The sequence below is a fragment of the Sceloporus occidentalis genome, unplaced genomic scaffold (assembly GCF_023333645.1).
Source record: "Sceloporus occidentalis isolate IW3139 unplaced genomic scaffold, rSceOcc1.0.p SCAF_4, whole genome shotgun sequence".
Lineage (NCBI taxonomy): Eukaryota > Metazoa > Chordata > Lepidosauria > Squamata > Phrynosomatidae > Sceloporus > Sceloporus occidentalis.
Window position 1 is genome coordinate 65,624,196 of NW_028316984.1, and position 72,089 is coordinate 65,696,284.

Sequence of the window (72,089 nt, forward strand, 5' to 3'; positions counted from 1 at the left end):
ATTTGTAATTTTAACTTTGAGTGCCACAGAATGCTGGTGCCTTGCAAGAGTTCTTACAAGGTCCTCAGCTTTCTCTGCCAAAGAGTGCTGGGGCCTTACAAAACTACAAATTCCAGGCTTCTGTAAGATGGACCCATGGCAGTTAAAGTGGTGTCAAAATGTATAATTTATCATGGTAGATGCATCCTGAGTGTCCTACATTGACTATAAGTTTTTTAAAACATACACACACACACACACACACACACACACACATTTTGTATTCATAGCTTTATTAGACCAACCAAAAGGTGCAAAGGACATTAGACATGTTTTCAACTCTCACAGCCTTCTGCATTAGGCATGGATGTTAAAAGTCATTTTAGGTGAAGAAATGTGACCTTACAATGTCTTAAATTCAGATTTAACATTTCAAGAAAGGTGAGCTCTGTGACCTTATATTATCACATTTCTTCTCCTAAAATGACTTCTGACATCTAGACCAGATGAAGAAGCCTGTGAGCTTTAATGGCTTGTCTAGTGCATTTGCATCTTTTAGTTGTTCTCATAAAGGTATCACCACAATTTGGGGGTTGGGTATTGGTTTTGTTTTGGTGGCATTTCTCATATTCATATAGATATGTGATGCTTTGTTGGCAAATATCTGGAAGGCTGTCTGTTTTCCTGCTGCAATTTTTGTTTTTGTTTTTTGGTTTTTAGTTCATTTTTGTTGTCGTACCTGAAACTTGTGCATTATTTCCTCTTCACAGTTGAGGTACATATGTTGATCCCATTAGTCAAGAAGGTATGGCTTTTTTCCTCCAAGACTCTCATTTATCTGCATATGCGAGAGCTGGGGAAATTTGCATTGCTAGACTACAGATCCCAGAAACCTCATGCCAGCATGGCTGTCACCGGCAGGGAGATTGGGGGAGATGGAGCCCAAAAAGTAATAGTTCCAAGCTCTGAAGTATGTTTCTTTTGTAAGCTCCATGCCAGTTCTTCTTAGCTGGATCCTCTCTCAAGTTGTGGACAAGAGCCTTTTTTGCCCAGTTCTAGAAATGCTACTAAATCCACTGTCACACGGTAAGGATTACTCATCTGTCTAAAGGGATGCCTGGACAGAACCACAGAAATGGCAGGTTTTCTGGGCAGAGTTGTAAACACATCATCTTGCACAGAGTACTCTGAAGCTTCTGCCATAATGCAGAAAGACAGGATCCTGCAGCAAGGCCAGCGGAGGAAGGAGTTGGCGGCTGGAGGAAGCTGTTTATTTCAATAATGCTTTAAATATGGAACATATGTTTACATGCACTGTTGCAGAGAGAGAGAGAGAAAATGAGATCAAGCGAGTGAGAGCGAGAACTGTGTGGCACAACTGTTGCAAGGAGTGACACAATATTAAGGAAACAAAATTTCTTTTTTATTCATTTTGGCCTTGTCTACTCAGAATTTTCCCATGGCTCACTGTGTCCTGTTCACAAGATGCAGGGCCAAAACCATGAACTAGGCACAGACTGTCTTCATGGCCTTTCTTCCTTTTAACCCAAATGTAAAACCCTTACCTTTTTGCTCTGGGATTTCAGCTCTCTCTACAGTAATAATGGGTTGCTCCCTTTCCATGTGATCCTTAGAAGCCATCAGGAGCTGGTCCTGCAGGCACTTTGAGGTCAGAACAAGATGCCCAACATCGATAACATGGCTGAGTGCCTCATTGTGAACTCAGTGGTGGTGCCTGCAACAAATGGATATTGTGTGGAAAGGCAGCCACCTGTCATCTCTGCAAAGAGAGCACAGATAATGTGAGGAATTTAGGGGAGCTTGCATCCATTGTTCCGGGTCCTAGTCTCTGGAGCAGCAGAAAACAAGCTAGCTCCCTCCTTAATATGACATCTCTTCAAGTATTTAAACAGGGCTATCATATACTCCAAGGACAGACTAGAGTATTCTGTCCACTAAAGACAACCCCTGAGTTGGGATGCAACTCAGACATCTTGCAGCTATGGATCAGGACCATCCCTTCCTTCGAGGTACATGGCTACTTTTGATAGAATTTCTACCTTTAGTACCTTTAGAGTATGTGAAAAGAACATCCTCTCTGGTCTAAAACACACTGCAGAAATAATCCAGTGTGAGATTGCTTTAACTGGCCTCACTCAATGCTAGGGAATTCTAATACCTGTATTTTGTGAGACATTGAACCTTCACTCTCAGAGAGCTCTGATGGCATAATAAACTACAATTTCCAGGATTCCCTAGCACTTAGCCAGGACAGTTAAAGTGGTCTCAAAATGGATTATTTCTTCAGTGTGTTTTGGACCACTTTTTAACATTAAGCTGCCCCCAGACATTTAGTGCCACTGGCCTGTCATTGATGGTTGCTCACCAGGGGCCTTCATGACCTGAAAGAAACAGGTAGAGTGATGAGAGATGCTGGTAGTTACAGGACAACAACATCTGTAGGAACACACTCCCACCATGATGTAGGGCAAACACTAATTTCAACAAAGTGTCCAGGGGCAGATTTGTTTCATGCCAAGTAGATAATTGAAAAATGTACAACAGGGATGGGAACAACATGTTACCCTCCAATGTTCTTGAGCTATAACACCCATCATCCCTCACCACTGGCTATGAGCTGAAATCCAATAATGCCTGCTACAAGTGGTCCAGCAAGTCGCTACCAGCTTTAGCAGACGTGGCTGTTTCACTGGCATTTCTCTTGGTATTTATTCTGCAGACAAAGACTAAATCCAATAAGCAGCCAAAAACACACACCTTGAACTGAAATTACTATGTTGCAAAATTAGTTTTTGACAATATTTGACCTCATAGAGTGTCAGCGGTTACTTCATTCAAAAGGTTCACACAGGAGATCTTCACTTTTACATCTTGCTAATTCACAATGCATAATTTGCACTAGCTAATTGGCAATTCTTGTCTTCATAATGCATGACTTCACAATTCATAATTCATGACTTCATGAATCCTCAATGGTGCAAGTAGAATGTTAAGGAATATTTACATATTTTAATGCCTGGCCTTTAGTTGGTATGCTAGATTGCTGTCCATAGTAGCCAGACAACATACTTACCAATAGCCTGTTTGGTTACAGGAATACAATTTGGTTACAATTTGGTGCATGTGTGTGTGTGTGTGTGTGTACGTACATGCCCTCGAGTCACCTGTTGACTTATGGCATTCTCATTAATTTCAGAGGGTTTTTTTAGGCACAGAATACTCAGAGGTGGTTTTGCCAGTTCCTTCCTCAGAAATATAGCTGAAAACACCTAGTATTCATTGGTTGTTTCCCATCCAATGACTAATCAGGGCTGACCCTGCTTAGCTTCCAAGATCAGACATGAAATGAATCCAAGTGAACTCAGTTTATTCCTCATGTCCTTGAAAATCTAGTACTTCTCAAAGAGCTTCTCACTAGATTTTTGAGGTTACATATTACAACAGGTGGTAGGATTCATGCAGCCTTCCATTTTAGATTGGGCTGCAGATTCCAACACAACTGGCTATGTTTACTAAAGCTGCTGGGACATACAGTTCAGTGATAGCTGGAAGAGCCCACAATTTCCACTGCCACATTATAAGTCATATTAAAACAATCCATATCTATGAAGGCAATGAAGTGGAGGTGACATGATAGCCATGTTTAAATGTCTGAAGGGATGCCAAATTGAGAGTTTGTTTTCTGCAGCACCAGAGAATAGGACCCGGAGCAATGGATTCAAACTAAAAGAAAAAAGATTCCACCTAAACATTAGGAAAAACGCCCTGACCATAAGAGTTGTCCAATAGTGGTATACACTGCCTCAGAATGTGCTGCAGTCTCCTCTTGAAGATTTTTAAACTGAGGCTGGATCGCCATCTGTCGGGGGTAATTTGATTGTGTATTCCTGCATGGCAGGGGGTTGGACTGGATGGCCCTTCTCCCTTCCACTGTGTAGGCTTTCACAGTTTTAGACTGATTTTTTTTTTAGCTTTAAAAAGGGTAATGCCCTGAGTAGTATGATGAGCTACTTAAAAACATATAATACTAAAGGTGACAAGTTACTTTTCAAGCTTTTCAGTTAGTTACATCAAGGGTTGTATCCTACAAGATGTGGTCAAAGCTGCACCATGGCAAGTAGGGGGCTTTTGTTAATAAATTCTGCCAAAAGCCATACTTGGAATGAAATTAGGGGGAATCTGTCAAAGCAACAGAGTGTTCTAAATGTGCAGGCAGTCTTAGGTCTCTTTGAGGTTATCCATACAGAATAAATACAGCACTTTGTCACCACTTTAATTTCCCTGGCACAATCCTATGGGGATTTGTAGTTTTGCAAGTTTTTAGAATTCTCTGCCAGAGACCCCTAAAACCTCAGGTGACCTAATTAAGTCCCTCACTTAACTACAGATCCCAGGATTCAGTAATGTAGAGGCATGGCAGTTAAAATGGGAACAAACTGCACACCGCACAGTAATTGCACCATGATTCCACTTTTAACTACCATGGTTCTATGAAAACCTGGAATCTGCAGTTTAAAGAAGAGTACTTAGAACTGCAAGTCAGAGAACTTTTCTGATGCATCACCAAACAACAAACCCCAGTATTCAATAGGAGGCAGCCCATGGCAAAATGGAAATCATTGTGCTACAGTTGTGCAGTGTGAAGGGGTTCATGACCATTTGCACAGGGAATCCCTTGACTAATATGAATGGCAAGCATCATAGTAAGAAGCATCCCCTGATTCCCATTCCTTTATCACTAAACCTTCTATATAGATATGAATGAGAACTACTACTGGCTTACAGAAAGGATGGGAACATGTGGCCTTCCAGATGTTGCTTTTGCTTCCATCATTCCTCACCATCTGACATGCTAAGTTGGGCTACTGCAGAAATAATCCAGTTTGATATCACTTTAACTGCCATGGCTCAATGCTCTGGAATTCTGGGAACTGTACTTTTGTGAGACATTTAGCCTTTTGTTAAAAGTGCTCTGGTGCCAAAACAAACAACAATTCCCAGACTTCCGTGGCACTGTGCCATGGCAGTTAAAGTGGTATCAAACTGGATTATTTATGCAATGCAGGTGCTGCCTAGGACTAATGAGAGTAGCAGCCCCTTAACATGATGCATGAGGAACAAGAAGTAACTGGCTCCATCCCTTCACCCACCATTTTGTATTCAGCTCCACCTCCCAGCCACTGTTTTGCTCTTGGCTCTTGTTGGAAACCTGGAGATTCCAGTGAAGAAATCAAGTAAACCCTACAAGCCTGACATTTACTCACTCCTGACCAGACAGATTCTTCCTTTGCAGAAGGTTTTCAATGAAACCAACTGGGACAAGGCTTCCAATTGGCTTCATTTAATCCTTCAATGTGTTATTCACTCTCCACCTACCATGAGTTTAAGCAGTTCATCAGCATACGCAAAGTAGAACAGGCACAGCCCGAGGACAGCAAGAATAAAGTAAAGATTCATGAAGTCACGTCACCTCAGTTTTTCCATACTGAAGAATGCCTGCAGTTGATCATTCAAGAGTTTGAAGCCATTGCTTGCAGGAAGCCACTGGAGGGTCAGTAGATTGTACAACAATCCCAGGGATGCTAACAGCAAACCCACTAGCTGCATAGTGAGGAAGGGAAGGGAGAATCTATTCAAGTTAATCTACTGTATGTCTTCCTGCTTGGAGCTGTTTCCTCACTGCAATATATGCACACCAAAACCAGAACCCACACCAAAACCAGAACCCACACAAAAGCGGTGGCTTACGTGAAACATCATCTCTTGCCCCACTTTGAGCACTGATGCTTTGAAATGCATCTACGAATTCCTCCCCCCTACACTTTTTTTTTATTTTCAAATGTAAACCACAGTCTCTACCACATTCATCTTTGCTTTCAAGGGATGGTGCAAAACTCATCAGGAAGCAAACAAATCTGGCACTTGCATAAGATAAGCAATTTGTGGCTCTGTAAAATGTCAGCACAATTCAATTTGTACCATTTAGGAAAGCCCAACACTTCTCCCATTTATTGTCTCCTTGCATAACCAGCAGGACCAAAAGGCTGCATTCTCTCCCCCACCCCCTCCCCCACCCCCCATCACTACCACAAGAAGAAGAGACTCAGGCAGCCCATTTACTATATGACCTTCAAAAGCTTCAAGAAACAGTTGCAAATGGAAAAAAATAGGGAATAAGGCCATTTGTAGTCCGTATCATATCATACTGCAGAGGTTTGTTATGAATATCCCACTGAAAGTAGACGATGATAAAGCAAACTCCTTTTCTTAAAAAAAAATAAACAAAACATAAATAAATAAATAAAACATTTGCTATTCTGAAACATTCCCTCTGTTTGCTCAGAAGAGATAGTTTTTCATTTGATTAGAAGATCATCTCAAAATACTTGTGCCTGAGTATTTAGATTTCATCTTAATTCATGTTTTATAATTCATAATCTCAACCTCATAGGACTTAGTTTGGAGGCATTTGGAAATCTTTTAGAAAAGTGTGTGGCTTTTTGTTTTTAAGGAGCTACAAGGCCCCTCATTTTTGCTACAATGATCTAACATAGCTACTGTACTTTGTAGAAATATAGAACACAATCCCACCACTCATACCATGCTGAATGTTGGAGTGACTAGAATGATATGATGTGATGATCTTCTCCATTTGCCTCTGCTGGCAGAGAAGAGAACCATTGGTAGATGGAGCTTTTCCATGGTGCCTGGTCTGTTTCCAGATAAACAGAGAGGTGATACTGGTGGTTGTCCTGCCAGAATTTGGAAATATAAAGCTGTAAAATAGGGTGTTGGCATGGCCCTGGACCAAGCACTCTCAGAAAGTGAGAGCTCCAAGGAGGAATAGGGCTGGTGTCTAGTCCTTCTCAAGTAGAACCTGCCATCTTGGATCTTACTCCTCATCTGCTCAATTCCAAATATCATTGCCTTCAGATTCCTCCAGAAAGGGGGAAAGCCCTGTGGAGAATTCTGCAACCAGATTCATGCACACTATACTCCCTTCCCACTGAAGAAGTCAGCGATTAAAGAAACAGGTAATAGCCATTTAAGCAGGGCAGATTCAGCACTAGAGGAGATGGAACTTTCAGAGGTCTATTCCAGAAAGGCTATAAAACACTTACTATGGCTCCTGCTGAGTGCTGGGTAATATGCTTCTTATCTTTATTGTCACCAGAGATTGGAACCCAATGCAGAGAATCTATGAAGTTTATCGCATCAGTGCCTGAAACGTTTCTATTCTGTTCCCAAAATGTTTCAAGAGATAACGTTATGGGAACGGATATTATCGCATTCAAAAATGTAAAACGTTCTGAGAACGTTACAGGAATACAATTTACCGCATTTGTCCTTATAGGAAGCGTGATAAGTATGAGAACGTTTCAATATTTGTGCATGCGTATTTGTAACAGTGTATTCTTGTTCATGAGTACCACATACACAGAACAAAAGGGTTTTACAGGGACATATTTGTGCAAACACAACCTAAATTTGTTATATACACACATACATATAGACACAAAACACACACACACATGTCAGCAATCTATGCTGCTTGAAATCACGGCGATCGCCGTGATTCCAAGCAGCATCCTCCTCCCGCCGGCTTGGGAGGAAGCCTAGGCTTGCTCCCAGGCCGGGAAGAGGCGCGGGGGCTGCTTGGAATCGCGGCGATCGCTGCGGTTCCAAGCAGCATCCTCCTCCCCCCGGCTTGGGAGGAAGCCTAGGCTTGCTCCCAGGCCGGGAAGAGGCGCGGGGGCTGCTTGGAATCACGGCGATCGCTGCGGTTCGAAGCAGCATCCTCCTCCTCCCGGCTTGGGAGGAAGCCTAGGCTTGCTCCCAGGCCGGGAAGAGGCGCGGGGGCTGCTTGGAATCGCAGCGATCGCTGCGGTTCCAAGCAGCATCCTCCTCCCCCCCAGCTTGGGAGGAAGCGTAGGCTTGCTCCCAGGCCGGGAAGAGGCGCGGGGGCTGCTTGGAATCGCAGCGATCGCTGCGGTTCCAAGCAGCATCCTCCTCCCCCCCGGCTTGGGAGGAAGCGTAGGCTTGCTCCCAGGCCGGGAAGAGGCGCGGGGTCTGCTTGGAATTGCGGCGATCGCTGCGGTTCCAAGCAGCATCCTCCTCCTCCCAGCTTGGGAGGAAGCGTAGGCTTGCTCCCAGGCTGGGAAGAGGCGCGGGGGCTGCTTGGAATCACAACAAGGCAGAACATGGGAACGGAAGTAAGAACGGATTACTTTACCGCTCTGACATTTCTTGGACTGTTTTAAAAACGTTTCCACAAGCTTGGATCACTTTCTCATCCGTTCCCTCCGGGGAACACATATGGAACACTTTGAGGGGTATGTAGAACGCGATGGGAACCCGATGGGGACAGAAACGTGCGGTAAAGTTGAAAGTGTTCCATTCCAATCGGGTTCCAAAAATGTTCTCGGAACGTGATGCGATAAACTTCTATGGCACAGTGTGCCAGAGTCGCTTTATACAAGGGATCATATCCAGGGGTTGGGGTTGAGGTTAGGGTTATACAAGGGATCATATCTAGGGGTAGCCATGTTGCCCATGTACCAAAGTATAATAACATCCAAATTCCACAAAAAGTGACCAGGAAAAGGAGGGGCCTGCCTGCATGAATGTTCCTCCAAAGAACAGCCATATCCTTACAAATGAAAACTTGGGACTAACATTGTCGTAATTTTTTCCTTCCTGTTTTATTTTTATCATCTTTGCCTGATGAAGAAGCCAGTGGAGCTTCAAAGGCTTGCAACATGTGTTTTTTGTGCATTTTTGCGCATGATCCCACAAAGGTATCACTGTTTTATGGATGTCATTATACAAGGGATGAAAAACTTGTGATCCTTCAGATGTTCTTGGACCACTATGCGCATCATCCTTGGCTACTGGCCATGCTGGCTATGGCTAATGGGTACTGGAACCCAGTGATGGATAATGACAGGATTCCTGTACATTTTCTCCTTTGTCTCAAGTTGCTTCATAGCAAAGTGCTTGTTGGTTTCCACTGGCTCCATTCAGCATTGCTCTGGTAGCAGCACTAGACATATCTGAGTCAGAAGCTGGTGTCTTTTTGTATCTGTTCTATTCCTGTTCAAGAGAGAAAGTATAGCTCTTGTCTAGTTCCCTGGACTATCCTCTGTGCCAGTGGTTCTCAACTTTTAATCTTCCAGATGTTTTAGACTTCATCTCCCCAAATAACTGGCCATTGACAAGGCTGGCCTGAGCTTCTGGGAGTTGAAATCCAAAACCCCTAGAAGACCAGTGGTTGAGAACAGCTGGTTTCGAACCACTGCTCCAAACTTTCCATATCATGGGATTGAACTGGCAGGATTATGGGAGAAGCGGAGGAGTGTTAATTTATAATATTTCATTCTCAGATGCCACCCATCATTGCCAGTTGAATCAGTACAAAGAATGGAGCAACTCTTGAAGCCAACACTCCTTGAAAGCACTGGGACATCTGAGTAAACATGAATAAGACCAGGTAGCAAGACAGGTAAGTGCAAGTAAGATCCATGAAAACAATTCCAGTGGTTCTTGAAATGGAAATCTAAAAATCTTCTTGTGGCTAGCTTGAATATAATAAGAAAATGGTCCCTCAGCTGACCATTATAACATAGGTCCAAAACAAATTGTAGAAATAATCCAGTTTGAGTCCTCTTTAACTGCCCTGGCTCAGTGCTAGGGAACCCTGGGAATTGTTTATTGTGGCACCAGAGCTCTCTGATAGGGAAGACCAAATGTCTCACAAAACCACAGTTCCCAGAATTCCCTAGCAGGAGTGTAGCCAGGATTTTGGGAAGGGAAGGGGTCCAGACTAAGTGCCACCATTATAATGGGGCTTGAGTGTGGCGGCGCGGCAGCACGCACCATTCATTTTATCTAACAGAAGGGGGGGGGGGTCTGTACCCCAAGAACCCCCCCCCCTTTGGTTACGTCCCTGTCCCTAGCATTGAGCCAAGCAGCTAAAGCAGTCTCAAACTGGATAATTTCTGCAGTATATTTTGGACCATGGTCTAGGAATGACTGAATGCACAGAATATGGACAATAAATATGACCCTCTTCATAATTCCCATTCATGGCATGGGAAATTGCTTTTTTAAAAAGGAGACATGAACAATTGTGTTAACAAGATAGCAACTTAACCTTAGGGCAGAGGGAAGATTTCACAGGTATTGGAGATGACCATGAAAAAGTATGCAAATTTAACAATGCAAGTGATACTCCAAGCAAGAAAGAAGTGTAGTATATAGGCTACTTTGTTGTACCGTGCTTAAAGCAATTCAGATAATTTCCTAACTCAGAAAGCTAGGAAGAGTGTATTTGCTTGTTTTTGATATCTCTTCTAAATTGGTTTCAAGTTAACATCTTGCTTAACCACATTAAGACATCTTGCCCAATAAATGACAACAATCCTGAGAGACAGAACAAGAGGGCGGGGGGGGGGGGGGGATAATGACTACAGGAATATGCCTACTCAAACTTCTAGAAGGAAAAACAAAAACAAATGCTAATCGATAATAATCAATGGATGAGTGTTAATTAATGTCTGGATTTTTTTTTGATGTTAAACACCATCAAGCTGGTGAGCCAATTTCCACCTCGCCTTTGGGTAAATTATGTTTGGTTGCCCTTTTATGCGACAGCCCCAGTATACAAATGAGCCGGCACTCCCAGCAGACTCACCTGAAAGGTTAGCAGTTGTGCACAGCATCTTAGATGAATGTGAGAAATCTCTGCGATACAAATGAGGATTTCAGCCAAGAGCACTTATATTTGATTAATAGGGACAAATTTTACTTTGATGTGAGTACCTGGAACTGCAGTGGCCCAAAAAGGTTATTCATCATGGTGCCATGGCATCAGCCTGTTAAGTATTGGTGCTGGAAGTCTTGTTGTGACATCAAAAGTGTGGGGGTGAAAATGGATGGCCTCAGAGTTGTGTGTTATGTTTAAAGATAAGCACGTTAAATGTGGGAGGCGTAATGAGGGGGCCCATCCCTTCATTTGCAGTCCTTGCAGTCCACAGATTTGTCAAAATATCCCGTGATGGGTTTGTCAGCTTTGTCACTTTTCCTCCCCTGATGCTCAGCTGTTATTTAATTATTGATGCCACCAGCTTTGTCATTGTTTCAACAAGGAATAAAAAGAAAGGAAGGGGGGACTACAGTTTTAAAAGAAAAAAAGTTTGCCTTAAGCAACAGGAATCTTGCTGAAAGTGGCAGTCTTTTAACACATTTGTAGATGTCTTTTGCCTTTTCATAAGAAGATTATTATATAAACAAAGCCAGAGCTTGCAATGGCAACTTTTTGGACTATACTTCCCAGAATCCCTCAGCCAGCATAAGTCATGGCCATGGTGGCTGGGGGATTATGGGAATTGTAATCCAAAAAGATCATTTTCTGAAGTGCTGAACAAAACCTGTCTTAGTATCGGATTATATGAACGACTCTTTTGCACCAATCCAAACCTGCCCAAGGCTTTAAGACCTAAAATCAGCCACAGAGACCCAGTTTATGGAGATTATCAGATGGCAAAAAGGATGGGAGAAAAGTGGATTGCTACTGTCCTTATTGCATGATTGCGAGAAGATTATCAGATGATGTCCCACGGCATCCTATCCTTCTCCTGCCATGAAATAGAATGGCCCTGTAACTTTTTATTGATGGGAAACTGCCATCAATAAGAAGTTATGGGGCCATTCTCCTTCACTGATGGTAGAAGGATGGGATGAGAGTGATATTACGGGGTGTCACTATCTTCCCGCAATCACGCAATAAGGACCAGAGCTTCCTGCTTCCCTCCTGTCCTTTTTTGCCATCTGATAATCTCCTATATACCCACTAGTATGTTCTAGTTAGTTAAAAAGCTCTGTGTTGGGCCCTTCCTTATGGAATTTGTTTTAAATTAATAATTGTAGAAAATACAAAAGCAATCACATAAACAATCATAAGAACAGCATGGAAGATCAATAAAATAAACTGTTAATTGTATAATTTTACTTTATAACAGATATTTTTAAAAAGTATTTTTAAAACCAAAAATTTATCATCAAAATTGTGAACTGACCACCTAATAAGAAAAGTGATGAGATGGATTTGCCCAGAAACCCAGTTGGTTTTTAGAAAATTAAAACTGTGTTGCAAATGTAATAAATGGGTACCAAATAGATGTGAATCCAACAGTTTCTACTTCTCCTTTAGTCATTTTTATTTGGTAAGTTAGTGTTTCAGCAAATGTTATAAAATATACTTCATTATCCAGAACTGGAAAAAGACAGATATAGATTTCCACTGTTTTGCAATTACTATCCTCACTGTCCCAACAAGGAGGGAAATGGGTTTTGTAAACCAGATAGCATCTGATCTTGGAAGCTAATGCAGGGTCAGCTCTGGTTAGTACTTGGATGAGAGGCCATCAATGAATACCAGGTGCTGTAGGCTATATTACAGAGGAAGGAATTGGCAAAACCATCTCTGAGGATTTTTTTGTCTAAGAAAACCCTATGAAATTCATGGGTTGCTATAAGTCAACAGGCAAACTGAAGGCACATACATACAGACAAGTTTAAGGATGACCTCGGTCCATGAAAAATTAAGAAGAATAGAATGTCTTCATAATAATATGCCTTTTAATTTAACAAGTTAGAGAAGAACTGAAGCACCTCCTTTCTAAACCCTGCTGGTTTTTCACAACGCAGCCGTATATGTAGCATGGTTCCCTTACTTACACAACCTCTCAAACAGAGTAAGAATATTGAACTCACTGTCTTGGAAATCCTTGCGAAATTCTGTACCCCAGGATGTGTGCATGGATCCCTCCCTCTCTGTTTTTAAATAGGGGTTGCATCTGAACTGCTGAAGTAATCCAAGCTGACCCCACTTTAACTGCCATGGTTCAATGCTATGGAATACTGGGATTTGTAGTTTTATGAGACATTTAGCCTTCTGTGTCAGAAGGTTCTGGTGCCACAACAAACCACAATTCCCAGGATTCCCTAGCATTAAGCCATGACAGTTAAAGTGGTGTCAAACTGGAATATTTCTGCAGTTCGGATGCAGCCCCTATTTAAAAACAGAGAGGGGAGGATCCATGCACACATCCTGGGTGCAGCCTAGAGCTCAGAAAATGAATCTGATTAAATTTCATGCCAATTAATTGAATCTTTCACGCATTCTGCCCCATATGTCTGTTTGATACTGTGGAAAGGGGATATCTATCTATCTATCTATCTATCTATCTATCTATATATATAATATGATTTCTTCTGGGTTTTTTTGTTTTTGTTTTTTTGCCTGCTCCACATAAACTAGCAAAATCAAAGTTCAGGAGACTATTACTCCATTTGTTACAAATAAAAACTAAAAAATAAAATAAAAGTAAATTATGTTTATAATAACTGTTTGAATACACTGTATTTTTATATACCAATTGTGATAATTTTATGCCAAATCAAATTGTACATAGTCATATTTTATGTTCCTAAAGTAACAAAGTGACTTTCAATCTGTAACAAATGCTAATGTTACATTTTTTTCCTTTTTTTCCCCAAAAACTTCCTTTTTTTTCTGGAAAAAATGTTTTTCCCCCCATGGCTTCAAAATTTTTGGAAATTTTACATCTCCAGACATGCCTGAAGTCATTCAGTGTGTTTCCATGGCCATGCAGGGATTCAAACCCTGGTCTCCAGAGTTGTAGTCCAGCACTCAACCCATAGACCTCTGCAATAAACTGCTACCACTCATATTGCCCCAAACTGACTTAAGCCCACAGTCAATGCCACAATACTTCTTTATAATTTCTAATTTATTTCCCCAGCTTTTGAGCCAGAATTCTACAAAATACCAATTTGATCAGATATATGTCCAATATATAAGGGGATGAGGCAAGGTTGCCCATTGGCTCCTCTACTATTTATACAAATAATGGAAATTTTATTAAATGATATTAGAAATAACCAAGCAGTAGAAGGATTTAAATTGAAAAAAGAGGAGTATAAACTAAAAGCATACACCGATGATTTAATCTTAATAATATCAAACCCAATTGAATATGAGGAAATTATTTTGAAAATATTTAAGAAATTCAGGAATGTTTCAGGATATAAAATTAATAGGGAAAAAACTACAATGCTAACTATGAAAATTCAGGAATGTTGCAGGATATAAAATTAATAGGGAAAAAACTACAATGCTAACCAGGGAAGAGATTAATATCCTAAGTAAAAAAACTGGATTCCAAAACAGTAAAATAGTAAAGTATCTAGGAATCAACATAACAACGAAAAATGCAGATCTGTTTCACAATAATTACGTTAAGATATGGAAAAATATAAAAGCGGACCTTGAAAGATGGCAAAAATTAATGATTAAAGAATGTAGTTTGAGCCTGCTACAGCTCAATGCTATGGAATTCTGGGAACTGTAGTTCTATGAGATATTTAGCCATCCCTGTCAGAGAGCTCTGCTACCACAACAAACTACAATTTCCAGAATTCCACAGCATTGAGTCATGGCAGTTAAAGTGAGGTCAAACTGGATTATTTCTGCAGTGTGGATGCAGCCATGGAAACCCACTGGGTGATTTTGAGCCATCACACTCTTTCAGCCTCAGAGGAAGGAAATGGCAAATCTCCTCTTAAGAAATCCTGCCAAGAAAACCCTAAAACAGGGTTACCAGAAATCAGTGTTGAGCTGAAGGCATATAACAACAACAACAACAACAACAACAACAAATGGCACATATTTTAAAAGTAAATCATTACCCCTGGAGACTTCCTGTGGAGACACAAAACAAAAACAATTTGAAAATCTTGGGGATACCAACAAAGTTTTGAAAACAGCATCCAGCTCCAGGCAACACTTTGCCCATCATGGTCTAAAGTTCTATTGATCTATCAATATTATAGATCAAACATGGCCATCTTTTAGCACATACAGCAAAGTACTGTGACATTTCAAAGCTGGAGCGAAGTGCTCCATGGACTTCAAGGCTGCAGTTCTACCTGCCTCCCCTGCACTGTGCTGTCACCTTCTCCTCTGCTCAAAAAATTAAAAGTAAAGCCCAAGCTGAGATACTGGCGTCTGGAACTGCACAGATAATATGATGCATATTAAATTGACGCAGTCATATTTTTGTGCTTCATTTTATGGCACCTTACCAAAAGATGGCTAGTCACTAGATTATGGGGGGATAGCAGATTCTCAAAGACCAAGCCAAATGTTTCAGCACAACTCAGGATATAACCTTTGACTCCAATACAGCAAGCACCAGAACCTTCTAGCCCCTTCACTTGTGTTCTGTCCCTTTTTTTCCCCCCCAGGAGCAACCAGATCTCATATTCTTTCAAAATATAAACATGGTCAAGTAAGAAAACTCATAAAATGGGTGAAATCTTTACTTGAGACATCATTATCATTTCAGAGTGGGCTCCACAGGGTGCCAGTTACCTGCCTTGGGGGTTGTTTTTTAACCCAAAGACAAAAAAAAAAAAAAAACATGATAAGAGAACAGGGAGAATACGCACCTCAAAGGCAGATGCTTTGTATGGTACACAGAAAGTCCAAGATGAAATCCCCACAAGGAGGGACTATGGAGCTCTTCTTAGGCCCTAAACTATAGCTTACTTGGGCTTTTTTAAAATCTGAAACTGATACCCTGTCATCTATAGTCTAAGATAAGTCAAGATCTCTGTCAGTGATTCTGAAGAACTACTGCATGCTGGAGCATTTGACACTACTCTGGATGGACAATCATTATAAGGTACCTGCCTGTGTTTCTGCTGGCTCTGTTAAGAATCTGAACCAATTCTCTCCACCCCTTCCCTTTCCCCTCTATCTACAAGCTGGATGTTGTCTGTTTATTAGTATTACATGGGTCATCTAGAGTCCAAGTATTGGATCTTCAGATTTCAAATACATCATGCCTTTCACAAGTCTTTATTGATTACTAGATTGGTCACTGAGCTAAGCAAATGCATCATTTCTATTCAGAATCTTAACGATTATTAAAATTAGGGAACACAACCAATTTTGGAGGAGGCACATCCATTGTAAATTGTAGGCTTGGCTTAGAATATATTAAGAACTCCTAAGTATTTTGACAGCTGAGTAGAATCTTTTTGCCAGAGCAATGCAATTTAATTGCCAGTTTAACCCTGTTGGGGTGGGAGTGGTAGGTATAGGGAGAGAAAGTTGCTAATTTTTAATGGACTGAATGATCGTTTCCCATTGTCAAGCAACTGAAAGGCAGGTAGCAGGTGTATATATGCATTCCTAAGGCACTACAATGCCACTTTGGAAGGCAAATCTCTTGTCATGTTAACAAAGAAAATCAGGATTCAGAGTATAAAGTGTTTTGCCAGTAAATGTTAAGTAGTTGACTGATTGCTCCAAGACTGATGAGAGACCAGCTGTCACAAAGGTATAACAGTTCCATGCAGAGTTTTCTTGTCCTTGTGTAAAATTAGCACCTGATGTAACCTGCATGCTCAAAGAGCATAACTAGGATCTAGTCATTCATTTGTGCATTTTTCTCTTCCAAAAACCTTCCCCTCACCTTTACTCTTTCAAGTTTGGAGTTTTATTCCTGAGTTGTTGCCACTTATGGAATTACTATAGACTAAAGAAAAGCAAGCCTCTGCAGTCAGAAATTTGCCTGCCGCCAGCAGCAGTGCAAGAGTGTCACTTGTTTGGCAAATCTGGATGGTAGGGCTCCCATCTCCTATTTATGATACATTCGGGCATGGGGCAAAAGTCAAGGACTCCACTGAACAAAAGGAGTGACCCCAAATGGTCTATTAAATACAAATCAATTCTTTCTATACCACTGGGCAACTATTAACATTTGACCATGAGGAGGAGGAGGAGGAGGAAGAGGAGGAGGATTTGATTCATTTGTATCCAATATTTTTCTCAATAATAGGACTCATGTCTGCTTACAACATATTTAAAAACAATATGGATTTAAAAGTATACAAAATCTTCAATAAAGAAGAAATATAAATGCTGTTTAAAAATTATGCGGTTAAAAACATTAAAATTCATTTTTAAAAAAACTATACACACCATAGAAGAGCACAGCACAACATTAAAATTCCCTTCTAATCAGTTTCAAAAAGTATAATGGCATAAGAATGTTTTAAGCTGGCAGCAGAAGGAATGCAATGAGGGAACCATCCTGGCCTCACTAGGAAGAGAGTTCCAAAGTCTGGAAACAGCCATTGAGAATGTCCCCTCTCTTGTTGCCACTATATGAGCCTGAGAAAGTGGTAGGACTGAGAGAAGGGTATCACTAGAAGATCTTAGAGTTCTAATGGCTGATAAAGGGAAATAAGATTCTTCAAATAGCCTGGACCCAAGCCATATAGAACTTTATAGCTCATTACCAGCAAGTTTAATTGTGCCAGGAAATGGACCAAAAGCCAGTGGAGGTGTTGTTACAAGGGAGCTGTTTGTGTGGCCCTTATAGCCAGCACAGTTAAAAATCTGTCTGCAGCTCTTTGAGCCAATTAAAGTTATTGAACAATTTTCAAAGGAAGCTCCATTCTGGGCCAAAGCACCTGGCCCAGAAGGAGCAGCCTCTGGCCAGTCCAGCTCTGATCATGCCAGGACTGCAGCAACTGCATGGCCCGCTTCCAAAGCAGGTGGCCACCATAGTGCCAAGTAGCCACTGGCAGGAGAAAATTAAATCAGAACCTAAAAAGTCTAGCTCCTGGTGGTACAGTAGTTAAATGCCTGTACTGCAGCCACTCACTCATAAACCACAAGGTTGTGAGTTTCAGTACCAGCAATTGCCTCCTTCTGTAGGTTGACTCAGCCTTGCATCCTTCTGTAGGTTGCAAAAATGAATACCCAGCTTGTTGGGGGCAATTAGCTTACACTTTGTAAACCACTTAGGGAGTACTTAAGTGCACTGATAAGTGGTATAGAAATGCACTTGCTATTGCTAATTGTGGTGACGTAGGATGCTATCCCTTTTCTCTTGCCACCTTAGTGTGGCCTCAGAATGGCTTCCGAATGCTTTGGGACCATGCGTCATTTAAACAACATGCCCACAAAGCAGCCAGAAGTCACTTTATTTGGCCCATGCATTTTGGGCCATTCAGGGTATTATAGTAATTCACATAGGATTGAACCACATAAGTTACCAAGATGCTAAGAAGCTCGCAGAACCCATCTGTCTGGATAAAAAGTTTGCTGAAATATGTTGAACTGCTCTTATTTCCCTTCGCCCCTTCCTTTCTTTTTCTTTCTTTCATGGTGTGGTAATAATAATAATAATAATAATAATAATAATAATAGGATTTATTTATTTGCCGCCCAATCACTGGGAATCCAGGCGGCTTACGACAGAGGGGATAATAGATGGTTCCCTGACCTCAGGCTTACAATCTAAAAAGACACGACACAAAAGGAGAAGGGAATGGTGGGGGGGAGGGGATCTGGTCCAGCATTCTTTTCTCCCTCTGAGGCCTGAACCAAGGCAGATGGACTGCAGGGAGGACTCTTTTTCTTAATCGAGGTCGGGCTCAATGGGGTTGGGCCTGTCCTTTCACTCCTTCCCAGGCCAGAAGATGACAGTTGGAAGGAGGGAGGGGAGGGCTCTTCCTCTTCAGGTCCGAGTGTGTTGGGCCTGTCACCTGGTAGAGGTGGTGTAGGAAGCTATCCTTTTTCTTTCCATGATATTTCCTCCTCTAGTACCCCAAATTTTCTGTTAAAAATGTAATGCCCAGGAATACATCCAGTTCATTAACTGAAGTGTACATGTAAGGATCATTTAGTACACCACTGGTTGATAATTCCTGAGAGGCCCAACTACATAGAAGTTTTGGAGGTTCATTTTTGCCTGATCATTTTGGAAGATCCCTACCCTAGACATGGAGGAGGTTTGAGGCTCACTCATGCAATTCTGGGTCTGTGTCCTAATTCATTCTTCCTCCAAGGCCTCCCCTGAACTCCATACCTACAGTATTATGTTATTCTTTCCTTGAGCCATACACCTACTTCACTGCATTAAACCCACTGCTTAATCAATCTTGTTTTCTTGATTTTTTTATACTGTATATGTATCTGTATTACACATTTGTATACATTCAATACCACTTTAACTGTCTTAGTTCTATCCTAAGGACTCCAGGGATTTGTAGTTTGAGGACATTCTCAGCTATTCTCGCAAGGTACCCTGAGAAGAGTGGGAGTGAGAATTAACTTATTCTAACTACCAAGAGCCTTGGAAATTGTAATTTAAAGGGGTTGACTAGAGGTATTGAGCAGAGAAGCAGAGCTATGAGAGTTAGAGTAGTATCTAACAGTTTCACTGAGATAATTCTGTGACTATTTACCCTCTTTTCCTTGACTTTTCCTCCCATTTTATCATTTTTGGATCTTTCAGTTAAGAAGGCCAAGATTGTATGGGTACACTGGACAAGAGAGGACTAAACTGGCCCAGTTCAGTGCAGTCAAAGTTGTGTGGGGATAAAAATCCATTCACCAGATTAAGACAACAGCTGCACACATGCTAGCTGGCAAAACACAAATCAGTCTGTTAATTTTTAAATGCCGTGAGTTAATGCTACAACTGACATCATATGGTTACCCCTCTGAAGAGCTAGAATCATACGTCGCGTGTTGATGTCCCTCTGGCATTCAGTGGCAGCAATGGCTTAATGAGCTGTGAAACAACTTTTAATTGATAAGATATTATGCTGCAAGTCAAGATATTTGAATTTTCACTAAATCTTAGGTGAAATTCTGTTCTGTAGATGTCTTTTCAAGGGCATTCTATACAATAACAAGATAATAAACTGCTTGTCTATAACAGTGCTCCAGCTTCCCTTATATTTTTTCCTTATATCAAACAGCTTAATTATTCTGTTGTGATTGCATTGGCTATTAAACTGATTCTAGGACTGCACATTCTTCCAAAATGTGTGTGTGCATGTGTCTGCAATCTATTTCCAAGAAAGAAAGAAAGAAAGAAAGAAATTTGCTATTCAGCCAATGAAAGGCTGGCCATAATTTTTTTCCAGTCTCATGGCCACATAAGACTGGAACAAAATAAGTAAAGTAATGCCTTTGATATAAATAACTTGCATTACTGAAGCATTGTGAGTTTGCCTTAGAGTTTTTAATATGTTAAACCAGGGTGAACAACTGTGACCCTCTAGATGGTGCTTGATTGAAACTCCCATCACCCATACTCTTCATAGTCAACTCTCATCATAGGAATTGTGTGAAGGAGGGCCATTACTGCCAAACTTTGATTTATAGCATGTGTGTTTTTCCACCCATAGCTTTCTCCAATACAGGTTCCTCTGTACTCATTATGCTGTGAGACTGACATAGCATTTAACATTTATTATTGGTGGTAATGGAATCCTAGAGATCTAAACATCAGAAACCATGTCTGTATAACAGTGCAGCCCTAAAACTGTGGAAGCATGTCCTACTTGGTTCAGTAGGACACACTACCAGGTAAGTAAAGAAAGGCAGAAGGTCTGTAGCTTTGCATGAAGAAGGCTCCCATCTCACTCTCATTTGAAATCCTGGGGAGTGGAAACCTTATATTGCCATTTTTCCAATGAATCAAACACCCGGTTTGGTATGAATCGCCTTGATGTGGTCTACCTGCAATATTGCCTTAATCCTATTATTTCTGTTAAAACATGGAGACCAGTGGCTGATTTCCAGCTTGGCCATGAAACCCACTGGGTGATCTTGGGCAAGTCACATGCTCTCAGCCTCAGGGGAAGGAAACGGCAAATCTCTCAACAAATCTTGCCAAGAAAACCCATGATAGGTTTGCCATGGGGTCATCATAAGTCAGAAATGACTTGAAGGTACACAATACGCACAAGGAATTTTTATTTAAGTACCAAGATCATGTATTTGAGATTACAGTGGACCTTTGTTATACGCTGGGGTTTGGTTCCAAGGTCCCCCGTGGATAACAAAATCCGTGGATGCTCAAGTCCCATTAAATATAATGACATAGCAAAATGGTGTCCCTTATAAAACATGGAAAATCAAGGTTTGATATTTGAAATTTATACTTTTTTGAACATTTTCAAACCATGGATGCTTGAATCCGTGTATAAAAAATCAGTGTAGAAGAAGGGCAAACTGTATAATTATCACTCTCCTCTGCAACTTTGGCATGTACCCTGCCTTCTTGAGAAGGTGCACCTGCCCAGACTGTTCTTCAGGAATGGAATGAAGTTGTTATTTCACAGGTGGCTGTTGTTTATGGGTAGTTATATCATTGTACTGATTGCCTTATATTGCTAATATGCCTTATGATGTAGTGGAGGGGTGGACAAAGTGTGGCACATGGCCTACATGTGGTCCCTTCGGTCTGTTTTTGTAGCCCACAGGGGTCAATTTTTTAAATTGTTCCAAATAGCCCAAAAATGATCACAAAGAGGCATGAAAAGCATTTCCACCATGTTTGGAATGACAATGGTGTCACTAAGGCAGTGTGGGGGAATTGGATTGCACAGGGTTACACAATGGAAGGGGGTGACATAAAATGGCTTCCACATACAGGAAGACGCTGGCCCCTCTCCATGCCTTGTGTTTCTCTGTCCTGTAGCTTAGTACAGGTCATCTCACCCAAATCACCACCACTGCACTTGCTCTGCTACTTGCTCTGCCTTCACTATTCCTTTAATCACTGGTAAAAGGCTTGCCCCTTTTCTCCTCTGCTCCCTTCCTCTTCTACTCTTCAGACTCAGCATGTGTGACGAGCTTGTGCTAGAGCAATCTCTCCAAGCAGCTGTGGCTTCTAGAAGTACGGTGGTGGCAAACAGCAAAAGTGGGGAGCTGCCAGAGGCCTGTTACAGACAGCCAAAATAAAGCTGCTTCGAGTCAGAGTGGAGGTATGGTGTTTCAATGATGCATGCATCCTAAGAGTCCAGAAGCCACACCAAAGTCACGCTCCAGTCCTTAGGCTGGAACGTGGCTTTGGTGTGACTTCTGGACTCTTAGGACGCATGCATCATTGAAACACCATACCTCCACTGTGACTTGAAGCAGCTTTATTTTGGCTGTCTGTAACAGGCCAGAGAGTTGGAGGAGAAGGGGAGAAGATGGAAAACTGTCATGTCCTGAAAGGCATCTTGTTCTTTTTGCTCAAGGAAGAAGCTGGAGTAAGAGTTCCCGTCTGCCTAAATTATCTCCTGGATTTCAAAATGTCCCAGAATGCCCACTAGGGATCCAGAAAGGCCCCAAAACATGCCTCCATGTCCCCTTGAGGGTGTTTAGAAATTTGTGGGAGTAGAAATTGCATTTATTTTATTATTATTTTGGCCAGAGCAGCTTCAGTGGGTGGTATATGGCCTTCAAAGGGTATTCTTGTAAGGCCAATGTGGCCCCCTAATCCTCCATAGTTGCCCACCCCTGGTGTCGTGATTTGAATCTTGCAACAGAACTCCAGGACATCAGTGTTCAACTTCCTGCTCCTGGATGTAAGGTTTTCACTACTTTCCCCACCAGAGGTGGGGTTCTGCCTAAAATCTCCACTGTCAGCAAATGTGAAGACTTCCATAAATCTCACTACTACAGCAGGATAAGGAGGAGGAGAGATTATTATGATGGGGGTGGTGGTGGTGCTGCTGCTGCTGCTGATGATGATGATGATGATGATGAGACAGCTGCATAATTCCCACCCTAGATAAGGACAGGCTGTGGGGCAGCTGCTGCTAAGAATGCCACTGTTTGCAAGCAATGAAAAATTCCTCAGGTAAGAGGAAGACTTCCCAATGTGGCACTTTTCTCCATAGCAGTCAGGGTGGATTCCTTGCTCTCATGTAGCTGAATGAGTTTAAGCCCTAATCATGTGGTTTTGAGTAAGAGGGAGGTCCACATCTCTTTCCTGGGGTCCTCCAAAAACATGAGTTGATGTATCTCACATATTCACAGGATAGCAACCACCAACTTGTGTAACGTTATGTCATGTTAAGTTACATTTCAGATTATTTCTGAGCTGCCTTTGAGCAATTGATGCAAGTCACTTTCCTAATGCCGTCTTTGGACTCTGCTGTGTCCCTTTCGTAAACAATAAAATAAGTCTGGAACAAATGTATAGAGGACTTTCTTTCCACAACATGTTCCAACGTGCTGTATCTTTCCAAGGAAGAAGAGGCCCAAAGCCAGAAGGGAAATGGGAATTGAGGAACTGGGTGGAGTAAAAAAACAGTCACAAAACATGCTGAACTTCCAAATTAACAGGCATGGTCATCATACAAACAAAGTTATAGACCAAGGGAAGGAACTGATGGGAACTCCCACTTGCCCTGCCCTCCTATACCCTCCCTTAGTGAAACACTACTGTTCATTTCTAGGATAAAGAAGAACTTGCCAAGTATTTTGGAGAGAATTCCAGTTAGGAAACAAAATGAATAACTCAAGTGTGTCTGCCAGATAGTAAACCTAACATATTTCATATGTTAAACATTTAGACCTCATGCAATTAATATTACTGATTAGCTAAGGAGAACTCTGAATGCAAGCTGTACACACAGAGACACACTTAAACTGCTTTAACTATATTCTTTTTAAAATAGAATTTGGTGTTTAACTGCTTTTTAACTTTTGTTAAATAAGATTCTAGCTGAACTTTGTTTAAAATTATTGCAAGTCACCTTGTGTCCTATGCCAGGAGAGCTGGAATTTAAAACAAAATAAAATAAAAGTGTGACACATCTCAGAGAACAAGAAGCCTAGCAGAAAAGTGTATGGCTGCTGCTGAAATTGTGGTCTGCTGTAGATGCTGAATACTCTTTAAATGAACAGAAAACTTCATTCCCTCCACTATGGCCTTTCCTCTGGCCTCAGAAATAACCAGCCTAGCCAAAGCCAATAGCACTGATCCCAACCAGAGCTGGGGAAAGTGACTTTGTGGACTACACCTCCCAGAATTCCCCAGCCAGTATGGATGTTTACAGTGCAAGAATGTTGTAAGTCCTGCTCCTGATTTGAGTTGCCTAACAACTCTATAAAAACCTCAGTGGCAAATGTTGGCTTCTCTTGTTGATGGAATAGTGACCCTGGTCCCAGTTTTATTCTCCTTTTAAAGGCATCAAGATCAAGTACCTTTGGAGGTACAGTTAGTACATATTAAACCTGGAATCGATTCACCACCCCACTGACATGGAAACTGCCCTGCAACCAATGTTGTTGTTGTGTGCCTTCAAATTGTTCCTAACTTATGGCAACCCTAAGGCAAACCTATCACAGGGTTTTCTTGGTAAGTTTCTTCAGAGGAGGTTTCTCATCGCCTTCCCCTGAGGCTGAGAGAGAGTGATTTGCCCAAGGTTACTCGGTGGGTTTCCACGGCTGAGCTGGGATCCGAACCCAGGTTTCCCAGTGATCTAGTCCAGTCCTCAAACCACTACACCACACTGGTCCACTACTAAATATTACAAATAATACAAAAGAATACTACTGAACAGGATTGTTTGGGCGATTTGCACACTGAGGCCTGAATTGTTTTGTTCGTTACAACTAAAATAGACTAACTGAATCGATGAAATTTGTTCGCCAAGGTTTTTTTTGAAGCCTACACCACAAATGCAAATTCCTCAAAACCTTTTAAGAAGAAACAAACATAAAGCATTTTTCCTCACCCACTGTATCAGCTGAGGGTTATTGTTTTTTTACAACAGCCAGTAGTTCTTATCTACCACCCAGCATCACTTCATTTATGGATCTGCCTTATTTCATTAACTAACTGGACAATCCAGTGGCTTCATACACTAATGTAAATCCCAACTCAGTGACACTTTTTCCAACTCAAGAGCTATTGCTGTCTCATCAATTTGTTGTGCAAAAATCAGCTTTTCTCCAAAACTGGGCTTCTCCTGTTTTCACCAAGATTCTATGGGGAAAAAAGATCATTTAAATGCTTATGAAACACCCAACATGTCTAGATGATGATGATGATATTTATTTTTTTCCAGACTTGGGATTCAAGGTGGCCTGCAATTTGAAAAGAACAAAAGCATACAAAAAGAGTACATTAGAGCTGGAATCCTCTAATTTTTCCAACTGTACATTGTCAGTTTTAAGTCTGCACATTTTCACCAAAGATTTTCTGTTTAAAAGGGAGGAAGGGAGTGAGACAGTTGTTGTCCCCATCTTCAAAAAGGGAAAAAAGAGGACTTCCGGGTTGGATCGGTGGCAATGGCAGATCGCCTTTAGGAGGCTCCCAAAGGCGAGATCTCTGCGCGGGGATTCCCCCTAAATCTAACGATCTAAAACTTAGAATTCTGCAAAATATAAAGGGGGATTCCCTATCCTTTGGAAAAGGAGGGGTTACCTGGCTCACGGAGAGCTCCTGAAGCCCCCAAATTGGCGGCGCGGAGACAGAGACGGAGGAAGCCGTTTCGCCGCCGCGAGGGAAGGGAGAAGGAGACGGAGCCAAAAGGAACCACGCAGATTGAAGCCGTGTAAAGCGACCAGCGAAAAACCACCACCAACTACAAAACAAGACTGAGTAACTAACTAATAATAAGAAATCCTTGCATTTAGGGGAAAAATAAAGGGGAAAATCCAACAGAACAAGCTACAAAAACAAATTAAATTGTATCCTAAGAACTAATGTACTCTAAGGAGAGAAAGCAGCAGGGAAAGGAGAAGGAAAAGGAGTTGCAACAATAACAACTAAGTGATACTAAATAACAAGAATATTCTTTCCTAGACCTTGTCTTAACAGATGAAGTGAAGAGAGGGGTGATAATAAGAACTGTGAAAAGCGAGATAAGTGTAACAATTGGCTTCCCCAGTCTAAAGGAATTAATATTATTAACTTGAAAAGAAGGCTACTGGGGGGGGGGGGGGGGAAGGGGAGGGGTGAAGAGGAACGTTATCCCCTTCTGATTAAATAATATTAACACAAAACAAGGAAAAGTGTATAAAGAAATTCCTGTCTGCAGTGCTCTAAAATTCATGTGGAAAAACTAATAATTATTAATAACTATAAATTTAAATTACAACAACTATTTGGGACAGATTTGTTGATTAATTTGTGAATATTTTAAAGGCTTTAAACTTAAAAGCTGGCTTGAAAGCTCATTGCAAAGCAGCAATAAAAAACAAGTATGCTTGGACCGCAGCTGTGGACATTTCAGCTCTAAAGATAAGAAAGAAAAGCCAGTCAAAACAACATTAAACCCAAGGACACTTAAAAGAAATAAAGGATCTGACTCAGAAATTGGGATCACAGCGACATCTAGTGGGAAAGGAGATTACTCTAAAGTGGACTAAGTTCATAGAGTAAATTACGACACCTGGTGGTAAAAAGGAGTTAATTCAATAGATTAAAACAGAATAATAATAACATCAGAAGGGAAAGGAAGGAACATAATTAAATAAACACGCCTTAAAGAGATTAGACAACGAAGCTGCGGCAGTGTTGAAACTACATAAGAGGAAAAAACAAAATAAAACAAATAAAATAAAACGACATAAAACACAAGGAAGAGGAAAAGAAAGGAAGAGAAGATGGCAATGTCACTCCGAAAATTTACCACCTCACAGACTAGTGCCCAAAATAGAAGACCATCATTGGAATTCAACACTAAGTAAACAGAACAATCTGTAATCTTGGAGGAAATTAAAAAATTGGGCCTAGAAATGCAAGATATGAGACAGGAAATGAGGGATATGAAGACAGATCTGAAATGAGAATTTAAGACAGAGATTAAGGGCCTAAAACAATCTATTGAAAAAGTAACAAAGGATTTAAAGGTGACAGATACTAAAGTTGAGATACTGGAAGTAAGAACAAAGGAATTGGAAGATAAAACACTGCAATTATCATTAGAACAAGAAAAAGAAAAAGACTTAAAAGCTATTGCAGATTTGAAATCTAGAGAACGTTGCTTTAAGATTAGAGGATTGAGAGAATTGCAAAACGAAAATCTTTACGAATATATAATTCCAATTCTGGCAGATTTTGTTGAGATCCCATGTTCGGATTTAATCAAAGAGGTAGACAAGACATTTAGGATTAACTCAAGGACCGCGAGAGAAAGAAATTTACCCAGAGACATTTCGATTTATTTTATAAGGACAAGAACTAAAGAATTGATCTTAGAAAAAAGCTACAAAAAAAGACTTGTAGTAGACAAGGAGGAATTGATGAGCCTGAAAGATATACCCGCGAAAATATTGAGGAGGAGAGCGGACTACAAACTATTGACATCATCCCTAAAGAGGCACAATATCCCCTATAGATGGGAAGTGCCTGAAGGTGTATCATTTACATACAAGAAAAAAAGATTGAGAATTAATACACTGAGCAAAGCAAGAGAATTTCTGAGAACTTTGAAGAAAAACCAAGCACCGGAGGAAATGGACAATCCAAGTCAACATTCAGAAGAAGAAGAAGAAAAAGACAGTCAAAAAGACCAGAAGGACAACTCAAGAACACCAGAGGAGAGTGAAGAAGAAGGAGAGGCACCGAACGAGACTTAAGATAAGTATTATAAATAATCAGATTTCTGGAGGGATAAAATGAAATTTAAAATATTATCTTGGAACATTAAGGGACTAAACATTCCTAGTAAACGTAAAAAAACTTTTCAATTTTTAAAAAGGAAAAATTGGGATATAATATGCCTCTAGGAATCTCACATTAGAAAATCAGAAACGTATCTTTTGAAAAATAGGAGTTTGGGAAAAGAATATGTCTCTGCTAATGAATCAAAGAAAAAAGGTATGGTAATTTATGTAAATTCAAATATACCATCTGTAGAAATTATAAATGATAAAGAAGGTAATTACGTTGGAATAGAAGTGAAACTAGATAATCAAAGATTATTGATAATTGGGGTCTATGGTCCATTAAACAAAAAGAATGAATTCTATCAAAAACTTATGAATGAGGTTCTAGATTTAAATTCTGAGGATATCATTATGATGGGGGATTGGAACGGGGTTTTAAACCCGACTTTAGATAGGAGATCAAAAAAAGTAATTAAAAAAGTCCAAGGTAAACTCCCTAATAAATTTAACAAAATGATTGAAAACCTAGGTTTAATTGAGGCATGGAGATATAAATACGGGGAAAAAAAAGAATTTACTTTTTATTCACATAGACACAAATCGTTTTCTAGGTTGGATATGTTCTTTATAACTAAAAACTGGGCGAAAAATATTGAGAAAATAGAGACTATGGCAAGAATCATTTCTGATCATAACCCAATTGCGATGGAAGTTAAAACTGGCGGGGAAACCTTTTCTTGGAGATTAGATGATAACTTACTAAAAAGAAATGACACGTTAGAAAAAGCTAAAAAAACTTTAGAAAATTATTTCAGGGAGAACTCTGGAAAAGGAACGAAAGAAGATACAGTTTGGGAGGCAGGAAAATCTGTTATGAGAGGATTCTTTATACAGGAACACATATGGAGAAGGAAAAAAAGGAACCAAAAAATTAATAAAATTAGTGCGGAAATTAGGAAGAAAGAAGAAAATCTTAAAGATAATCCAGAGGATATAGAAATAGAAAATGAAATTAGAATTTTCCAAAATCAAATATCAATATGCTTAACGGAGGAAGTAGAAAAAAAATGAAACTTTCGAAACAATATCACTTTGAAAACGCAAAAACATCAGGAACATGGCTAGCGTACAGATTAAAAAAAGAAAGGGAGAAAAATCACATAATGAAAATTAAATTAGGAGAGGAAGAGGTAACCTATCAAGAGAAAATTAAGGAAATCTTTTATAAATATTATAAAAATCTATATGAGGAACAAAGCATAGATACACAACAAATTAGGGCATACCTAGACAATATAAGTCTACCATCAATAACAGAAGAACAGATTGATAACCTGGAGAAACCAATAACTAAAGAGGAAATCCAACATGTGATTAAAGATTTAAAAATAGGGAAAGCCCCAGGTCCTGATGGATTTACAACAACATACTATAAAAAATTTGAAGATCAATTAATTACTCCATTACAGAAAATGTTAAAAAATATTAATGTTAATAAATTCCCGAAAACTTGGAAAGAAGCAAACATTACCTTAATTTTGAAACCTGGAAAAGTCCCGCAAGAAATTAAAAATTATAGACCAATTTCTTTACTAAACACTGATTATAAAAATTTTACGGCTATATTGGCAAACAGATTAAAACAGGTTATTAAAGAATGGATTGGAGAAGAACAAAATGGGTTTTTACCCCAAAGGTATTTGAAGAAAAATATAAGAATCATGATTGATATTATTGAACTATTTAAAGATAAAAAAGACAGGGAATTGGCTATTATACTAATTGACATGGAAAAAGCATTTGATAAAGTTAATTGGAATACAATTTTTGAAATTTTAAAAAAGATAGGAATTAAAAACAAATTTATGAATTGGATAAAAGCCATTTACAAAGAACAAGAAGCATGATTGATTATAAATAGAGAAAAAACTAAAGCTGTAAAAATCAAACAATGTACAAGACAAGGATGTCCACTATCTCCTCTATTATTTATTATGGTTATGGAAATATTAATTAGAAAATTAGGACAGAACAAATAAATTAAAGGAGTTAACAATAAAGGGATTGAATTTAAATCATCAGCTTTTGCAGATGATTTAGCCATTTTCTTAGAAAATCCTATAATGAGCATTAGAAATCTACAAAATGAATTAAAAGAATTTGAAATGATATCTGGACTTAAAATAAACGAAAGTAAATCTAATATATTGACGAAAAATCTGAAAAAAACTGTAGAAAAGGAATTGATGGAAATTTCTGGTTATAACATAACAAAAAAAGCTAGATATTTGGGAATTGAAATTACTACTAATAATATGGATCTATTTAAAAACAACTATACTAAACTTTGGACGCAAATTAAAAAAGATATCGAAAATTGGAAAACATTAAAACTATCCCTGTTAGGAAGAATAGCATGTATAAAAATGAATATTTTACCAAAAATATTATTTCTATTCCAAACAATACCAATTATACAAAAAGAAAAACTAATTCAGAATTGGCAGAAAGATTTGACAAAGTTTATTTGGCTGGGAAAAAAACCTAGAGTTAGAATGAAGACTCTTCAAGATGCAAAGGAAAGAGGAGGTTTGGCGGTACCAAATGTAAAGGTTTATTTTCAAGCAGCAAGTTTAACGTGGGTGAAAAATTGGCTAGAACTGAAAGGACAAAAGTTACTAAAATTGGAAGGAGATAACTTAAGTTTTGGATGGCATGCTTATTTATATTACAACAAAGCAGAAATTGATAGAGAATTTAATAATCACTGCATTAGGAAACCACTGTTATGGATTTGGAAAAAAGTTAGGAAAAAAATTGGAGAAAAAATTACATTGGATACTTTGCCACAAGAAGCTTTTCTTTGGAGGGAAAAAGGGGTAGTAGAAAATTGGTTAAGATATAGAGATCTGTTAATAAAGGAATCAAACAATTATAGATTTAAAACGGATGACGAATTAAATAATCAAAATTACAAAATTCATTGGTACCTAAAACTACAACTAAAAGAAAAATTTAAAGTAGATCAGAAAGACAATTTAATAACCAAAGAAGATTCAGAATTCGAGAATATTTTAAAATCCCAAAATAAGGGGCTGCTATCTAGAATATATAATTTTTTATTAAAAATTGAACTAGAAAGTGAAGTAATCAAAAGTAACATGATAATATGGGTGCAGAATATTGGTCACAATATTGAATTGGAACAATGGGAGTTTACCTAGAATAGAAGATTAAAATATACAAGAAGTCAAAATTTAAAGGAGAATTATTATAAGAAGTTCTACAGATGGTATATAACACCAGAAAAATTGGCTAAAATTTATGGAATTAATAATAAATGCTGGAAATGTCAAAAAGAAAAAGGTACCTTCTTTCACAGTTGGTGGACCTGTCCCAAAGTCAAAAAGTACTGGCAGTTAATTCATAAATCAATTTGTAATATACTGAAAACAAATTTCAAATTTATACCTGAAACATATTTGTAAAATATATTGGATAAAGCATTAGAAAAAAAACATGGTAGAATAATATTCTTTTTTATTACTGCAGCAAGAATTATATTGGCACGCAAATGGAAAGACCAAAATATACCTAATTTAGAAGAATGGATTGTTAAAATTTTTGAATTAGCAGAAATGGACAAACTAACAAGACTACTCAACAATGAAGATACGGAAGAATTCTACAAAGATTGGAAAGAAGTGATAATCTTTCTACAACAAGGGAAAAATGAACTTTTTATTGAAGGATTTAAAGAATGATTTGAAAACAGATTAAAATTAAGATATAAAATAATGGTTTAACTATATAGGATTAAGAGAAGTATATTGAATATTAGACAGGATAGCTAAGAAAATAAATTTAGATCTTAGAGTACATTAGAAATAGACTTATATATAAAGTAGCAGTTACGATGAAACAGAACTATGATTAATTAGGATCACAAATGAAATTATTAATTATGATACTTAAATGCATGGATCGGAAGGATCGTTTTAGTTATGTGTAGTCTAGTCATAGAATGCTCTTAGATGTAATGTGGAAGAATGTGATGTGACAGGATGTTTTTTGTATTTGTGAAGATATTATTGTTATTTCATTTTGTTTTTGCTTGTTTGTTGTTCTCTTTTGTTTTTTATTTTTTTATTTTATTTAATTTGATGTTTTGTGTTTAATTTTATGTGCTATGTGTTCTGTTAAATGTTATAATTCTCAATAAAATTTATATTTTTTTTTTTAAAAAAAAAAAGGGAAAAAAGAGGATTCTAACATTTATCATCCAGTTAGTCTGACATCAATACCAGGAAAAAGTCCAGAGCAGATCATTAAACAGAGAGTCTGTGAACATTTAGAAGGGAATGCTATAATCACAAAAAATCAACATGGGTTTCTGAAAAACAAGTCATGCCAGACTAATCTGATCTTTTTATATATATAAAATTAACAGCTGGTAGATGAAGGGAATGTTGTGGATACTGCATATCTTGATTTCAGTAGGCCTTTGACAAGGTCCCCCATAACATTTTTGCAAACAAGATGGTAAAATGTGAATTAGACAATGTAACTGTTAAATGTTAAACAGCCAAACCCAAAGGCTGCTCAGCAATGGTTCCTCTTCATTCAGGAGAAAAGTGACCAGTGGAATGTCACAGGGTTCTGTCATGGGCCCAGTGCTATTCAACATATTTGCCAATGACTTACATGAAAGAATATGGAGTATGCTTATCAAATGTGCAGATGACACCAAATTAGGAGGAATAGCCAATACCCTAGAGGACAGGATCAAAAATCAAAATGACCTTAATAGATAAGAAAACTGGGCCAAAGCTAACAAAATGAATTTCAACAAATGTAAGGTATTACATTTAAGGCCAAAAAAAAAAAAAAAAAAAAAAAAAAAAAAAAAAAAAAAAAATTAAATGCATAGATATAGGATGGGGGACACCTGGCTTAATAAGACATGTGAAAAGAATCTAGGAATCCTGGTAAACTACAAAGTGAAACTGAGTCAACAGTGTGATGCAGTAGCTAAAAGGGCCAATGCAATTCTAGGCTGCGTCAATAGAAGTATAGTGTCTAAATCAAGGGAAGTAATAGTGCCACTCTATTCTGTTCTGGTCAGGCCCCACCTGAAATACTATGTCCAGTTCTGGGCAACAAAAATGGTGAAGCATCTGGAAACCATGCTCCATGAGGAAAGACTTAGGGAGCTGGGGATGTTTAGCCTGGAGAAGAGAAGGTTAAGAGGTGATATGATAGCCCTGTTTAAATATTGGAAGGGATGTCATATTGAGGAGGGAGCTAGCTTGTTTTCTGCTGCTCCAGAGACTAGGACCCGGAGCAATGGATGCAAGCTCCAGGAAAAGAGATCCCACTTCAATATTAGGAGGAACTTCCTGAGAGTAAGGGCTGTTCGACAGTGGAACACACTCTTTCCTCAGAGTGTAGTGGAGTCTCCTTCCTTGGAGGTCTTTAAACAGAGGCTGTATGGCCATCTGTCGGGGATGCTTTGACTGTAAGTTACTTAATGACAGGGGGTTATGATTCTATGGTGTTTGAAGCTGAATGAACTAGCAATTTCGGATATGATATCAATGTCTAAAAACAACAGAACCTCGCAACAATGCAAAGAGAAATGGGGAAAGATTTCAAAATTATGGGAAGATAGCTGTAATGATGTTAGAAATAATTAATAATTTTTCATTTATCCATTATACATCTCCTATGTTGTGTATGTTTGTTATGTTTTTGTCTTAATGCTAAAAAAACCCAACTTTATGATTCTATGTTTCTATGATTCTTTGACCACAACAAGCCAGCTTTGCCTTTCCCAGCATTTATTCTTCCTCAAGATTCATAGCTGTCGTCGTCGTCCTCCTCCTCCTCCTCCTCCTCTTGACAATAAAATCAGGAGAGAAATAGACACTCCTTGAAAAGAATATCAGTTGTGTTCTAAAGAATCATTAATAAAAAAAATCTTATCTTAGTTGAGAGTTTTGATTTGCTTATCCAATGAAGCTAATGGGATCACCTCCAGCAATTCTTTTCTTGAGTAAGAGAAATAGGATATTTGCAGGAGAAGCACTCAACTCAGATTTGTCATCACCAGACATGATTTTTGCCTTAGAGCAAGTGCTAGAAAATCTTGCTTCCATTTTTGGCAGCTGGAGGATCTTTTTCCAAGCTCAAAGGAATATGAACAATTCTTTGCCATATGTCCCAAAAATATGATCATTTACAGACTTTTAAAGGCATAAGTGGGAAAGTCAAATGCTGAGATACTCAGTGAATGTCCAAGTGATCCACACATGTTTGAAAATGTCTCCATTACAACCCAAAGATGGAAACAGCTTTGCTTCCAATAACATAACAGTGTCAGCCATACAACCTTACATGTTCACAAATTACTGAATGGTTGTTAGATGCAGCAACAGGGGGGAAAAAACAAGAGAAGACCAGGGACATTTTCTCATTGCACAATTATGCCACCATTATTCAACATTAATTGCTATGGGTGCACTGTATGAAATTCTGGCGTTTGTAGTTTGTTGAGACATACTAGAGCTCTCTGGTTGAAAATTCCAAAAGCCCCTCTCTTGATTGTGCATCACAGAATTCCATAGGATAGAAACTTGGTGGTTTAAAGTGGAATTACAGTGCTATAATTGTGTAGTGTGACTGCACACCAGTCAAGCCCTGGTAGTGTATATGGTTCAAATTACTAAGAATGATGATGCAATAAGTTAAGGTTTATTTGTTTGTTTATTGTCCTATATCAAAAGAGCAGCATACAAGCAAAATCTATACAGACATGATAAAGCAATTTAAAACAATAAAATTAAATTAAAGAGACTAAAACATAATTTAAAACAATAAAATCAATTTAGGCCCGGGACAGACTGCCGAGAAATGGCGGCCTGCCAGCGCCCGTTTTTTCTCTGCAGGGACGGCGCAGCCCCCAAACTGTGCAAGAGAGCATTGACGTAGCGATGTAAGCAACATGTGGTGCCATGCAGACACTACATGGCACTTGCATCACAATGGCAGCACCCATGTACATGGGGCGCCGCCATTGTAACACCACCACTACATACTAGGGTTAGGGACCATGTGGTTGCTACACAGTCCCTAACCCTAGTATTGGCACTGGTACGCCGCTTATTGGTGGCGTGTACCACACCTTAAAGAGACTAAAGCATATTAAATTTTAAAAGATTGAAAAGATGTAAAGAGTTCAAAACTATGTGCATAAACAAGTAAATCAGTGAGGCCGAAAGACTTTAATAAATAATCATGTTTTAAACTTGGCATCAAACGATACCAGTGTTTGTGCTAATCAGGCCTCCAAGGGGAGACCATTCCATATTTGGGGTGCCACTGCTGAGAAAGCTCTCATCAATAATTTCACAGTGGGACAGAGAGAAAACCATCCCAATTCAATCTCACTTCTCACACAGGATATAGGAGAGGCTTTCCGTCAAGTATCAAGATCTAAAGCTGTGTTGGGCTTTGAATGTCCTCACAAGCACCTTGAATTCAGACTGAAAGCTTATTGGCAGCTGGTGCAATTTCTTTTAGGGCTGGCATTAAACATGATGCATGTGGCAATAGGCTAAGGATTGTAATTGCTATATAGTGCAAGGCTTATTTTTAAAAGGATTCTGACGTGAGCACACTTTTAGACAAGTAAAACTCCATATGTATTCTTAGGTTGGAATTCTCTGTCACAGTCTACTTTATGTAACTTTACCCACACTTAGCTACATAGCAAAAGTGCTAAGGAATCCTCTTAGTGAATTCAGAAGATGCATATCAGCACTCCATAGCCAGTATCCTGATGCACAATGGGACTGATGGTCATCTGTCCTGAGAATGATATGCATCAGTCACTTCACTGGCTCCCCTAAATAGTAATCTCATGGCAGCCACTTGTTGAAAACAGATGTTATGAAACTGGCCAATACTGTGTTCCACAGATATAAATCCACTTAGAAAAACATAACTTCCCAACAGGATTCCGATCTTACTATGAAGTATGAAAGGACTGTCCCTGTAAAAATATTTATGTTTTTACATTTTTCCACAAGGCAAACCACTTCTTTAATAGTAAACTCTATCCCTCAATTATAATATTATAATAATAATTTAAAAAATTATTTATATCCCGACTCTCTACACAATGCAATTGGGGCAGCTTACAAGGTTAAAATATACAGTCCAAGGCCCCACCCCCCCTTAAAACACAATTAAACAATGTGAAATTTAAAACATACTTTAAAAACAATTCAATAAACTGTGGTGAAGTCAGAGGTTGGCATTTGATTTTCCTTCTGATGGCCAGGGGACTATTCAGGAAAGGCCTGCCGAAAGAGATCTGTCTTTATAGCTTTTTAAAAGCTATTTAGGGTGGTAATATGACGGATCTCGTCCGGCAGACCATTCCACAGTCTGGGAGCAATAGCTGAGAAGGTCCTCTGGGAGGTCGCAGATAGCCTTGTTTTACAAGGCTGTAACAGAATTTTCCCTGAGGATCTAAGTGTGCGGAGAGGATTATATGGAAGGAGACAGTCCCGAAGATAGGTTGGACCCAAGTCATTTAGAGCTTTAAAGGTAATAACCAACACCTTGTACTGGGCCTGGAAACTGATGGGCAGCCAGTGGAGTGATCTTAGGATTGGTGTTATATGGTCTCTTCTGGATGTACCAGAGACCAGTTTGGCTGCCATTTTCTGAACTAATTGAAGCTTCCGGACCAGGCACGAGGGTAGCCTCATATAGAGTGCATTACAGAAATCAAGGCGTGAGGTTACCAGTGCATGTACTACAGTCTCAAGGTCCCTGACTTCCAGGAAAGGGCGCAGCAGGCGTATCAGCTGGAGCTGATAACAAGCACTCCTGACCGTTGCATTCACCTGATTTGTCATGTGAAGCAACGAATCTAGGAACACACCCAGACTGCGGACACAGTCCTTTAAGGAGAGTGTGACCCCTTCTAGGACCTCAAAGCTCTGGAAGATCCAAATAGTTCTCAACATTTTTCTTGTGAATTCTTTCAATTATGGCATGCAATTGCAATTGTTGCCAGAACCCTTGGTTGCTGTCACATTGGGTGGGCTAGGACAGTGCTTCTCAGGCAACCTGCTATGGAGGACCAGAATTTTTCCCCCCAATATGCCAGGGACCCGTATTAGATTTGTGCCTATTGATTACAATTCTTTTCTGGATGCTCAGTTCAGACCAGCAGCCAATGAGTCACAATCTGTTGCTAGTCCACATACCACCAATGACACTTCTTTGGACCCACAACTTCATCACGCCAGTACTTTTGCTTCTCTGAAAGATATACTCTGCTTCATCAAACCTGTGTTTATAAAACTGGCACCTCTGAAATGCTTCCTTTGCTCCCACTAGTTTCACAATGACCCTTGAATGTTTTAAACATTTCTACAAGGCTTTCTGAATGTTCATGCTGTCATAGATTTCTATTCCATTGCCCTATTTCCATGTGGCTAATTTTCCTCCCATTTTCCAACTGCACATCTGTCCGCTTTCCAACTGAACATTTTGTATGACTCCATACTTTAAAAAAAAAATCCACATCATACCGGTAAATAGTTCTGCTGTGCCTGGTTAGCACAGCAATTAATGTGCTGTCCAATCAAGTTTGTGCATCTTATATACACTCGTCCCCCGGGATACGAACGCGCCGCGTTACGAATTTTTCGGGTTACGAAAAAAAAATCATTAATTAATTATTTCCGGGTTACGAAGGTTTCCCCGGCTTGCGAAAAAAGTTTTGGTGCTTTTCGGCGCTATTTCGCACCAAAACGCGGCTTTTCCCCATTAGCGCCTATGGGGATTCGGCTAACGAAAGACTTCCGGGTTACGAAAATGGCGCCGGAACGAATTAATTTCGTAACCCGGGGGACGAGTGTATATCTACCCAGTGGTCCATATCTGTTACCCAACTGTCGAGATTATGTAAAACAAGCCAGTGTGTATACAGTTATTTCCCACAATCTTTTCTGTTTCTGTTACTGCTGTTTAGGGGGCGGGAACCATGTAAAGCACACTCGAATCCCACATCCCAAAACCCAGAAATCTTATTAAGTGACTATTCTGCTGTCTCATATTTCATCAAATATCACCCATACTCTTTCAGGTACACCTTTGCAATCTTATGTACTGGAAACATTATTAATTTTATGTACTAGAAACATGATGCAAAGCAGTAGGTCTTGGGAAGCCATGTTATGAGCCTAATGTTACCTGATCTATTTAGAGAAGAAAAGGAGCTTGAAGATCACTTAAAGAAGAGAGATATAAAATTGACTCCTTGGAAAGGGCAAGGGAATTCCTGATGAGATTCAAACATCAGTTTGAAAGATCTCCAATGGAACAAGAAAATGTAGGAAGTCACACTCTCTCAGAGGATGGCAAAGGCAAAGCCCTCTGAAGAAACTTGCCAAGAAAGCCCCACAATAGGGTCAATTTATGTCAGAAGCAACTTGAAGGCACACAACAACAACAACAACAACAACAACAACCCTACCCCAAAGAGATTACAATCTAAATTGAAACAGTGGAAACAGAATAACAGACATACACAAAACAAACACTTTAAATTCACTGTGTCGTTTAAATTCAAATGACACTGTGGGGACCCATTTGATACAGTGGTTCACTACAAAGAATGTCCAACCCTAACCATTAGCCTCTGATATCTCCACCACCACATTTGTAAATTCTACAGCAGCAGGGAGATTAGAGCAGCTTTACGATTAACTAATAATCTGGCTGCCATAGGTGACAGGGAATTCCATATAGGTGGGTGAATAGACTGGTAGAGGAGGAAGCATGAATCTTTGTCCACTGAGTTGCTTGCTAATTAGTCTTTTTACTAGACAGAGGGCCATGGGGGAATGTTCTGCAAGTCAATTAGCAAGCTAGTAAAAAGAAGAAGAAACTAGGCTACTACCTTTTATGCCAATTTACAGGGTTGGATAAATGACCCTAGATGGTAATCTAGGGTCTGCTGCAGTCTAAGAGACCAGTCTGCTTACATTAGCTTTACCCAGGCCTTCTAAATGTGTCAATCATGATGCATGGAAATGCTGAGAGTTGTAATCCAACATATCTAGAAAGCACCAAGCAGTAAATTGTAAGGTTTAATAATAATTAATAAACAAATACTCCACCTTTCCATCAAAAGACATTCTCATGGTGGCCACCAAAAATAAAATGAAAAGCAAATCTTCTGATGTAAAAGACAGCATAAAAACAAATGTATTCAAAACACTCAGCACCCAGCCAGCCTGCCTGAACAAGAATGCCTTCACCTGCGAAGAGAAGGACAATAGAAAAGAGCCAACATAGTTATCCTTGGCAGGGAGCGCCAGAGTCACCCAACATGACTGGGAAAAGATACATTTTCAAAGTGCTGAAGTTGGCACAATGATACCACTGTTGACCTTAATAGTCACCCTCATTCCTTTCCTTGGGTTTTTCAGGGCCCTGTACTGCCTTGAAAGATCTGTTTAAGTTGAAAGGACTGTGGGACAACTCACTCCTCAGAGGAAACGATGCAACTGTCAGCATGTCTTCAGGGCTCTTTAATAAATTACTGCTTTCTCCAGTTCATTAAGCCATTTATTTGACTCCACCCAAATTGGCTCTGTAGGCATCTGTGGCCACTAGCAGAGAAGAAAAACTGAATGGTTTCCTCTCTGATTTGGCATAAATACCTACTTTAAAAATGAAAAAAAAATTGCAGAGTATGGAGGTTCTTCTCATTCTCTGTGTGTGTGTGCTGGGTTGTTGGTTGCTGGGCAAGTTGCTTTAATCTTTGCCTCTCCTGCAGTGCCATTATTTTTGCAAACAAAGTCACTGGACTCAGTTTGTCATCACCTCGCTGGTGCTATTTCCCTCCAGCACCCCAGATATTTTCAGCCATATGCCTACTGGTCCTGCCAAATGAAAATAAAGGCTAAATGAAATTTATTGTAACTAACAGAAGGCTGCATGCCTGGGGTACTGGAGATGCAGCTGAAGCTCAAAGCTCAGCTTGACATGCTGATTTCTTTTTTTAAAAGCTTTAAAATTAAAACAATAAGGTCTTTGTTTCTCAACCGTAGTCTGAGCACTAGCTACATAAGCCACTGTCACATGACAGCATGCCACCATACTATATTCCACATTTGGCAATTCAAGGACCTGAGAGCACCTCTGTCCCTGTGTCCAGTCACAATTTACAATAAATCATACACCATCCCAGTGGCATCACTAGGGGTGGTGTCACCAAGTGTGGTAACTCATGGTGTCACAGACACACACCGCATTGACCTTCTCCCATAGCACACCATACAGAATCTTTAGTCATGTTTTTGCACTGATGTTACTTATAAATTGTAATTCCATATTTTACTGAATGTGATGGTAATAGTTGTGATAGAAAAAACTAGCGAAATTAAAATTATACATTTAAATTATAATATCATAGGCACAGGCAAAAGGTATTTACATGTACATAGTTTCTTCTGGTTAAAGTGAAAACTTGGTAATATGTGATGTTTTTAAAGAAAATTTTAAAAGAATAAAAAAATAAAAATTTAGTTTAAAAAGATTTTTTTAAAAAAACTGGGGCCTCTGCTTTCTTCTCCCACTGAGCCTTGCTCCACTCATATCATCTCTTCAATATTGTAAAGGGATGCAGGTGAACATCACAGCCCGTTTCTGCCCAAAGGCAGCAGTGTCACCCACCCCTTAGAGTGTTACCTGGTGTGGTCTGCAGCACTGTGGTGATGCCCCTGCACCATCCTCAAAAAGCATCCTCTTGATTGTGCCTGCTGAGATGGAACAAATGCTACATTTGTTTCTCTAGTAGCTACTTCTAGCTATAGAATGCTCTTCTACCAGGAGCCCTTTTACACTACTGAGTTATAACACTTTGTTATCACTTGAATTGCCATGGCTGCATCCGATGGAATCCTGGGGTTTATAGTTTGACCAGAGTTTGGAGAGCAGAGGTGTAACTGAGTGGTAAAGAACATGTTTTGCATGAAGATGGCACCACGTTCAAGCCTTGACACCTCTAGTAAGGGCCACCTGAGACACCCAAGGTTCTTTTAAGGCCATAAACTCCATCTAGAATTTCCAAACTTCTCTTTTTTTGAAGGAAAAAGAGAGAGATAACTACCTATCTTGAATGTCTCCAGGAACCCTTTCACATTACATAATTCTATTGTTATAATTCCCTTTGAACTGCCATGGTTACATCCTATGGAATCCTAGGATTTGCAGTCTGGACAGAAGCACCAGAGGGGGTTCTACATGTTCCTTCCATAAACTGCCAATCCCAGGATTCCATAGGATGAATCCATATCAGTTATAATGGAATCATAACTGTATCATTGTGCATTGTGCCCCGATTCTTCTGAATATAGTAGAGTCCTTTATTGCTAGAAATGAGCAGGGAATTCTTAATTTTTCAATTTATCATATTATTTTCATTTCTCATATTTTTATCAGACATTTTAAATGATGTGTGGTACTTATATTGTTGCTCAATTGCTTCAGGAACTATCCCCAAGGGTGTTGAAATGTGTGAAACAGGAACAGATGTTGCAAGGGGGAATCACATTCCATCTTTGTAGACACATACATGCCTCATTAGCAGACCTCAAAATATCCTCAGGTGTTGAGGGCAATGGGATAGTGAAGCCAGGGCTTGCAGTGTGTAAACAATAGAACTTTATGACTAGTAGGGACAATGGTTCATATACATCTATCCATCCCTTTATTTATACCCCACCTTTCCCCTAGAGTGTGACTCAAAGCAGTTTACAAAAGACAGACACTTACAATAAAATATGTTTACAGTCAGCCCTCTGTCATGGATTCTGCATCCACAGATTCAACCATCCACAGCTTGAAATTTTAAAAAAAAATCCAAAAAGCAAACCTTAATTTTTCCGTTTTATGTAAGGGGCATCATTTTAGTATGCCATTGTATATGATGTGACTCCAGCATCCACTGATTTTGGCATGCACACAGGGTCCTGGAACCAAACCCCAGTGGATATCAAAAGGCCTACCTATCAATTCCCAAAGTCTTGCCAGAATAAAAAGGTCTTCACCTGCCACCAAAAAGACAGCAAAGAAGGAGTCATTCTAACTTCCCTAGGTAGGGACTTCCAAAGTCTGGGAGTAGCCAATTGAGATGTGACTGTGGAATCTGTCACTGTGGCCAAATGAGATGCCCCAAGGAAAAGGTACAGCTGGCACACTAGGTTTAATTGTGCAAATGCATTCCTGGCAACCACAGAAATCTGAGCATCCAAGGCTGAATCCAGGAGTACACCCAAATTGCAAACCTGTACAGGCTGAATCCTCATTCACTGATCTGTCTTTTGAGTAATCCATAACCTGCAGCATCTCACAGATGAAAACTGAGATACATATGGACAAGCAACATCAGAGTGTGGTCAAAAACAGACAAGCTAGGAGAGGCTGTAAAAGCTAAGCCTGCCCCCACGGAGTTCATTAACTTCAAACTATTATTTTTTATGTTGAACTCAACTTGCATTAATTGAAGTAAAGTGAGGATGAAGGGAGATTGTGGGAAAAGGGGAAGGAAACTGGGACATTTTAAAAGCTGTTGAAAAATTGAGGACAATAGAGGATTAATGAACATACAGCACTTGGTTTTCATTGGTGGTCTCCAGTCTAAGCTGGAATACTTGTATTGTATTATTTTAATGATGTAATCCTGCTTCGATCCTTGGGAGAGGTGGGAAATATAAATTAAAATTATTATTATTATTATTATTATTATTATTAATTGTATTATTACTATTATTATTAAGCATTAACCATAGCTGACCCTGCTTAGATGGGATATCCTGCTTTTAGGGTATTTAGGCCTTCAGATTGTTTGTTTTATTGAGATATTTTTTTAAAACTTTATTTTTGTAATATATATACAATCACGATTAAAAAAATAAAGAAAAGGAACATTTTTTCCGTACTCTAATAAACATAAGATTATCTTCAATATTTCATGTTCTGTCTTTCTTCTTCTCCAACCTTATGTGTATTATATTTTACCATATATGAGAATTACCTAATAAGGAAACATCATTAAGTGCAGAAAATACATCAAACTAGATATAATGTTTACCGTTTCTTCAATAAGAACAATTTTATGGCAAAAAGAAAAAACTCTCAAGATAATTCAGCCTCTAGCTACTGAACCCAGCAAGACTTACATTGAATTTGTGAAAGAAAGAGAGAAACAATTGGTTTAATTGAGAGGGAGAGAAAAACATTTGGCTTAATGTGGAAATAGGGAAGCAGCGGGAGTGAATGTATGAAACAACCAAGCGAGAATGAAACATTTTAATGCATTGCATGATTACATGTCAAAAGGCAGTTTAGAATGTCACAGGGCCTTGTGTGTAACTAGAGTGGAAACTGAAATGACTAAGAGCTCTTTGGACAAAACAGTTTTGTGCCTTGTGCTGATTGATACCTCTGAACAGACAAATGCATGATGGATTGTGATTTTTGAAGAGAATCATTACCCGCCAGGTGCAGAGGAAGGGAAGTACAGTGTCTTGACACTTCTGAGTACAAAGTTTTTTAAAAACCACTTGAATGACCTTGATTCATTATATCTCTATTAGGAATCAATCCACCTGACCTAAATTTTGCATCATTAATCAGATTTTGGTTCCTAGATGAATCCTGTCAAAGGCTGTGTGTCCTTGGTTTCAAAATCATTCGACTCCATCTAGTGCACGCCCCATCATTCTAACCCAGAGCAATCTCTTCTGAGTCACTGTAGGGGAGGGCGAGAAGGCTGAAAAATTAGAGCAGAAGCTGGATCCAGTCTGCATGGTCACCTGTAGACAATGCTAATCAGTAAGGGACAATGGCTTGTTTGTGTGCAAAACCAGAACAAGATGTTTGACTGCAATGGATTAAGATGGATTAATTAAAATGGCACCTCTTTTTCCACACACAGAAGTGGATCAGAAAAGAATCTGATTCTTTCTCCCCTGTTGTCAAACAGACTTTGTCCTCTGGAATACCAGAGGCAGCAGGCTAGTTCAGAAGGCACCAAACAGGTTGCACAGCATGTACAGTTTTGTTCTCCAACAAAAGGGAATGAATGGGGAGGGGCCACTAGCTACTACTGCCTCTCTTCCCTCCTCCCCCAGCATGTTCTTTTTATCATGCATCTAGGACTGAGTAACCGCACGCTGCAGCCCCAATCTGACCTTTCCATGGCACAAAAAGGAGCTGCAAAAAGCAACTCCTTTTTTCACCACAGAAGGGGCACCACAGCCACTGGCACCGCAGCTTTTCAGCACTCCTTTGGCGCTGTGTCATCTAAATGTCGTGGCAAGGAAGCGTCTTGATGCTGCCTGCCATGTGGTGTGGCACACAATGTCACTCCAGCATGGGGGCAGAGTTGGAGCATGCATCGTGCGGATGTCATGCCCCCATTCTGCCCCCATGCCAGCCTTTGATGCTGTTCTGTACAGCCCATTATTTAGCATCACCAGCTTCCAAGACACATCAGGACAGGATCACAAATGAGTGGCAGAGTTCAGGGTTTATAATGCAGGACAGGATTCCAGGTTCAGTCAACGGTGTCTCCAAAAAGGGCTAGGATAGACTCTTCTCTGGAACAATGAAGAACTGCTGCCAGACCATGTACACCAAGCTGAGTTATATGGACCAATTGTCTTAGGGGCCGTTCAGACTACCTTTTAACCCAAATCCCAAACCAAATTAAAAGTGGGAAGTTCCCACTGGCACCAGTTTTTACACATCAGGATTGGAGTTTTGCATACCAGATCTGGGGCAATTCCCCCTCAAAGTGGTTTTTCTGAAAGTGGTTCCCCCCCCCCCCCGTTTCTTTTGAGAAAACCCGCTTCTTCCAGGGTGCCTGTAAATGTGAACTTGATCGGGTTAAGTTCAGGGGGAGGGATAAAGGTCAGAGTGTGGGCAGTGGGCAGAACATGCCTCCCCTCTCGTACCGGTCACTTTGCAAGCGGCATTTATTATTATAATTATTATTGTTGTTGTGATAGATTATGTAAATGCTTTGGGCTGGAAGGGAAGGGAAGAGGCTTGCATTCAGAGGGAAGGCAAGGGCTTCGGGGGTGGCATTGGGCTGGAAGGGAAGAGAAGGAAAGAGGCTGGCATTCGGGGGAAGGCAAGGGCTTCAGGGGTGGCATCGGGCTGGCTTTAAGTTGACCTCATATATAAGTCGAGGGTGGGTCTTGGGGCCAAAATTATGGATTTTGCCATGACCTATGGATAAGTGGAGGTTAAACCTGGAGGCTCCTTCAGTGTGTTCATGTGTCCATGCAGCAAGAGAGACTCTAACTGATGTTTTTTGCTTCAGCATTTCAACTTTGGTTTCAGCCTTCACTTAGACAGTGGCAGCCAGGGCATGTGGGAGAGGGACTCTGTTTGTTTAACAGTAAGTAATCACTCAAGACTCTTTCTGCTTGGCTAAGAGAAAAAGAAACTCTCTCCCAATTGCATAGGGAATTCTGAAAGAGCTGCTATCACATTACCATACTGACCCATAAATAAGTTGACCTAGGACTTTGGGGTCAATTTTTGGGCATAAATTTTTAGACGTATAGGCCAGTACATACAGTAAATATAATAAACAAACAAACAATATATTAACATAGTGAGTCCTCAGCAAGAGCAAAACCTGACCTGGACCTTCTGTTGGCAATTCATCTTGTGTAAACTGGCCTTCCAAGAACTGCCATCCTTTATTTGGGGCCAGACATGAAGGTTTTTCAAAGAAGTTGAAAAACTACCCATAATTAAAAGGTCTGGAAATATATGGACTTCTTCTCATTGATCCCACAAAAATATTTCTGTGGGATCTCTCCTGCATGTTTTGAAAAGGCTTGCAACATTTGCTGCATAAAATCAGGGAAGTTAATTAACCAGCTGGGTTTTTGTTTAACTTTGAGGAGCTGCGTAACTTTGTCTTCTTTGAGCTTCACAAGCAAACCCAAGAGTAAAGCACATGCCTTTGACAATGAAACAGCTAAGAGCAAGAACAAAATGGGCTTTTGAAAGCTTTAAGCCCCTGACAGCTGTGAGAGGGCAAAAAATTCAGTGAGTGTCTTGGGTAAAATCAACTCCAATGACTTGATGCTTTGTTTTATCATTAAGAACATAAAGGAGAGTCTTTTCTGTTATCATCTGCAAACCCTCAAGGGGCATCATGCAAGATCTGATAAGAATAACACATTGGATTGAGATAGATGCAAATGACAGCAATCATTAGCTTGGAAGAAGAGAAAGAAAAGAGAGTACCCAAATTTAATACTATATGATGGTAGAAACACACCAGCAGCTCATTGGTACAACTGTTACTTAACCACATGTGTCCAAATAACCAGAGCAAAGAGAAACTCATTCAAATAAGCAGAGATTCAATAAAGTGGGACTACCATTTACTTCTTTGGAAAAGAGTAGTACCATAATATTGACTGCAGTACCATATATTGACTGAATCTGGCTCAGAAAAGTGTTCCCTTATCAGAAAAGCAAGGAGGAATGTATTTCACTTACAAAGTGTTAGTTAGGATCCAAGCCATAGTGGGGAGGTGAAGAATCCCTTTCCATTGGCCAGGATGGCTGATGAAATCCAAATCATCTGGCTCTAATCTCTGGTGCTACTTCTAACTCTGTAACAGGCCTAAAATTGACCTATCGAATCAGTCCCTGCATAGTACATCAACACTTATGTAAATCCCATTGATTTAATAATTCTACTCTATGGGGGATCTAGCAATTTGATTTGGGGCTTTGGGGCTAAACTTTCCTCATCTTGGTCATGGTATTTTCAGTAGTCTAAACCATATACAATAGTACTTTAATGAAAGCTATTTTAGGTCACAATTGGATGGAAGTATGTGTGTTCACATATATTCCACATTGATTTTCTCTCCCACTATTACATATATATAAGTCTGTAGAATGTACATGCCAGAATGGATTTTTATAAGATATTATGTAAATATTACATACCAAATAAGGTTAAATGTTATGTCAGTTGCATAGCTGCAGCTGCTTGTGCTGCTTTATATATCTGAAAGCACAAAGGGATCCCAATCGACAGCAGTGCCAAGAGGGAAATTTTAATCTTTTCCTTCCCAGATGCTTCTGTCTCCAAATCCCAAACCATATAGCATTTTTATTAGTGGGAGAAAAAAAATTAAAGTTCAGTGATTTTGGAAGACTCAGTTATGTTCATCCCTTGTCTATGCAAACAGAACAATGCCCAGATAAAAGGTAAGACAAAAAGTATGTCTCAGATATTTTAATGGATGTATCCTAGTAAGATTAGTATGGTATGAGATTGGCTATGATACTAGTGGATTATTTCTTGGCTGATGGATGAATGTGTGGTGTGTTTTCATTTTCTTCTTTTCAAATAAAACAAGTGTTAAAAAAAGAATGTGCTATGTTGTTTCTTATTTTCAAATGAAATAAATGTCAGGCAGATAGTTTATTTTGGATGGAGCTTCAGCGCTCTTGAAAAAGAAGGTACAAAGTTTGGAGGTACTCTTCAGTCTAACCAGCATGGAATTTCTCTCACTTTCTCCTGGTGCATCACCAGATCCATCTCTGTACAAAGATATCCAAGCCACAGTAATGCACACTTGAGTTATCTCACACTGTACTATCCTTTATGTGGGGTTACCCTTGAAAGTGATCTAGAAATTACTAGCTGATGAAAAATAGGGATTCCAGAACACTGATGTGGGCCTGAATCCTAGGACTTTATCACAGAGGGATAGGCATCTTTATCCCATTCAGAAAGCACGAGTGAAAGTGATCGTGCAAAAGGGTTTCTCACTACATTGCACGGATCCTGTCATGTCCCGTCAGTGAAGTGGAATTGTATTAATGGGTTGCTCCAATAATACCAAATGATGAGAAATGAGAGGGAATTCCACTTCATTCACAGGACATTTCCACTTCATTAATAGAATCAGCTTGATGTAGTGAGAAAGCTTTTTACACAATCACTTTCACTCATGCTTTCTGGATGGGATAATGTCCGGATAAACACAATTCAGTGTGAAAGTACTTCCCGTGATCACGCGAGAAGCCCAGGATAGGGACGGGACAATGACATCCCATCCCCCATATGATAAGTCCCTATTAATAGTCTCAATGTGAGCAAACCCATTGAATCAATGGGATATACCCAGATGTGAATGTACTATTCAACAATTAATTAACTGACCAATTCCTTTAATGTATTTGAAGTATATGATGCTCTTCAGGTAATTATTTAATTCTTCAGTTTTGAATTAGTGAGTTATTATATTTTGTCTTAAATCCACTTGGTACATCTATATAAATCTCCTTGCTTTAATGGGTCTACTTTAGATGGAGCTACTAAATAGATTTAAACCAATGTTGTCATGAGAATCCATCACATCCACCTTTAGACGGTGCTGTGCACTAGTTAATTTATTACAAAATCTACAAAGCCAACCCTGTTACATGTGGGGAAATTTCTGCTCATTCTGCCCAATAAGACCCTCATGTCCACTATCCAAAGTCTTCTCTTAATGGAAGACTTCATCTACCACTGGAAGATAAATGCATGTGCAAAACTAAGTGCAATAGAAGTACACATAGAACTAAAATGACAGAATTGCTGCAGGTATAATCCATTGTATTCCCTATTACCATGTATGGATGTGACAGCTGGACAGATAAGAAAGAAGCTAGGAAGAAAATCAGTTCATTCAAAATGTGGTGCTGGAGAAGAGTTCTGAGGATCCCATGGACAGCCAAAAAGTCAAACAAATGGGTCCTAGAGCAGATCAAGCCAGAAATCTCCATGGAACCCAAGATGACAAAACTGACGCTGTCATACTTTGGACATATCATGAGAAGGCATGACTCACTGGAAAAAACAATAATGCCAGGAAAGGTGGAGGGGTGTAGAAAGACAAGAAGGATGCATGCTACATGGATGACTCTAGTAAGGAAGTTACAGGTATGAATTTACAGGAACTAAGCAGAACAGCAGAGGACAAGAAGTCTTGGAGATGTTTCATCCACAGGTCACTATAGGTTGAGATTGACGCACACAGAGTTAACAACAGCAAATAATCCAAAAAGTTAGAAATCCTGGATAGAAAACAGCAAATACAACTAACGAATACCTGTACACATCACAATAAAATGTGTGGAACAAAAGCCAGGCAAAATTATTTATTACTGTTGATTCACTGTACTTTGCCTTAATCTATTGATGTCTCTGAAGAAAAATGGCTAACAATTTCTCTACCTTGAATTTTTATTGTATTGTATTTTTATTGGGATCATTATTTCATTTGATAACATTTTACTTCTTTCCTCATTTATTGATAAGATCTTTCAAAATGAGTAAGCAAAAGAAAATTCTAAGGAATATACAGATTGTTTTGTTATTATGTGCCCTTAAGTTGTTTCTGACTTATGGTGACCCTAAGGCAACCCTATCACAGGGTTTTCTTGACAAGGTTTGTTCAGAGGAGGTTAGCCTTTTCCTTCTGAATATGACATGCCCAAGATCACCCAATGAGCTTCCATGCCTGAGCAAGGATTTGAACCCTGCTCTCCAGAGTTGTAGTCCAGCACTCAAATCACAATACTACATGCATAGGTATTATTAATAAGTAAAGTTGGACAGCAGATACTACAAACACTATCTGAGACTGAATCTGCACTGCAGAAATCATGCAGTTTGACAGCGCTTTAACTGTCATGGCTTCAGTCTATGAAATCCTGGGGTCTGTAGTTTGTTGTGGCACCAGAGATCTCTGACAAAGAGGTTTATCACACGGAGATTTTTAGAGCTTTTGCAGGTCAGTTCTGATGTGACTGTGCTTCCAACGATGTGGATTTACGTCAGAATGTGAATGTTTTAGCAGATGAGATTCCTTTCTATGGGCGCTCCTTCCATGGTGCTTCCACAGTGATTCCAAAGTGACCCCTCATTTTGATGAATTCAGAAAAAAAGGGAATTCACAGAATTCTCATTCAAGCTCACTTCGATTTCACTTCGAATTGGTCTGTGTGGAAAACCACTCCGATATCACTCCCCCTTGGCCCCCTGCATCCTGCTCCGTCATTCCCCTCCTCCTCCTTCACCCCATCTCGCCCCCTCTGCCACCCTGCCACCCATCCCATCATCCTCTGCCTTCTCCTGCATCCCAATCCTGGCTCCAGTGACCCCCAGCGACCTATCCCATCATCCTCTGCCTTCCCAATCCTGGCTCCAGTGACCCTCAGCGACCTATCTCATCATCCCCTGCCTTCTCCTGCATCCCGATCCTGGCCCCAGTGACCCCCTGACATCCATCCCACCACCCCCCGACTGCTCCTGCATCCCCATCTCACCCTCTCTGCCAACCTGCCACCTATCCCATCATCCCCTGACTGCTCCTTCATCCCGATGAAGGATGACAGCTAAGGAGGGGGCAGGGAAGGAGGACAGCATCCAGAGCCCCACTGAGCATGCCCAAGGGTGCCGATTCAAATCGTTGAACCCTCCGGTGTGGTAATACAATGTGCACTCACTCTGCTTTGCTTGAATTGCATCACGTGACTTGCTTGGAATAGAACTGACTTCGCTTCTCCCTCAATTCGGAAGGGCAACAGAAAGGCAACCAGGTGTGGTAAAACATCACGTTTTAACCTTAATTTGAATTGCTAGACAGGAGTGACTCTGGATCTGGTGTGAAAAAACATCACGCTTTGCATTGCTAGAACAGGAGTGACTGCGGATCTGAGCTGCAAACCCCCCATGTGTGATAAGGTCCAGAAAAGACTAAATATCTCACTAAATGACAAATCCCAGAATTCCCTAACATTGAGCTATAGCAGTTAAAGCTACATTATTTCTGCAGTGCATATGCAGCCGTAGTTCCACTGAACACAGAAGGACTTATTCCCTAGTAAAAAGACATATGATCAGTTTGTAAATAAATGGTATCCTTTGCAAATGTGATTTTAAAATATAAAGAGAATTTGAAAGTGCATCTGTAACTAGTTAAGAAGCATGCCCTGGAGCAGACGGTATATTAACAACCAAACACAGCTCCGATGCATTGCATAACAACGCATTAGCATGTCTAAGGTTTCAGTTTGTGCTGTCATGCCTTGATTCATGTTTCAGTTATATATTGTTCCAGACTTACTACACTTTGATTCATGCCTCCTTTAATCCTTTTTAAACATATAGATAAAATTAAGTGAAATTGCCCTGCATAATTACCAGGCTTTTGACAATTATAGGGAACATTGTATGTCAACTCAAATTTCCTTGGCACGACATAAAGCTGGCATAAACTGATGAGATTCCGAGTGGGCATAATTTTGCACTCATAGCAAATCCTCATTTTTAAACTGAGGAGGCCTGGCCCTGTCGATAGACTGCCCTGAATCATCCAGCACCAAAGCAGTATTAGTGCAAGCAAGAAGTACAGGCTGACATCTTAAATAAATGTCTTTTTTTTAATTATGTGCATGTGCTAACCTTTATGAATAAAATACCTACCATTAGACGTAGTTTGTGCAAGTTGTGAGATAGAGCAATCATGCCAAAACAATGACATTGGCAGTCCTGACCCAGGTGGAAATTGTTAAGTCACTGACGTTGGTTGCTTCAGCTTCCCTTGCTCTGCTTTAAACTCGCATGTCAAAAAGTTTGCAACATGTATTATGTGCATTTTGGTTGGCCAATAAAGGTATCACTGTTCTGTGTATTTTGAATGTTATAGTACTGTGCTACATAGCCATTACGGCTACTCCTGTATATGTTTTCTGAATGTAATATACCACATTTTAGCCACATTAGGGGAAACCAAAGAGGGCCAATGGACTGAGACTTTACCATTTGAGGTTTCTATATCCAGCAAATATTTTTAACATTCTTACCTCACAAAGAAGCCAGTGCAGCTTTGAAAACTTTCAACGTGTATTTTGTGCATTTTGGTTGGCCAATAAAAGGTATGACTGTTTTGCGGGGTTTGGATGTTATTGTACTTTCCTCTCCAGACTTAAGGGCACATAATAACAAAACCAGTCTGGTCTTTCTAGGAAAGCCTAGATATTTTGAAAATCTGCAGAAATTTTTTATCTGAAAAAAAAGAGCATGTCCTGGAAAAGAAGAACATATGGTAACCCTAACACAGTAATTCCTGAAGTGGATGGTATGCCCCTCTGGGTGCAGTGGAAAGATCCAGAGGGGTGATGAAGTGGAAAACGGGCAGCAGGCTGGTGGTGATGGAAAGGGGGCAACAGGGGGCCCTTGAGTACTGATGCACAAGAAAGATAAGGGGAACCAGCAGTCTTTAGGACCATGGTGGGGACGAGGGTTGCATGAAACTTCTTTTCATGGTCCCTTAAAACCACCAAACATTTCATCTGATGGTGTCTTCCACACTTCATCTACCTGCATGAACTCACTCCCTTAGCTGTGTCTTTTACTGGTGGTGGTAAGGGGAGCTGGAAAACTCTTGTGAGGCTTAGGTGCAGGACATCACTTCCTTGGCTCAGAATATTACCATTTTGGGACTGACTGGAGCAAGGAGTTAGAGCATATGGCAGTAGGGGAGAAGTAGTGGCAAAAAGGAGTTTTCACATTTGGGATCCTGCTGAAGCTTTGTGAGCTTTGCTGAGACTTGGCTGGCAGGTTGGAGCTGCTCTGCTGATCCTGTTTTCTTTCATTGGGAAAGGTGAGAGAAGGGATAGCAGAAGAAACAATGTTTGTGTATGGAGGGAAAACACTTGAAGCATTGTGGGGAAGACATGTCCTTGGGGAAGGAGAAGTAGGAATATCTGGAGTTGATTCTAGGAAAGAATCCTTCATCTTGGAGTGGCTCCTGTAGTTAAAATCCCTCCCTTTCACCATCTGCACTAGTCTCCAGTCCAGAGCATGTGCGCTCTGTAAACCCCCTATACATACACTAGCAGCTTCCCCCCACCCTGATGAAGAAGAACTGAGAATCTCTTCTCCCTTTGCACCTGGTCACCTTGGGAGCAGCAACCCAGCAGCTGGCTGAGCAGTGAGTGAGAGGCCTCTTGTCCACACTGGTCTTTTCTGGAAGGGTGGCATGAATAAAAGTCTTCTCAGTCACTGCGCAGCCACTGCTCCCAGGATGACCAGGTTCAAAGGGAATAGCAACCAAGACTGGTTGTTTTGAATTTGCAGTAGAATTGGAGATCTAATTTCAAGAAATAAGCATGGGGGACACTGGGGTTGTCACCGAAGAGGAAAGTGGGCAGTAGCCAGAAAAGGTTTGGGGACCATTGCCCTAACATATAGCAACATAACCCTTTGGAGCTGGTGAAAATGTTCTGTAAACAGATTATATCCTTGTCATTTACATGGACACCTCTTCCATCTGTTTTCTGGGTCTTGTCTGTACATATGTGTCCACTACAATAGGTCAGGCTGAAAGGCTGACTGGTCCAAAGTCACCCAGTGAAGTTTCATGGCTCAGTGGGAGAAACCAGAACCAGCATTTCACATGTCCCTGTCTAGCACTCTAACTACTATGCCACATTGTCTCTCATGTAAAACCCATGTATTTTTTCCTGAGTTCTACTCTCTCTCTCTCTCTCTCTCTCTCTCTCTCTCTCACACACACACACACACACACACACACACACACACAGAATGTACTTCACTGACAAAGACAGGGATGGAAGAGACAGAGCAATCGTGGAACTGTTTAGAATCTAATCCATTCAAACAGAGGTTGATATAACCCTGTTGCTGCTTTTCTACTAAAAGTGAGGGGCTGGCCCACTGCTGGTGACGACTCACTTGTCTCCTGGGCCTGTGGCGCCTGCTGCTTTCCTCCCAGCTATGATGAATGGCTCATTTATCAAAGCAACGTAAGCAGAACCTGCAATTTTGCATGTGTCCACAAACCTCTTCAGTGTAAGCTGGCAGCAGCATTGAGGAAGGAAAAAACACAGGATCTGTTCATGGAAGAGAAGTCAGACAAAATGACATATTCACCATGAACAGCCAACAGGGGCACAAGAATAGAAATGGCTGCCACATACCAAAGAGTGGAATCCATTTGACTTAAAGGATGTGAATATTAGGATGGAACCAGCAATACTTAAACCCAGACAATCTTATATAATTTGTCAGATAGATTTATATTGCTTTTAGATGAGATAGCACATTATAGCAGAGTGTGAGCATAAAAGTTCTGTTGGTATACCATGCAAACATAGCTTCCAACATTTCACAGATGAAAACCAGGACGCAAGTGGCCAAGCAACATCAGAGTGATGTCAAAATGGCAATGAGAAAAAACAGACAAGCTAGGAGAAGCTGCAACAGTTTGCTTTTGCCTGAGCCTACTGGGCAAGATTCTGCCCTGTTCTCTCTTCTCCCATCTGCACAGTTAAGTGAGTGCAAAGGTTTACTTGAGACAGCTGGAGAATAATCAAGGCAGCAACAATATTGCCTGTGCCAGTTGTTCTGGATGTGGGAGGGCTGTACCCAATTGTCAACTGCCCTTTCAATTAGCTCATTGCACTGCTGGACATAAAGGAGTACTAGAGAAGTCCTTATGTGTTGCGTGTTGTGTGCCTTGAAGTCATTCCCAGTTTATGGCAACCCTAAGGAAACCCTATCATGGGGTTTTCTTGGCAAGATTTGTTCAGAAGAGGTTTGCCATTGCTTTCCTCAGAGGCTGAGAGCATGTGACTTGCCCAGGGTCACCCAGTGGGTTTCATGGCTAAGCTGGGAATCAAACCTTGGTCTCCAGAGTCATAGTCTAGCACCCACAGCATTATGCCATGCTGGCTCTACAAGTAAGTAAAAAGGGCAACCGCTGTCATAACCCAGTGTAATGCCTCATTAGAATTCCAGACTATATGTCAGGCTTCCAGGTTGTTAACTCTCTGGCTACAACATATTTTGATTTTAACAGCTTTTAGTGGGCTTGTAAGAGCCATCCCAGGAAATGCACCATATTTAAAAACTGATGGACTTCCTTGAGTAGGTGCACTGTAGAAATAATGCAGTTTGACACCACTTTAACTGCCATGGCTCCACCATATAGAATCCTGGGGTCAGTAGTTTTGTGAAGCACCAGCACATTGGCAGAGAAGGCTAAGGCCTTGTAAAACTACAAATCCCAGGATTAAAAAGGATGGAGCTACAGCACTTAAAGTGATGTCAAACTGCATTATTTCCACAGTGTAGCTGCACCCCCTGTCTCGCGTTATGACATTTTTAGGTTACACTACCAGTAGCAACAGCAAGTGTGCTACTTCTCTTCTGTGTGGATTCCTTTATGATAATATTCCAGATTCCAGTTGCTCCTGTTATTTCACTTCCATCCACCCACAATATATGTTGACACAATATATGTTGTCTTTTGCTTCTTGGAGGAAGAATGGAAAATAAGTAAAACGGTTAAACTCCTGTGCATGCTTCCACATCCCCCCCCCCCCAAATAAAGACACAGAGAAGGAACCATGAGGTGGGAGGGGGGGACCCTTCAACCCAGGCCAACAGTCCCAGTATAGGTCAGGTCCTACATATGCCATTTTTTAACAGAAACATAAAATGATGAGTTTTCTGGTCCCTTTGTCTGTTTCATGGAGTTAGACTAGGGTTGCCATAACCCGGCTGCAACCGGGTTTTTCCCGGTTTTGGCGGCACCTGCCCGGTCACGGCACGGGTGCAGCCAAAAACCGGGAAAAGCCCGGTTGCAGCAGGGTTGCTAGGCAACCCTCGGGGCCTCACTGCCCTCCTCCTCCTCCACCGCACATGGCCGCGCGGAGGAAAAGGAGGGCAGCGAGGCCTGGGGCAGAGGAGGCTGCAGGGAGGCGGCGCCTCTTGGGCGCAGCCGCGCCAACCTCCCCGCCTCCCTGCAGCCTCCTCGCCTCCTTCCTGGTCTCCGCGGGGGCCAAGAAGGAGGCGAAGCCCCGGCCATCGCCGGCGGCCTGCTTGCCTCCTTCCTGGTCCCTGCAGGGGCCAGGAACGAGGCGAGGCCCCGAAGATGGCCGGCACTCTCCTCGCCTCCTTCCTGGTCCCTGCGGGGGCCAGGAACGAGGCGAGGCCCTGGCCATCGCCGGCGCTCTCCTCGCCTCCTTCCTGGTCCCTGCAGGGGCCAGGAACGAGGCGAGGCCCCGGCCATTGCCGGCGCTCTCCTCGCCTCCTTCCTGGTCCCTGCGGGGGCCAGGAACGAGGCGAGGCCCCGGCCATTGCCGGCGCTCTCCTCACCTCCTTCTTGGTCCCTGCGGGGGCCAGGAACGAGGCGAGGCCCCGGCGATGGCCGGCGCTCTCCTTGCCTCCTTCCTTGTCTCCGCGGGGGCCAGGAACGAGGTGAGGCCCCGGCCATCGCCGGCGGCCTGCTCGCCTCCTTCCTGGTCTCCGTGGGGGCCAAGAAGGAGGCGAGGCCCCGATCCTGGCCTCTGATCGCGGCGAGGCCCGGGGCCCAGGCGGGGAGGGAAAGCCTCCTTAAGTGGAGGCTTTCCCTCGCCGCTTGGCTTCCGCTCCCCGCCGTGATCGCGAGGGGAAATGTAGGACAAAATTTTCAAATGTAGGACACATTTTTGTGTGTCCTACATTTGAAAATTTTGTCCTACATTTTTCCCGGTTTGGAGGTCCGGCACTATGGCAACCCTAAGTTAGACCCAGTGACAGCTGGATACAATGGAGGACAGCACTCCTTTCTCTTAAATAGCTGTTAAGGAGACAGATGTGGGGAAGCTGCATATATTTTTACTACCCCAGCCATTCAGAGACATGACAAGCTTGGCCTGCCAGATTCCCTTTTTCTACACAGTTATTAAAAACATGGGAGTGGAATCTCATCTTCCCTTGTATCTGGACACCACAGATGGAAGCAACACCATCTCCCCCACCTCTGCCAAATGCAAATGATGAACATCAGATATTTGCCTAACATTTATCTTTCAAAATCAAATCTTGCTCAGGGAGTCTCCTTTCTTTTTATTCTTTCTTTCAAAATCCTTTGAAACACTCACAAGGGATTCTTTGAAGGTTCTTCTGCCTTCAACTAATGTCTTCTGTTTCCTTCCAGAACAGCCACTGAAAGCCTTGTGACTAAACACAAACCTCTGGATAACTTACAAAACCGGAATCTGGACTGCATCTTTTTCGCCAAATGAATTTTTATATCCTTTTAAGAAATGCCTGTCTATGGAGAAGTCACTAAAAGCTTTAAAAGGCTATTAGCAGTGATAATAGTTTTTCGAAGGTCAGCTGTTTGCAAAACACAATTGGAATTTTTTTTCGTTACTTTTCCTTTGCTGACCTGCCTTTTATTTTTTGTGAATCCAATGTAATGAAGTCCCATTTTGAAGAAGCACTAAAAAAAACCATTGTCAATCCTCAATCCAGGTAGACATCTCTGTTGAAACTCCAACCATACCTTAAATATCACAGAAGATCTTCAAACAATTAAAAATAAACAAGTTCACTGTTTGCAGACTTAACAAAGCACCAACATTCTGGACCAATATCACACCATCATCAGTATCTTTTAAATAAAATCTAATGACTGTTTGCCATAGATGCTGTATGATGGAAATAATATATGAAAGCAAATGTTCGTTTAAAGGATGATTTTGTCTTCAGAATATTTCAAAGTCATGTCAGTCTCTCTATTATCTAGGACAAATTACTTTGACAGCACTATCTAGTCTTGGCATCTGAGTTGTCTCTATAGCCTATTATAGTTTAGCACAGGCATAAAATATTGTTCAGACAGTATGGTTAGTCTAAAAGGGAGAAATCTAACTTCTTTGAAACTGCCTAATAGGAGACCAACTCTCTGTTTAGCTGCAGGCAGAGAATTAATCCAGTGCCTTTTTAAAGTTCTTAAACTGCAGCCATTTTTCCCCTCGCAACTAAATGCCCTTTTTCATTTTGAAGGATGTAAATTTTGAATCATCATTACAGAAAGAAAAAAAGAGAGGAGGGGACAAATTAAAATGCAGCAATTGGAGAGGAAAATGCAATTAAGAAATTAGGGCACGTTACAGAGTTAACTGACAAGCACAGCAGAGCAAATATTTCCATAAATATAGAGAGGGTGGGCCAAAACTTGCCCCAGACCTTGCAAACAATGAAGTATCTGCTAGATTTTTATATATGTGTATATTTCCCTGTTTGTGTACACAGTAATGATAGTATCCTTTCCCCTTTCTTTAAAGTATTCTTCAGTTTGTCTTTAACAGAAGATTGTTTCCAGCCATTTGCGCCCTTACTCTTCATATTATACCCTAAATGCTAATAATAGTATTAATGCCTTTACTAATTTTCTGCCACTGTCCTTTTAAATACCAAAAGAGGGGGTGTGAGGCAAGCCTAAGACATTTTGGCACCTAACGTGGAGAATATATATAAATAACACCCATCTGCATACAAGTTGACTTGCAAATTTACAGTGCTTTATAAATAAAATATAATAATAAATAATAATGTTGATTGGTTGAACTGACTTGATTTTTATTCTGCTTTTCTCACATGAGTGAAGGTGGTTTACAGTGAAATAATACCAATACCTAAAAAGAATGAAGCATTCCCTCCAGTGTCCAAATTTGACAGGAACAGTCTTGCTTAACCCTCTGTCATCCCACTTTTTCAGCCACCTTTAAAATGTCCCAGTTTCTCTTTCCTCCTTCCACTTCCCACTTTGAAGCTTACTTCAACTGCTGCAAATTGAGGGTCTTGACAGACAGGGAGAAAGGAGCAGTGAGATGCCACCTCTTTCTGCCTTGGACGGAGGCCACAGCAAACAGCGCAGCCTCCGCGAGGGATGCTCCCGGGGTACCATTGGTGCCCTCACACGCACTGATGATGTACATGCAGCGCAGTGCCATTTAGATGCTGCATCGCATGTAGGTCATCATGGCGGCCCGCGCATGGACGGGGTGAGCCATGATGGCACCCACAGTGCACAGTAAGGCTCAGGAGCATGCAGACACTCCGCTCTCCTGAGCTCTAAAATCAACCCCAGGCCAATGCAAGGCACCGGATCTGAGTTCAAAGAGCCAAAGTAGTTTGCACTGAATTGACTCAGTAGGGGGCAGAGGAGAGGAAGAGATCGAATCCTGCTCTTCCCAATAGGCTCAGGTAAAAGTAAACTCCTGTAGCCGCTCCCAAATTATGTGCTATTCTTCCTTAATTTTTCCCCCCATCTTCACTCTAATGGTGCTTGGACACATGCCCCACTTTTCATCTGTGAAATGTTTGAAGGTCTGATGAAAGCTGCCAAAAGCCTGAAGAAAAAGGTCTTTGACCCTGTACAGACCGGCAAAAAGCACCGGTCTGTGGGCAGAGTCATGGTGTAGCATCCGGACGCTCGACATCATGACCCTGCTGCCAGGCGCCAATTTGGTGTATGCCCATTTACACGGCACGCACCATGATGACACCACTGTAGCGCAGCACCCAAATGGTGCAGCACAGAAAGGGCATCATCATGGCACACCACTGTGCCTATGATACCCCTTCCAGGGAGCGGAGCAGTGCTGCTGTGTGTGGTTGCCATGGCACCGACCTGGGGCAAAAAGGGGCAGCTACATGCCACCCATCTGTATAGCCTCTTTATCACCCCGCAGAAAGACAACAGAGAGGGGAAAACAGTCTTAAATTTCCTAGGCAAGGAGTTCCAGAGCCTGAGAGCAAACATAGATGAGGCCCTTAGACAATTTAAACAAGGAGTGTGCAATCTTTGCAGGCCACTGCTTCTATGGGAAGGGAAAATTCACTTTAGCTACAGGCAGAAGCATTTACTAACTCAAAAGCCAAACAACACATGGTGTCATTTGCATACTTAGCCATTAGGTGAATTTTTTAAATTAAACAGCATTCACAAAGGTGATCCAGTAGGAATAAAAGCATAGAGAAGGGGGACTTTGACCTTTTGCCACAGGCTTGGTCCTCACTGGGAGGAAAGAACTGAAGGATAAACTCTAAAGGCAGCTTTTGCGAACTGGGAGCCCACCAGATGAGATCATGCCTCCTACTGTCTCCATCAAAGATATCAATGGTTATGCTGACTGGGAGTGATGAGAGTTGTAGACCAACACATTTCAAGGGAGCCCATTTGGGGGTGGCTACTTTAGTGTTTTCACTGAGTGTTGTTGTTAACTGCCCTTGAATCAACCTCGATTTATGGTGAGCCTGTGGATGAGACATCTCCAAGACTCCCTGTCTTCCAGTGCTGTTTAAGATTTGCAGATTCATGCCCTATTTGAGTCCTGATTTCTGTCTATAGTTCTTCTGGTTTTGTTATTGTGTTCCTGATTTCTGTTTATAGTTCTTTTGGCTCCCAGTCAACTAAACTTAATAGTGCAAATTGATTTTGTATTCTTCTTCAACTTTATTCTTATTTTGGATATATATTTTAAATCACCATTGTTGTCAATTGCCATCAAGTTGACTTTGACTTATGGAACCCTATAAATGAAAGACCTCCAAGTCACATTATCTTCAACAGCCTTGCTCAGTCTTGCAGCCTCAGGGCTATGGCCTCCTTGAGTCTATCCATTTGGAATTTGGTCTTTCTCTTTTCCTACTATCTTCTGCCTTATCAAGCATTACTGTCTTTTTTAGTGAGTCCTGTCTTCTCATGATATGGTCAAAGTACAACAGTAGTCATCCTGGCTTCTAGGGAGATTTCAGGCTTGATTTGCACTAAGATTCATTTGTTTGTCCTTTTAACGGTCTGCAGTACTTGTAGAACTTTTTTCCAGTACCACATTTTCTTTCTATCAACTTTCTTCACTGTCCAGCCATCACAACCATACATACAAATTGGAAATACAATGGCATGGACAAGCCTAACTTTAGTATTCAATAATGGATCTTTACCTTTGAGGATTTTGTTTAGTTCCTTCATAGCTACCCTTCCAAGCCTAGTCTTCTTCTGCTTTCTTGACCGCAGTCTCCATTCTCATTAATGAATGAGCCAAGGTATGGAAAATCTTGAACAATTTAAATGTCTTCATTGTCTACTTTGGACACAGCACTACTCATAACTGTCCTCTGCTACAGTATCCCAGTAGCTCACTGAATGCTATCCAACATGGGAGCATCTCTGGGTTTATTTTGAATTGAAAACATGGAGCAAGTGAAACTGAACACAGGCTAGAGCCCATTAGAATGCCTACGCCAAGGCAGGAGTGGCAGTGAAGAAATCATTCTTCTCTACCACCATTGCATCTGCACAGTGCACAGAGATGTCTCTAGTGGTCAGGCTTTTATGCCCTACCCCACAGAAGCAGCATGTAGACTGCTTGGGCAGCCCACTATGAACAATTTGCAATCCACTTTACAGGGAAAAAAATCACTCAGATCCGCTCTGACCAGGATGCTGTAGTTGATACAGGCCCAGTGGAGATAATCTCATCTCCTGCTTGTTCCATGGTATTGGACACATTTCAGTTTGTGCAATGTGAGGATATGGACAGAATCCATGGGGAGGTGAGGACCACCACATGTGCACTGGATCCAAGCCCTTTCTGGGTTATAAAAGCAAGCAGAGGGGGATTGTGGGTAGTGGGAGTGTGAGGCTAAGTGGACAATGGGAGTAGCAAAATCCATTACAGCAAGGCAGAGTTCCATCCTGTCTAAAGAAGCTGTGGTGAGGCCTCTGCTCAAAAAACCCTCCTTGAACCCAACTACGCTAGATAGCTAATGGCCACTCTCCAGTATTCCCTTTTGGGCAAGGTTCTGGAGCATACAGTGACCTCCCAGAACCAGGGGATCCTGGATAAATTGGATTATCTAAATTCATTTCAACCTGACTTCAGGCCTGAGTATGGCACAGAGACATCTTGGGTCACCTTGGTAGATGACCCATACTTGGAACTGGACAGGGGGTATATGTCCTTGTTGGTTCTGCTGGACTTTTCAGTGGATTTCAATACCATTAACCACAGCATCCTTCTGAGCTACTTCTCTGGAATAGGACTTGGAGGCACTATGTTACATTCCTTTGCAATGGTGGTAAGTGTACTTCTAAAGCACTTTAGCCTTTAAACTCCATAAATCCCATTCTTTATTACCAAGCAATGATAGGTGAGCTAGCCCAGGACAGTCAGAGATTATATCTTGGCTCCCCATTTTTGACATGTCAGCAAAACAGGAAAACAAGGCAGACAGGTCATCCAGGAGGGAGCAAACAGAGGAGTTTGTCACATGGGAGGAATTTCTCTTAATTTTGAATGAAAAGAAAGTGGGGCCAGAACGCATTCACGTGAATTCGCTAGTTCAGCGAATTTACGTGAATTCAAATTGCATTTGAACTGACTTCCCATTGCCCAAAAATAGCTTGCCATTGCCCGAAACTGGGTTTGGTAGTCTATCACACAATAACGTTAAACCCCATGATTGCGTTCGGACTGACTTCTCATTGCCCGAAATTGCGTGTGGTAGTTTATCACGCAATAATGTTAAACCCCATGATTGCGTTCGGATTGCCATTGGATTATACTTCCAATTTCCCTTGTCTGATAATGTCCAGAGCTGCCACTGGAAGACCTAAGTCCCTTTGTACCATTGTCAACTCCTTGAGTAGAAATGAACATTTTAAAAGTGCTGATTAATACATATAATATACATCCGAATGAAACTTTCCACAAAGTTTTTAGTGAAAGGAGGTTTCAAAGGGGCACTTCGCACATTTGTACAGGGAGCCAATGTGATGTCATGATAAGAATACTGGACTGGAAGCCAAGAGATCTGGGCTTTGAAAAATCACTGGAGAGTCACTGTCTCTCAGCTTGATCTACCTCACAGGGTTGTTGTGAGGATAACATAGAGAAGATGAGAGCTGGGTATGCTGCCTTGAGCTCACTGGAAGAAAGGCACCATATAAATGTAATTACTAAATATGAATATAATGCAGAAGTAAAGCTCATTGAACACCAAGTTCACTCAAGGAGTTGTAGTCAATCCTGGCTCCCTGAGAAGTAGTGTTGTGTGTTTTCTTATATGTTACTAAGATGAGCAAAGGAGAAGTGGGAGCTAAAGCTAAAACATGGATGATAGGTACTTTAGTCTTCCCAATCTCTTGTCATGATTCACATGTCTATATTTCCCAAATGACATCTTCAGAAGAGATTATGGAAGTGAAAAAATTGAGGGCAGCATCAATCCCTTGGGCTTCTTTGACCATCATTTCTTTGTCACACTCATGGTATTTCAGTTCATTAGATAACTGCATGTGAAGTCACTCAAATGTGCTACATTGTCAGCTCCGTTTGGAAAAGTAACTTCTGAAAAACCAAATTGTTCCCAGTATCTGTTGCCACTTCTCGTTGATGAGTTTAAGAGTTGTGCTCAGTTTGTTTAACAACCTTCCTGACACTGAACAAACAACGGAGGGAAGGGAATAATTTGCAAAAGAGGTGGGGGGAAAAACAAATACAGGGCAAGGACAAAACCATCTGCAAAATAGGAAGAAGGATCCCATTAAAAATGACAAAATAATGCCTCCATTCTTAAAAGAATGTTTATGGACATTGGCTTATCTGCATTCAAATAAGACTTGAGACCAGCAGAAAGTTAAAGTTTTCATTAGCAGTACAGTGATAGCTCTTAATTAGAATTCCTGAAGCATATTAAATGGTATTTAGTTTCTACCTCAATGCATCATTTTCTGTTAAATAATTGATCACAGCACAGAGATTGTGTTTGTGGAATTTAAGAAAGTGATTAGGCTGGAGAACATTTCGGAAAGGGGGAGGGAGGGGAAATTACATCAATAACATAAGTGTTATGTCAGCATGACTCAGTGAATCGTTTTTTTCCCAGGTCGTAAGGACTGTGGGGTGCTAGTGTTGATGGTCTGAGTCAGGCTTGCCCTCTCACACAGAGAATGAGAGTGGCTGCCTCAGACCGCAGCTGCTGTGGGGTAGGTGGCAGCAGTTTGGGGTTGGAGGGCAGAGCTATCTTTGCTACACCACCTGCCTTGTCATCCCTAAGCTAGCATGATGCCCTCAGAATTGTTGGTTGTTGCTTTTTTAGTCACCAGTAGCATCTTGACCTGACACAGCTGACTCATTTTACCATATAGCACATACCCTCCAACATTTCACAAATGAAAAACAGGACACACATGACCAAGCAACATCAGAGTGTGGTCTAGAGATGGCAAACATTTTAATGAGGAAGAATATACAAGCTAGGAAAGGCTGCAGCCATTTGCTTTTGCCTAAGCCTCCAAGAAAGGGCATGATTCTTCCCCTTTCATTCCTCGCCACCCGCTGCCTGCTCAGTTGAGTGCCAACTACTTTTGCACTTAGAACTCAGCTTGCAGCAACTGAAGTAAGCCAAGGTGGAGGGGGAAGGTGGGAGGAGAGAGAAACTAGGGAGATTATCACACAGCAATTTGCCCGCGGGATAGACGCGGGATTTAAAAGTAAAAAACAGATTTTACTGCAGTGCCCCATAGGCAGGCAGTATGCAACCGACTTGCAATCTGGGCTTCTCTGGACTTCTTGCACAGTTGTTCAAACATGGGAAAATCCAATGCAATGTCAAACCGCATTAATTTCAGTTTAGTTGCCGCCTGAGTCTATCCAGTAGCTGTAAATAAAAGCTCCTGTTCCATGAAAAGCCTGTTCCATAAAACCTCTTCCCAGTTTTCAAAGCACAATTCATATTTTGTGAATAATCTCTGATTTGCAGAGCGGGGAGATTTTCTGAGTTTCTATACCATTAAAATAAATAAACAAAAAAACTTTCCCATTCTACACACCAGTGAAGAATCTTTCTACACTGTAAATATCTTCTATATCTCCAATTTCTGATCACTGAAAGAAATACAGTCAGAAAAAGGTATTCAGACTGAATGGGAAACCAGAGGTTTTCCTTCCTATATTCATTGGCATTGGTTCCTCAGAGGGTCAGGCAGGGAAGAAGCCTAGGTATGCTCCTCCTTTTTTGGACTACAAAATCAGGAGGTCAGTTTTCTGCTCCTGGGGCCCTCAAGAGGAATCAAGGCCCACAAAAATGCTACAAATGCCAGAAAACAAAAAGGCTGAAGAGGCTAGAAATCCATTCCTGGTTTGGAAAAAGGAGGAATTGTTTATGTTAAACAGTGCAGGGAGGACTCTGTAACCTATTAGTAAGATGAATTGCCTCTCCTGTGGCCCATTCACACTCAACAATTATAGTGCTATGATTCCACTTTAACTGCCATGGCAACATCCTATGGAATCCTGGGACTGATAGTTTAAGGAATGAATATTTGTGGTCCTCAGCCAGAGATCTCCAGATGGCAAACCCCAAGATTCCATGGGATGTAGCCATGGCAGTTCAAGTAGAACCACGGTGGTAGAATTGTGTAATGTGAATGAGTCCCCGGAGACATCCAAGTGATATAATTCATCTTTCTTTTTCAGAAAAAGAGAAATTTGGGGATTCTAAATGGTGTTTAAGACATTCAGTGTTTAATGTGGTCTTGAGTAGAGGTGTCAGGTGTTAGGAAGGATCGAATTAGGGGAATTTAATTAGCTCAAATTTATGAGAGGCGAGTCCTAACAACGCACACAGCGGATCGTGTCTCTATGTGTATACCAGAGGTCATCTAGTCCAACCCCATGAAACAGAGACTCCAATGCCAATTAGTTGCAATTACAATATAAACATTTATTAAAGCCACACAACAAAAGGGATCACACACACACACACACATTCAATGCTAAAACAAGGGAGGGGGAGAGTTTGGGAGTAAAGGAGAAAGGATAGAATAATTACCTTAGGAGTCTTCTCCAAGCAACGGATGTGAGGGATGGTGGATGGTGAACACGGCCGCAGGGAACAGGGAGAGCAAACGGAAACCGTGGTGGCTAGGAGCTGAGTTCTAGTGGACAAAGCTAACTTAGAGGCCCGAAAGAGACAGTGAGCATTGGCTTAGCTCAAGTGATTTCAGTGGAGCCCAAGGCTCGGAGAACTCAAGACTGGAGCAGCAGCTCAGCAAGCAAGGTTTTGAGGTTTGGAACTTCAGCTCAACAAGCCCAATGAGGGCAGAAATCTCGGTCCTATTTATACTGCGAAACGTATCCTCAGGCTATGGCTATCTGATGAACAAAGGTCTTGATGGCTATCTTTTGTCTAAGTTTAAAGTTAAACAATGGATACACAAAGGAGAGGTCTGACACCTTTCAGGGAAGACAAATATCTGAATGGCAGAGTTGTTAATACAATCACTTGCTCATTAGGAGAGAGGCTACTTCTTTGTCCTCTTCTCTTTGGGCTGCCTGCGAAACTTGTAGGGCTACTCCCAGAACTGGTTTCTTAAGGTTTAAATCTACCTTTTTCTATGACCAAGTCCAGCAAGGCTGGCTGGCTACGTGGTCAGCTCGCCTTTAGGATAATGGTGGCTTGCGATGGGGTCAGTCAGGGGTCATGATTTTTGATCGCTTGGCACCCAAAATTTATATAAAACCAAACTCGGTAACACAGGCATTGAACATGGAGCCATCTACATGCAAAACATGTTCTCTACCACTGAGTTACACCTCTGCTCTCCAAACTCCGGCTTGGTTTGGTCTGACAAATCTATTTTTATTAAGCTTTTTTCTTATAGTTTTTTCAAGCATGCCTCTCACATGCTTGAGGGCTGAATAGATGCTGTCTGATTGGCAGAACATCTTTTTGCATCACTTATACAGCTCACATTCCTTCACCACTCATTATGAGTTGGGAAATAAATGTTTGCTTCAATTAATAGGTACAATGTCTTCTAAACACTTCAACGATTTAGTGTAAAGATTCCACACCCAAAATGGCATTTTAGAGTTTGATTGTTTATATTTTAAGATAATTATATGCTGTTATATTTGAAACACTATGGATAGGCAACTTTATACTTCCATCACTTTGTAATAAAGAAATAATAGTGTTATAATCTATGGAGTTCATTCTAAAAATACTTATTAAAATAGCCCCCGGCAAATTAAGTCAAACATGTTCCTTCCTGATTTGTTCTATATATCGCCTTGCTTTCTCTTTTATATTCTCATTATGTCTTACTAAACTTTTATCCAAATGTTAAATTAAACATTTAATCTAGATGTTTATGAAATTTAGCATTTTTAGAATGTATTTCATGCATGCTCCTCTTCTTTCCTTTGATGTTGTTGTTATTAAATGCTGACTTTGACTTATAGTGACCTTGTGAATGTATGTGTGTTCCTTCAAGTTTCCTATTAACTTATGGTGACCCCATGAATTTCATTGGGTTTTATAGGTATTTTTTCAGGTAAGGAACACACAGAGGTGCTATTGTCAGTTCCTTCCTTGACCTTATGAATAAGAGACTTCCAAGTCAGCAGCCCTCATGATTCATTTGCAATCTATGTGAATAAATAGATAGATGACAGACAGATAGGCCACTATACAAAATGAAGAAATCTGGGAGCACACTTGACGAAGTTCCTTTTTGGACTATAGACATCCTGGTCAATGGCCCTTTCAGATGGAAGATTTGGGGAAATGTAACCACTGCCCCCACAAAAAGGAAATGCTGTCTCTGGAAGAGTGATTAGATTATGCCTAAAGAACTTGTGACTAATTTGAACAAAGCCCATCATCAGCCCATCATCTGCATCAGCCATAGGCTGAATCTATACTGCAGAAATAATCCAGGTTGACACTACTTTAATTGCCATGGTTCAATGCTATGGAATCCTGGAAATTATAATTTTGTGAGAGATTTAGCTTTCTCTGTCAGAGAGCTCTGGAACCCCAGCAAACTACACATCCCAGGAATTCTTAGGATGGAGCCATGGCAGTTGAAGCAGTGTCGTACCCCAACTTGGTGTCACCTGGTGTAGGGGGCATTGCTTCAGGGGTCAGGACCTCCGGTGAATGCACTGCATGGGAGCATGCACACAAGCACACACACCAGAAAAACACGCGCACAGCTCCACAGAGGCCCAGAAAGCTCCTCGGCGGCCAGGAGAACAGGCCCTGCACTCCCCTGGCAGCTCAGAAAGCCCCACAGTGGCTTCCCTGGAGTCCCCAAAAGCCCCGCAGCAGGCAGGAGAACAGGCCTTGCACCCCCACCCCCACCCCGGCAGCCCAGAAAGCCCTGTGGTGGCCCAGAAAGCCCCATGGCATCTGGAAAAGCAGTTCCTGCACTCTCCTAATCGCCCAGAAAGCCCTGCAGTGACCAGAAGAGTGGGCCCCGCATGCCCCCAACTGCTGAGAAAGTTGTACGGCATCTGGGAGAGTAGGTCTAAGGCCCCAGGAAGGCCCCACGGGGGGCAGGGGACCAACCAGGTGTCACCCCCTCTTCTGGGGTGTTACGCCCCCTTCTGGGATTTCACCCGGTGCAGTCCGCACTCCCCCCCACGCACACACACCAGATATGCTACTGAAGCAGTGTCACACTGGATTACTTCTGCAATGCAAATCTAACTTCTCTGGATTCTTACATTAGTGATAAATTAATTGAAATTGAAAGAAAATGCTTCCAATTTTCTTCACACAGCTGCACCAAAGGAAAGGAGCAAAACCACTGTTAAGCCATGGTTTAACATTATGAGCAAACACTGCCAGGCATGATGGGATATCATGAAGATATCCCATCTTCATTAACCAATGACATGAGATGTAGTTAAGGAAATATGTAAGACAATGTGATTACTTCACATAATGTCAGTATTAATGGTTATAAGAAAGATGGAGTAGTGCAACCCATAGCAGTAGCATCTCCATGCCTCTTAGAAAATCCACTCTGGTCCTAAGTGTTCCATTTTTGGTATCTTCTTAGCCATGAAAAGACAGTCAAACAGCTGAAAGGCCTAAAAACATGGGGCTGCACAATGCAGTGTGTGGCATCTCTTGTGCTTCTTTATACACAACCACAATTCTTTTAACAGCTCTCCCATAGGTGCTTTATCTAGTCTTCTCAGGAAAATGACAGATATTGGAAGGAGGGGCAGTGTTTCCCACCTGTTTGAGACATTCTCCTTCTTTACATTTTGCAAATGATGGCAGTTACAAGCACAAGATGACAGTAGTTTCTTGGTGAGCTGAGGACATGTCAAGTGAACTCACTGAGAATCATTAAGTCCTTATGTGAATTTCCTGTAGATTGGTAATGAATCATATGCTATGTTTGCCTACCAGGTTCCTTCATTCAAAGGTTTTATAATTATCTTGTAATCTACACCTAAGGTCCAGTCCATCTTCAGTGCTAGTACTGTTTCAGAGCTTGGGAATGTTACCTCTTTTGGACTGCAATTTCCAGAATCTGCAGCAAGCACACAGGACTATTCGGAATATTTTTTCTTACCTGATACCAGTCAGAAGCCTCAACTGCTGCTGTGATAGCAACAGAAAAGAGATTTGTGCTTTTTAAAGGTTGGGGGAATTCAGTCATACATAAGAAAGATAGAGACTAATTTTAAGTAATGCAGGGCAAACAGTAAAAGGAAGTGAATCCTCCTTACCTCTATGACGTATCCCCCCATCACCCATTTCTCACTCTCTCTTTCAGGCTCCATTTCCAGTCATAAGGAGTTGTGATGATGGACAAAACAGTTAGAAAACCTATCCTTACCCATGAATTGTACCACTTTGCTGATATATGGAGTAGAAAAGATCCTGCCTAGGCCCTCCTCTACTCAGTTTAAGTAAAGCCCTCCAGCCTTTTTACTTGAACCAGTGGTTCTCAACCTTTTCAGTGCCCCACATGCCAAGGAAATATTTGATTAATATTTGCACCCCCTATAAAGGTAATATCACATTTGAAGATGAAGAAGTTTAATTCGTAATTTTTACACCACATACAATGCTGCAGGGGAGCAAACAATTTTAAGAAATAGTCTTTTAACTCAGTGCATAAAATGCAAATCTCAAATGAGCAATTAGATTATAATTTATTCAGAAAAAAATGAGTGATGCTTCATGACTCATCATGCAAAGGCACAAGCCATTCTTTGTCACACACCTAGAAATTTCATCTTACACCCGCTGGGGGTGCAGGCACTCAAGATTGGGATCCCCTGGCTTAAAGTGAAACTTTGCAGTATCAGGAACAAATCTTCCTGCTCTCCTTCTCCTCCACTCTACCTTTTCCCTCCTTTACTTATTTATTTATGCATTTTAACTAATGCACCTGTTCAGGTCATACAGGAGGCTGAGAGAGTGTGACTTGCACATGGTCACCCAGTGGGTTTCTTGACCAAGCTGGTAAGTGAAGCCTGGTCTCTAGAGCTGTAGTCCAACACTCAAACCACTACATCACACTGGCTCTCTAAACATACCAGCTCCCTAAACCTCTTTGCATAGGGCATGTTTTCTGGACCCTTCACCTTTTTGGTCACCCTCCTCTGGATACGCTCCAGGACATTGTTTTGGGCACAAAAGAAGGAGATGGTGAAGGATGGAATGGAAATAAATTAATAGGTGTAATGGTAAATGCAATTCACCATTTCCTGTTATGTTCATTCCTCTTCCTAATACTTCACCTTCTCATTTCTACTATGGTTCAAAATGGGAAACAGTCCCAGTCCCCCTTCTATTTACACATGCACCCCACCCCCACTTCTGAGAGACTAAGATCAAGAGGACTTTTACATGGGATAGAAGATATGCTAGTACACGTGCTCTCAAGTGAGGCTGAACAGTTCTTCTGTAAAGCAATGGAACCTGCTGGGAGCATACACACACTCACAAGTGAGGGCTGCCCCTGTTGTTGCTGCTGCTGTTGTGTGTGTTATGTGAGAGAACAAAAGCAGCATCTGTGAAACTATTGTAACACACCTGAACAACAGAAACATTGCTGGGAGGAAACTGAGGCATGGACCCATTGATTGGAAACCCAAAATTTCAATCATCACTCATTTCTTTCTGAATAAATTAGCATCTAATTGTTCAATTTAGATTTGCATTTATGTACTGAGTAAACTATAAAAAATTCAGTTTGTTCACCTGCAGTATTGTATGTGTTCTGAAAATTAGAAATTAGACTTCTTCATCTTCAAATGTGATATTACATTTAAATTGATGTGTGTTTTAATTGATGTCTTTTAACTGATGTTGTTTGCCTGTTAATTTTGTTGATTCCCACCTTGATTCATGGGGAGAGGTGGGTAAAAAAATAAATGTTGTTGTTGTTGTTAAAATAGATGGGGAGGAGAAAGAAGAGGTCCCAGGGAGGGAGGTTTGAGGACTAACAGGGTTTTATTTTTCTTCATGCAGGGATGGGGTAAGCTCCTCTAGTGGGGGGGGGGGGGGCAAATTTAGCTCCATGCTGACTCATTCAATCCTTGCAATCCTGTGTAATCAAAACATAGCTGGAAATGGAAAATGTGGCAGCATTTTCAGAAAAGTAAACTCTGATGGTTGAAAATAACAACAGTAGAGATATTTACTCAGTAGATTTGAAATAATGACAGCAGTGATCATAAAGACAAAGAGTTTATCTACATGATTAAAATACTCATTCCAGTCAAAAAGCCACAGCAATTAATGTAATACAAATTGCATGTAGACAGCCCAAAGAAACAGGACTTGAGTTATTTTGATTCTATAATTCTGTGTGACCAATTAGAGTGTTATTTGTGTTTAAGGATTGTTTTGTGTTCATGATTATTACTGAAAATAATTTTGTTGGATAGAGAAGCAGGGTGATTAAAAATGACCTACTCTGGGTATCAAATAAACTCAGAATGCCACTACTGGCCCATGGATTTAAACAGACAGGTGGGTCACACCACTATATTATGAACCGCAGGATTCTTAGATATTTTCTCTATGCTGAATAAATGTGTGCCATACAGGTGCACAAACACAAGTGAAAACCAAGGGTCTGTTTTGTGATCCTTGCCTTTGAAAAAACTAACAGAAAAATACAGGCACACAATTTACATCTGGTTCTGTATAGCTACTTTCCAAAACCTGATTTCTCCTAAATGTCTTGGACTACAATTCCCACCACCCCTAGTAAGACTGACTGCTGTAGTCCAAGACAAGTCCGATTGTGAGCACTGTAGTTCAACTCTTCTGGAGAGCATAATGCCATGGAAAGCTGCAGTATTATAGTGTTAAGAAAATGTCATCTGTGAAATAATTTGGAGTATGGTCTTTAATAAGCAAAATATCAGTGCCAGTATACTTAGTATCCACAGAGCAACACTTGCTTTGCTATAGGTTGACTGATTAGCTAAGGAAGCTCTGCTAATTAGACATCATTTATCTTCAGACCTGCTTAGACATGCTGAAATAAAGCAACCCTATTAGGAAGCAGTGAGTGGCCAGGCCACAGATAATTACACAAAGCAAACCTACTGCTACAACAAATGGGGATGGAAGAACTAAAGAAACAAGCAAACTGCAAGACCTACTTCTGTACTAAAATAGTTCATACAGAGATCAAAGATGTTAGAGCTGGTAGCTGACAATGGTTCTAGCAAATGATTGTATCTTAAAGCTTTGGCTCCTACCCAGTATTCTGGGGGCAAATTAGCTGACCATTAGTTCCTCACT